The 72089-nt window shown below is 43.0% G+C and overlaps 2 protein-coding genes across 2 annotated transcripts; both read right to left on the bottom strand.

Moving 5' to 3' along the window:
• Positions 1 to 12417: 12417 nt before the first annotated feature.
• rabggta (Rab geranylgeranyltransferase subunit alpha) lies at positions 12418 to 22458 on the bottom strand. The gene is made up of 17 exons (XM_012835395.3): positions 22278 to 22458; positions 21899 to 21939; positions 21606 to 21716; positions 21147 to 21271; positions 20699 to 20886; positions 20145 to 20402; positions 19803 to 19886; positions 19623 to 19699; positions 16482 to 16577; positions 16090 to 16195; positions 15832 to 15883; positions 15544 to 15632; positions 15324 to 15412; positions 15005 to 15121; positions 14654 to 14767; positions 14428 to 14515; positions 12418 to 13506 (listed from the first exon to the last, which is right to left on the bottom strand). Exons 2-17 carry the CDS (start codon positions 21899 to 21901, stop codon positions 13358 to 13360), a joined length of 1746 nt encoding a protein of 581 aa, XP_012690849.2. The 5' UTR covers positions 21902 to 21939; positions 22278 to 22458; the 3' UTR covers positions 12418 to 13357.
• Positions 22459 to 31532: 9074 nt separating this feature from the next.
• ghrhrl (growth hormone releasing hormone receptor, like) lies at positions 31533 to 52716 on the bottom strand. Its single transcript, XM_042708979.1, has 13 exons — positions 52699 to 52716; positions 51057 to 51162; positions 45845 to 45952; positions 44697 to 44788; positions 42508 to 42605; positions 36932 to 37061; positions 36505 to 36658; positions 34774 to 34834; positions 34499 to 34568; positions 34206 to 34297; positions 32436 to 32605; positions 31874 to 31889; positions 31533 to 31536 (listed from the first exon to the last, which is right to left on the bottom strand). The coding sequence occupies exons 1-13, from the start codon at positions 52714 to 52716 to the stop codon at positions 31533 to 31535; spliced, it is 1119 nt and encodes a 372-aa protein (XP_042564913.1).
• Positions 52717 to 72089: the final 19373 nt, after the last annotated feature.

Raw genomic sequence — 72089 nt, 5'->3', positions numbered from 1 at the left:
GTCAGACCTGGCCCACACAACATGCCTTCACACAGACTATAAACACCCTCTGTACCAATAGGGAAACTGCTGCTATGCCTGGCATCCACGCTTGCCAACTGAGAAACTGTTACATAAGACAGCATGGCAAAGGGTGACTCATGGCTCAGGGTTTCACCTTACATTGTGATGTGCAGCAAATCAAAATAGGTTTTATGACTTTTATTTTTTACATCTGACATTCACACAGTCCTGACCAGCTGGTGTAAAAGCTCACACAAGATAACTGAATCATGCAATGCTTACAGTAAAAGCATGCTGTAGGGTCTGTATACTGTATGCTGTAGCTCCTAGTAAGGACTGATGTTCAGTAATGAAAACCTCGGGGTGGAGTATTTGAAAAGTCTGGCAAGCGGTTGGAAGACCTTTCCCAGAGTTTGAGTGTTCTGTAGTGGAATGTGGTGACTCAACTGTACAAACTTCCAGGCCTGGCACCATACTGATGACTTCCCTGTATTGACCAAACATTTTTGGAAATGTTCAAACTCAATCCAGGCTCATACGACAAGTGTGCATACAACCTGTCTCTGATTTCTATTCTGTTATTCATATTCAATACTGATAACAAATGTAAATACAAAATTGACACAACACTCCTTGCCTCAGCTGAACTGTGTAAACTGACTGGTGGGTGTGACCCTTAGACAACTCTCTCCGTCTCTGTCCTTCTTTGTTTTTAGTTTTCTAATTGTTACCATAACTACAGGGGTCCTGCGTGAATGATGTGCCAAATCAAATGCCACACCCTCTGGCTTATGACAATGAGTTTGTGTGTGAATGTGTGTGTGTGAGTGTGTGTATGAGTGAGTGAATGTGTATGTCTATATGTGTTCATAGGAACATACGTGATAAAGCAAGGGCATGATCTGAAATTAATTTTCTGAATAAAAGGACCATCACAATGGATGGACACTCACTAATCTATTGTAATTGCATACCCACATGCATTCCAGAATACCATGTGTAATTAAACCACACATTACCAAACCTTGTTCAACTCAGAGCCATGGTCATACCCATAAAATTGTGACAGTTATGGCAACAGATCCCACTCAGATGACTCTTCCACCCTCTTTAAAGTCATTTCAAGCCCAATTTAGATACATAGGCTATCTGCTGTCTAGCCTGATGCTCCATTGTATAGTCAACATGACAACCGAATCCTTTGAAATTTGAATATTTATTGGTATTGTTGTTATTATTATTATTATTATTATACCATAGCTTATTATTAGTTGTTTCAGAGAAAAATAATGAATGACAATAAATAAATGAATGTATTGTCATCGTAAGTATCATCACAGGAAACCTTCGACCTACATGGATAATTATTTTTTACAATAGAAAATAGGCTGGATATATTCTAGTCTAAAAACGTAATGCTTAATGTTTTATGTTCAATAATAATATCAGTAATATTCTATTACTATACAATTAGTTCGGTCATTTAATAACCCGTTCATCTTCATCACATTTATCATCTTTGTTTAGAACTATTGTAGATTTAAAACATTGTGATAGTAAATGCTGTATGATTCTAAATCATAAACTACAGCCAATGTCAGACGGATGTAAGTAGCCTATGAGTAGTTGTTTTGATAGCTTAGTATTAGAAAATGTTTCCTTACTTGAATGAAGTGCTCAGGCGTTGAAGTAGTTTGAAACTTAAAAGGCTATGTTCAGGAGTTTTTTAGCTGCAGCGGTTGTATATGGTCTCGTTTGAAAAGCAAGTTTCTCTTCTCTTTTCTGTCCTCCTCACTTTCTCCCGCTGGATTTGCGCTTTGGTATCTGACTTGTTTAACTCTGAAGGGCTTTTTAAAGCTCAGCTGTCAGCTCCGTCACTGCCCCTCACGCCTACTTTTTCCTCCCATTCTTAAAGGTCCACCTGTTTCTCAACAGTTTGCTGACACTTATGAAGAAAGAGAGAAATTCTGTATCCCTCCGTAAACGTGCTGTCAGATATCGGAATATCTGTCTCAGGTCAGCGTTTGGTTTTGACTTTGATTGAAAAGTCGGTATGTAAAAACGAAAATGTAAAAGCGAAGGAGAGCGCTAGAGCGCATGGCGCACCGTTTCTATTGGTTCTCATGACAAATTGCTACATGTTAATCCCGTATCAAGTATCTTTTGAAGAGAAGTTATGTTTACAGAGAGTCTGTTTGAGCAAGGCAATAAACCCTACTTATGGCTAAGAGTGACAGACATTTGCTTTTCAGGATATTATTTTGCACTTGTTAAAAGTATAACAACTCACATATAACTTTGAGGTGAGGTCATCAGCAGGGTAGAGAAATAAAAACAGAAAAACTATATCAAAAGACACAAAACAGTGTGACATGACAATGTCAAAGAGATAGTAGTTGTAGTTTGTACTCATTCACATCACATTTTATTGAAATTCATGTCACTATTTTAATTTCTGTTTGCTTGCACAGTTACACAGTTATATGTCTCATTTAGTTGGTGTTCCAATACTTACTTCCCAAAATGTTACTAACGGTACAAAAAAACAGTCTTCATCATTGTGGGGTAATGGAGTTTAATGACAATGCCCTGCTCTGCCAGTAAAGCAGCTCCTTGCTGTTCGCACACACTTGTGATCTGCAGTTTCTCGTAAAACCTGTGACTTTTGCCCCAAAAGCTGAACCTCTTACACATCTGCCAGTCACACACCGTACACTGACTAACACACATGCAAGCACATGGCATTTGTCTGTGACTTTTTCCCCACAAAGTTTTGAGACAGGATTCCTGAAATGAAATGAAGTAACCATCTCTTGCCCACCTCACGCCTTGGTTAATCATCTTATTGTTACTGGCAGTTACTAAACAGTCTGGCCGATTCTGTTCTGGACAATTAAATAATAAATAAATAAATAAGCAATGGAAATGTTTTTTTGTCTCTGTTAGGATATTAAACATTAAATACAATATGAAGGCTACACACACAACAACAACAACAACAACAACAAAGACAAACCCGCACACAGTCTCACCACTTTCACATTTATAATTATTTCCATATCAGGATTACCTTGATTACATCAGCAGATGTTTTATATTGTAATAAAACATTGATGATTTACGCAATAGCATATTATGACATTTGTAAAAAAAAAAAAAAAGAAAAAAAAAAGGGGTCAGCCCTCAGTAACACTGAGAGACACACCAGACTGTTTAATCACTTTATTTGCTTCCCTCTTGCATAATGTGGCTGGTATTTTTCTAGATGAAGCAAGCTCACACAGACACATTTAGACACCCACCACTGTGTGAATGTGATGCATCCTCGTGAAGCAATGCTCATAAAATATTTAAGAGATGCATGCAAGAAAATAAAACCCAGCTTTTTGTGGGTCTGCTGTAATTAAAAACTCCTTCACATAGAAACACACACCGTATCTGTAGACACATACATAAACACTAAAAACCTACAGTATTCTTGAGTGTTCCAGAACACGCCATAAACGTAACCTCACAAGGGAAAGTGTCTCAGTCGGGACAGCACAGGCCTCAACTCAACTCTCACCTACAGAAACAATGACGAAGATGACCTAAACTGGTTTTGTAACATTCAGCTAACCGATGACAAGTCTACTGTCCTCAGCACACTCTCCTATGTGCTCACAAGCATATACTGAGAACTTGCAGTCTAATTAGATTTAGAAATACAGCTAGGGCATTGAATGTTGCTGGCAATGAACCTCATGACACTTTAAAATACGTACTATTAGTTGTTGAAGCTTTTGTGGTGATCAGTTATGGAAATGCTTTGTATTCAAATCCACAGATGTAGAAAAGTGAATTTTGAAAAGTGACTTGTTAATTGTTAATGACAAAACAGTGGCCCGAATACTCTACCCAGGCTGTGCCTCAGACATATGTGTGTTCTGTTTTAAATGTTTTTTTAATTGCCTGTTTCTCTATCTGATTTTGATTCTGACACACAGACACAGACCACAGTTCTTTCCCAGTGTTCATGGAGGTAATACAGCTGCTATCCGTTACACAGAATGGAGGGTACGCTAACTTTGGCTTAGCATTTAGTTCTCAGCATTGACCTCTAAATGGCCTGAAATACCTAGTCAGTGTTGAAGGTGTTACGGTAATTACACAACGGAGTGTGGAATCAAATGTACATATTCATGTAGCTGTATTGCTCTCCGGAGATTTTCTTAGTCAACAAAACATGACAACCACAATAAAAGAGGTGCTAGCATGCTCATGATCACCATCACTCAATTTACAGATTACAGCCCTACACAGAACAGAAAACAGTTCCACGAGAAAGACTCAGGAAGTAGGGGTGAAAATACACAATTTGAATCCTCAATAGGAAATTACAAGTTGAGAAATAACAATTCAGTAGAAATGTCTATAGATCATTTGGCCTGTCCATGGTCCAGGTCTTGGAGCGTTGAGACCCTTGCAGATCTGGATCGAGACAGCAGGGGCGGAGCCTATTCCCTGGACAACCGGACAGGGACCAAACTGGTGTTGGTGGGGAGGAGGAGGGGATGGTCAAAATGTCAGCGCCTGAAAGCAGCAGAATATGTACCCTATGGGGACTGTCAATAAACTGTAGAAAGTGACAGAGTTTTTACAGTCATTAGTTCTTCCAGACTGGACCAGAAGAAAAGAAAGGTAAACTAATGAATATACATTTCCTACAGTTTCCTGACAGTTATTCAGGTAAACAGACACAGGTCTATCTCTATCTAGGGATCCTTTCCATGTTGTCAGACACTTATAATAACATGTGGCTGAAAACAAGTGGTTTACTTTGTCTCAAATGCTTGCCCCATAGGATGACATTATACAGCCATTTTGTGGTTTCTGATTTAGCATTCTTATTTAATAATTTGGATCCAAAATGATGGGAAAATAGGGTCCTGGTTAAAAAAGGTCGCCTTTAGCATCCAATACTACCTACCGACATTGAAGGCTGCCATACAAGGCAGCTTCCAGCCACCGAGAGCCATTTTGGCTTCAGTTTGTCACTGCAGGGCATTTCTACGCGCAGCAATGTGAACCACTATTATCCACTGATGCTGCGCAATCTACAGTGATGCAATTACTCTTTCTGATGGTTTTCACTCAACCACAGCTACTGTTGAGCCATGAGTCATAACTTGCAAACGTCTTGCTAGAGAATAGAGACAGAGATAGATAGAGACAGTGATGTGTTTGAATATCTGAGGAGTGCTCTAGACTGTGTGTGTAGATATGGTTTAATATTGTTCCCACACCATGTAAGTCGAGGCTATAGAGGGCATGGTTCTTCTGCGGTTTGCAACTCGAGGCTAAGACCTCAGTATGTTTAGAACGGTTATTTCTCCTTCTATTGTGTCATAAGGATCAATTGGACCCCCCTCCCACCTGAATCCCATCTCCACCTGTGTCTAGAGGGACAGTGAGCCCTTGTCATGGCATAGTGTTTTTGTGCTGGGCTCTACACTTTATCAGCAGAGCAGAAAGGATGAAAGAAGATGACTAACCAGAATGAAGAAAGGAACAGCTAAATTATACAGTTGACTGCAACTTCATAGAAGAGCATCAGTATATGAGGGTGTGGATTTTCAACAGTGGAGTGCATTCCTGTCATGCTTCTTCAGATAACCCCCAAGATCATTGTACCTGATAGTGCAAGTCTACAATATCAGTTCAATTCAGTTCAGATTAGGTCCTGTAGTTATATAGATTTATAGAGTTTATACAGGTATGAATGTAGTATGTGTCAATATTGTAGAGCATTGTCCAGCATGAGGTACCTTTTTGTATACATATATGCACGCAGGACTTTCTGGAATGTGCCTATTCACTCTCATCAAACATTCTTTACAGGATATCTCTGCAGACCCACCTAAAACAGACAGCAGCTGGAATCAATATTGTGTGCATGCAGTGTGTGTGTGTGTGTGTGTGTGTGTGTGTGTGTGTGTGTGTGTGTGTCTCTGTGTGTGTGTGTGTGTGGGTGAACTCCTTTGTTTCGATATCAAGTTGCCTGCCAAAGTCACCAAACATCACACCCAGTCGAAGGGTGAGGCAAATTAATAATAATTATCCGGAAGTGTCACACGTAAGCAGTAAGCCCAACGCATTCCTCTAAACCAACAGGGGACTAACTGCATTTCATCACAACGTACTCTTCAGGCACCATCCCACAGATGTCTTTGGAGCTTTCTACCCTCAGGACGTTGCCTACAGCAGGTGTCCTTTGTTACAAGAAACCAATTTCTGGAATGGTACCTTCCACAACCACAATCAGATGCTTAGTTCTTAGAAGTCTGAAGGGTGAGGACAGCAAGAATCACTAGAAATTGATGCCAGTAACAGCCTTCCTAAAGCGTATTGCTACCAAACCTGACCTTTTTCTTTCTGACAAATCAAAACATAAATCTTAAAAAAATTGTGCAATTCTTCGTTACAGAACAAGTTTTTAGGACACACCAGTGACTTTCACGTCATCATGGCATGATACAGACATCCAGGTGATGGAGGGCTCTTCGGGTTCACACAGGAAGGGTGTCAACCTGCCTATCATACACAGAAACAGGTTAATTAGCCTTTTATTTTTTTTTAAAGGAAGAAGACCGATTACATAACTGCTGAAGAGGAGATTATCCTTGTGATTGATGGAAGCTACTGGAAGCAGAATATGTACAAAAGAAAGGTTCTTCAGTTCACCTATTAGAACTTCAAAAGGTTATTAAGAACCCTCTGGTGAAGGTCAATGTTTTTAATAGCAAAGACCCTCTTGAAATGCTGAACAATCTACTGTACTGAGTATTTGCTGGCAAAAAAGCATCAATGTGGAATCTCCCAGGATGAATCTGTCCAGACATGCAAAAACTCTATTATTCTCTTTGTTTAGATTTCTAAGTAGTTCACTTGGATTGTCATCATTGCGACACACACCTGATTTATGTTGAAGGTGTGTAGATAAACACTACATATGCTTGCAACAGAGAGGAAACTGAATTTAGGGGACAATGACAGGTAGCATTACAACACAGCCAGAAGACACTGTCACTAATCAAAACAGGCCAACACCCAAGAAACACTCCTTAACCACGCAAGGAACAAAAGACTGTTCAGCACTCCTGTACTCAGGGGCGGCCCTAGCACATTTGGCGCTCTAGGCGAGCTTCACTCCTGGCGCCCCCCCATTTTTTTTATGTCAAAATATTTGTTGAAGATATAGAAGGGGGCGCAAAAAAAAACTCTGTCCAGCAAAAAAAAAAAACACAATTCTTGTTTTTTTTTTGTTTTTTTGCTGGGCGCAGTTTTTTGCGCCCCCCTCTGAGTGGCACCCTAGGCGACCGCCTGTAGGAAAAACCGCCCCTGCCTGTACTGGTTACTCTAACTTGGATCTGGCTTTCTGGTCTTTTGCTGTGGTCTATAACATTTTGCCAAGTGTGCAAATACTGAGCTGGTTCCTTATCGCAGTTCACTGCGATATAACATAATGGTACATGACGTCAGTCATGGCTACAAATCGAAGCATTTATCTATTCACGCCTGAAAGGCCGCGAGATCTGTCAGCGTGCGCTCCTGGCCCCGCCTGCCAGGAGTACTATAATATCATTACGCGCCCTCAGATCTGCCTCTTTTGAAACTTCGCAAGACGGAGTGAACATCTCCGAGCATATCTCGAACGCTCTACCACAGTCAAAAGAGTTTTGTGTGCTTTCGCTCTCTACGGGTTGGTGAGTTATCCGGGTTCCTTAACCCTCACTAGCTCAGGGCGCTACGAAATTCATTGGCTTAATTTCATTTTGAAAGTAGTGGCTGCTATCCTTGCTGCCTGGCTGGCTAAGTCTCTGACTAGCCTGCTAGCTTGCTAACAACGTGTTCGTTGCAGATAGTGTGCTTGTGTTTTAACATTCTTCTCTACTTTCAGATTGATTAAAGATGGCCAGACACTACCCCGACTGCGGTCACGTCCGTCCCAAGGGCGACCGCCACCGTCGGTGCGTGACCTGCCTAGGCAGGGACCACGCGGAGGGCGCGTTTTCGGGCGAAGCCCCTGTCTGTCCCATCTGTGCTAGCCTCCCGCTAGCTAAGGCTACCAGGCGCCTTGCGTTCTGGAAGCGCAAGGACGCCGAGGAGACTGCACTAGTTCCATCCGGGGCTGACGCCCCCGTAGGAATGAGTGCGTCTTCAGCCTTGGACTTGGTGAGCGTGAGCAGTCGCCTTGCGGCGGCAGCTCCGCTCCCGGGTCTCTCCCCGTCTCCGCCGCCTGTCACCCCTGGGGCTGCGGGCAGCGAGGCTGAGGAGCTTCAACCAAGCGGTGTCCAGCCCATCCCCCACGATGCGCTCGAGCTGGACATCAGCCTGGATGATGATAGTCTGCTAGACTTCTCCGATGAGCACAGCTCAATCGCGGAAACAATGCAGACGAGCCATGACGTCAGGTTGCGGGTGGAGACACCTCCTACCTCGTCTCGGCTCCTGGGCCAGCAGCTCCACGAGGTTGCGCTGAGAGCAGCCAGCTGCCTCGGGCTCCCTCTCCCTCCCCTTCCCAGTGTGCGGTCCTCGCTGCTGGACGGGGAGTTCTATGCTGGCTCCGCCGCGTCAGTTCCCAGTTGCATTCCCTTTTTCGAGGAGGTGCACGAGGAACTGCAGGCGACATGGGCGATACCCTACTCGGGCCGAGCCCCGGTGCCGGGGTTCGCGCCCTACATGCAGCTCCACATGGCTAAGGAGAGGGGCTACCTCTCTTTTCCTCAGGTGGAGGATGCAGTAGCGGGCTACCTCTCGTCCGCATCCCCCACGATGCGTCTCGGCCAGAAGCCTCTCCTGCCCACGCGGGTGGGCAGACACCAGGCTCAGCTGGCAGAGAAGTCCTACTTGGCTGCAGGGCAGGCTGCCTGCACGACCAATACGGCGGCATTGCTACAGCGCTACCAGGCAAAGCTCCTGACTGAGCTTGCCTTGTCGCTCGCGGGCGAGGCAGAGGGAGACCTCTGGCTTCCTGATCGTGACAGTCAGCCGCTCGTCACACAGGGGGGAGCGGTGGAGTCCACACCGCCTCCACAGAAATCAGCCCGTCGCTCACATGTGGAAATCATGTCCAGCGCGGTAAGCAGGTTTTCACAAGCACCACAATCATATGTCCTAACTCCTGTCCCAGATGGCGCAGTGCCCAGGCATGCTTGTGCAACTCCCCCCGCGATGCACACAGTGCAATCGCACCCCCAAATTTTTTTCAAAAACATGAGGGGGCAGCCCCAGATCTCGTCTCCCTCCCTAGGCGGAGTGGGTGTAGATCTAGGCTTAGACTCATTGACCATGAGCGGGTTAGTCCCCGACAAATTCAACTCAGAGCACAACCTCCCTGGTTGTGCGGAAAGTTGGCGCGCATGCGCAGTGTCACCATGGGTGCTAAAAATGATTACAAAGGGTTACGTGCTGCAATTCGCCCGTTCCCCTCCGCCATTCAGCAGAGTAATACAGTCTGTGATGCAGCGAGAACAGTCTCACTTCCTACGGGAAGAAATAATCTCCCTGCTCAGAAAGAAGGCCATAAGCAGAGTCCCTCTCAAGGAGAGGAATGCAGGCTTCTACAGCCGTTACTTCCTCGTACCCAAAAGAGACGGGAATTATCGGCCAATATTAGATCTACGTGTGTTAAACAAAGCACTCATGCCGCTACGGTTCAGAATGTTGACCCCACGCAGGCTTGTGCAGTTTATAAGGCCAAACGATTGGTTTATCACGATAGATTTAAAAGACGCGTATTTCCACATTCCGATCCACCACAGACATCGGAAAGCGTTCTCGGCCCCAGGCAAGTTACGCATTTTCTTCGTATGATCTTAGACTCCACCTCCATGGAGGTCAGGCTGTCTCAAGAACGGATAAATGCCATCAGAGCATGCGTGCGCCAGTTCCGACGGGGACAGTCAGTCTCGTCGCTGCACTGCCAACGCCTGTTAGGGATGATGACGTCGGCCGCTATAGCGCTCCCGTTGGGGATGTTGCATATGCGGCCATTCCAAATATGGTACCTGTCTATGAAGCTCAACGCAGTCACAGACAGACACCGCAGAGTAGTGGTGTCCTCCAGATGCAGGAAAGCCCTGGCGATCTGGAGAACCCCCTGGTTTCTCGCCGCGTCGGGCACTATGGGCATAGTGTCGCGTCGCGTGGTGGTGACCACAGACGCTTCCACCAAAGGCTGGGGAGCTGTCTGCGAAGGGAGAGGCGTGAACGGTCTCTGGTCTGTGACAGAGGGGAAGGCGGCTTCTACTCTCAAAGTGTACATGGCTGCCATTTCAGCCTGCCACGCAGGCATTAATGGCAGTTCTCCTGGCAGTCACCCGCTAGCGTCACGCTTTATGGCGGGGGTGAGACGGCTCAGGGTGCCAGAGAGACACCTCATACCCTCTTGGGATCTGCTAGTGGTGTTACGTGCTCTCACAGGGCCTCCGTTCGAGCCCCTGGAGACAGTGGACATAAAGTTTGTCTCTTTAAAGACCGCGCTGCTGCTGGCGTTAACGTCAGCAAAACGCGTTGGTGACATGCAAGCCCTGTCAGTCAGTCCATCGTGCCTTCAGTTCTCGATCGCTGGTGACAGAGTGGTTATGCGACCTAATGCTGCTTACACACCTAAGGTGGTGGTAACCCCATTCCGCAATCAGGTGATTGAATTAGCAGTTTTCTCGCCTCCTCCTTTTGCGTCAGCAGAGGAGGAACGTTTGAATAAACTCTGTCCAGTGCGCGCTCTCCGCTGTTACGCAGAGCGCACTAGAGCTTTCAGACAGTCAGATCAGCTATTCGTGTGCTTCGGTGCACGCGCAAAAGGCAGACCTCTATCAAAACCGAGCCTCTCCCGTTGGATAGTAGAGGCTATCGTGTTGTCTTATAAGAGCTTGTCTTTAGATCCCCCGGAGAAGTTGCATGCGCACTCTACGCGGGGGGTCTCGTCTTCCTGGGCCTTACTAAAGGGCGTCTCAGTGGAAGATATTTGCAAAGCTGCAAGCTGGAGTTCTCGCCACACTTTCATTAGATTCTATATGTTAGATGTGGCTGAACCTAGTTTTCTTCATAGCGTTCTGCGGGCAAGCGATCTCTGAATCCCTTGGCCCGAGAACGATATATATGATAAGTGTGTTCATCGGTGTCTACATGTTTGTTGCACATGAAACACTCCAGGGTGGTTTCCTACAGGCGCAGGATCGCGATCCTTGCCGCCTATGACAAAGGTTGCCCTGTTAATATGTTCACCGCCAGCGGCCGTATGAACCTCTATGAGGGCAAAGGCTTCAGTAGAGCTGGTGTGTGTAATTGGCTGCCACTGTATTATCACGCGGGAATGTATAGTGTCCCATTATGTTATATCGCAGTGAACTGCGATAAGGAACGTCTCGGTTACTTACGTAACCTCGGTTCCTTAAGCAGGAACCAGATATAACAAGGTTGGCGTGTACAGTGTTACCTTGGATTGATTGTCTTGCTCAGTTTCTTTCCAAGGCAGATCTGAGGGCGCGTAATGATATTATAGTACTCCTGGCAGGCGGGGCCAGGAGCGCGCGCTGACAGATCTCGTGGCCTTTCAGGCGTGAATAGATAAATGCTTCGATTTGTAGCCATGACTGACGTCATGTACCATTATGTTATATCTGGTTCCTGCTTAAGGAACCGAGGTTACGTAAGTAACCGAGACGTTTCATGAGAGTCGTTTTCAAACACTACTCTCTAATGGTTTATTGCCTGTTGGGCACAAAGAAATGAATGTCATAAATGTGTTGGTGATACCACATCATACATTTCATAAAAACGGTTGGTGATCGTACATCATACGTTTTTATTGTCAGCCTTCAAAAAACATATATATTTATTTACCTACTTATTTTGTGGCGTGCAGTGTTCTTATCTACAAGTAAAATAGGGCAACCCAAATGTTTGAGGTGATGGTGCACCCTCTGGTGGTTCTCATTGGTTCTGCAAGTACAGATGTCTAACAGGTTGAACACCACACATATATGTGTGTGTGTGTACAACATGGCAATCATAAAACTGAATAATATAACTTTGGTCCTGCTGAGGGCAGGCCCTGTGGCCTGGTAAGCTACTTGCTATAGACAGCAATACATTAACATGGAATTAAATAGAAGCAGAATGTGCTTCTAACGCACCAAGCTGATATCTGGGATGTAATGAGACTTCTGACACTATGACCATGAAGGGGAAACAAATCTTTAACAGAACCTGCCACGAATTTACTCTGCTCCTAGATGCAATTATCAACGTAAAACCAGATACACTTGTTTCTCCTAATCCACATGTCATCATGGATAACAGGTCTGTGGTGTTTAATAGTGTGTGTATGTGTGGGTGTGAACTAAAAATGAAGACGGGTAGAGACAGCCGTTGGAGGCAGTGACAGCACATGTGCTGTTTTTTTATTCAATATGACTTTAATATGATCTAATAATAAAGCATAACCATTTATGTTAAAACAGCAAATAAAAAGACAAACGGTTCTTTCTCATTTCATGCTAGGAGACTGAAAACCAGGTAGTTGACAGCACCTTTACAAAGACTCTTCTTGCAGCAAACCATGGCGGCCTACACAATCATGAACAATCATGACTACCATGGTGTAACGGAGAACCCAATTGCCATAATTGGGGTCCTTAAGGCTGTTTATACGTTTTTGAATCAGATAGAGATTATTTGTTTGGCTAATAAAACGTTTGAGTATCTGGGCTCTTTATGGTCAATACTGAGCAATCTGTGCTTAAATATCACATATAGACCGATAACCATCTGATAAACGGATCACCTCTTTCTGTAGCCTTAGTGTCCCTTACAAATACACGTGAAGCAGAGACTGTTAGTATTGCAGCAGGAGAGGAGGTACCCTTACGCATAAATCAAAACACGCACACACACACACACACACACTCATTCATACTGGCACATATACAAACACACGGAGGAATGCCGCTTTTATTACTATATCTGAACATGCAATTAGGTGTGCGGGATTCCCAAACAGTAAACAAAAACATATTTATAGCAGCAACATACCCACAGACATCATACACACACACACACACACATACCTACACACACAAACGCGCACACACACACACACACACAGACACATGAATGTTTGTGAGAACACTTCTACAGTTACAGTGCCTTCAGAAGGGGAAGTTAGATTAATTATCACTGTCACAAACAAGCTGGCGTGCTCATCACCAGACACACACACACACAAACAAACAAACACACACACACACACACACACACACACACACACACACACACACGACAAGATGTGTCAGTTTGGTAACGAGTCTGATCAGAGCATGAGGTCAGTAACCGATGGCAACAGCTCTGAAAGCTCTGCCGGGATGTTGTCCGTCTTAGTGATGGGGTTGCCACGGAGATCTAGGCGGGTCAGTTTTGGGCAGGAGGCCAGTGGCTCAAGCTGGGAGATTTTGGAGATTTCTGGGTAGAGGGTCAAGGATCATATCTCATATTAAACAGTCAGTGTGTGTGTGTGGGTGTGTGCACGCAACACCCTCATAAAAGGCTCCGGTGTAATTACTTTGCTGTTCCCACAGGGCCTGATAAAGTCGACACACATTCCTGTCTGAGTCAGATGATCAGCATGATACTATCAACAACAGAGCGCTGGAGAAAAGGCTAATTACAACAGATGCAGTTACGTTTGCTCTAAAGGCCGAAATATGCTTCTACGACTGCGTTACTGCATGGTCACGCAGTTGCTTCTACGGACTCGTGAACATTTACAGTTCTCCGTCAGTTGGTGGGTGTCGCAAAGTAATAATAAAAAAAAGATGGCAGACCAAACTCCGTAGATGGTCGTATTTGTACATAAAAATAGTTTTTTGACTTTTTTTTGCTTCGATTTTTTTTTTAAGTTACAGAGAAATAGACACTGTGCAATGTAAAAACTCCGTTGTTGTAACTGAAAAAATACATCTGAGGGGATTTGCGAGGTGTCTGAGCCAGCAATCTAATGTACGCTACTACCCAGTAAACAGGGATGGGTTGGACCAATCATAGCCCTGCAGCTTGCGTGCGGCTTGCGTCGACTGGTCGGATAGTTACAAAATTCGCAAGAGGTGCTCGGAGGGGGTTCGCAAGGACGCAAGGGGCTCTTGCGTGTGTTGCGTGCTTGCGGGTCTGCGTAAAAGGTCGACCATAAATTAAGCTTAAAGGTTAGCAATCAATGTACCTGATAATAGGCCACTCTCGCACACCTGGGAATGGGGAACCTCACAAGAACATAACCAACCCTAGAACCCTAGAGCTGAGGGCAGTCAAACATGCACTCTGTCTCTATTTACTGGTTCTTGAGACTGTTGCTGATGAAAGAGTCTCACTTTGCATGCTAAAGGATACGGTTATTTTTCAGGGACAACTCCTCCAGCTTGGGCAGATTGGAAAGGCCATCCAAGCTCTCGATGAGGTTGTCATCAACCTCAAGGACCTGAAAAGACACAAACAGAGAGAGGGAGAAAATGAGGAGGAGAGAGAGAGAAAAAAAAAGGAAAGGCATTTTCGATTAAATAAGAGAAGATAGCCATTTTAAAGTTGAGGAAAGTATGCCTCTTGTCCTCTCTCTCACCTCTAAGCACTGCAGCATTGAGAACTGTGGCGGAATCCGGGAGAGCTGATTGGAGCAGAGGTTCATGTGAGTGACCAATAGCAGCTGGTCCAGGTGACACAGGGTGGAGAGGTTCTGCCAAAGGTATAGAGAGGAGGGGAGTTAAAGAGGGAAGTTAAAGCAGACACACATATACAGGCAGGGAGCAGGAAGTATGGAGTGCACTCTGAGGCTTAAGAGACTGGGGTGATGCGAGAATCATATTTTTGTATCACCAAAGGTAACATAACAATATTTTCACTTGAGGAAAATTCATGGATATTTTTACCTGCTTACACACACGCATATATACACACACACACACACACACACCTTCTCAGAAATGCTGAAGACTCGGACCTCGGCGTACTCCATCTTGAGGATGGTGTTCTCGATCATGAACTTACTGCACAGGTCACTGTAGTAGCTGGAGCGCATGGAGTCCACCTCCTGACAGAGAGAATTGATGGTGTGGAGGTAGGGGCAAAGCAAGGAGATGAGGAAAGATATTATAGATGCAGTAAATTAAATGGTGAGATATCTCTTGTGTACACTTGCGTCTCTTGTTAGGGTGTGTGTGAGTGTCTGTCTGCATGTTTGTGTGTGTGTGTGTGTGTGTGTGTGTGAGAGAGAGTGTCAGTCTGTCTATTACCTTGAGTTTCTGGAAGTGGGCCAGAGTCTCCTTCTCATAGCCCAGTGGATCCAGAGCTCTCATCAGGAGAATGATGGTCAACAGGCACCCTTCATAAAGAGAGGGAGAGACGGAAAACAGGTCAGGAGAATTCATAAACACATTTCAGTCAGCGCCATCTTCCAACAATGAACCATCTACACCTCCGCCCTCCCCTCTACACTCACACTCACACACTCACATTTGTTCTCTGGCTCCAACTCCATCAGCTGATTGCAGGACTGAAGCTCTGACTGCAGCACTGAGGTCTTCTCCACAGACAGCTCACTCCTGGGGGAGAGGGGGGGGGGGGAGGGGAGAATGAACAGAGCAGATGGATGGGCAGGTCAGCCCACACCCACTTATATACTCATGCTACTAGAGTCACTGGAGCTGGGGATCAGGGTGTACCATCTCTAACAGAATGTACTGATGGCCCATAACAGATAGGGTTAGAACGAGCAGATAAACTCACGCACACACACACTACCTGAATAGCTCCTGGTCTGTGGCAGTGTCCCTGCACCAACTCTCAGCTCGACCTAAACCAAAGTAAGACATATAGAGAATGGGATTTTAAGTCATATAGAGAAGGACTGTCACCAAAACATTCATAGACACACAGACACAGTCTTGTCTGAAGTAGTAGGTGCAACCCAACTAACTCACAAAACATCTGGGTAGGGGTGGGGCAGACACACACACACACACACACACACACACACACACACACACACACACAGTTTACCGGTGTAGAGGGCACACTCTCGCTTCGTGTACTTTTCAGTCCAGTGCACCGTGAGGTTGTGCTCATTGTTAATGTCACTGATGGTACCTGGAGGAAACTCACAAATCTGACCACAGAGTCAAGGAAAGACAGAGTTCTCTGTGTGTGTGTGTGTGTGTGTGTGTGTGTGTGTGTGTGTGTGTATGCACTGATGTGATGCACCAGACAGAGCGGCTACATTAGCAGAGTTGAAACAGCAGGTGGCATTTTTACTGACCTGAGCTAACACAGAACCTGTTTTTATCAGAGCCCCTGTCTATTGTTAAACTACATAACTGATAAAACCACATAACCCAGGTCTTCCTGCCTGCTCAAGGTCATCTCATGACCTTTGAACCTATCGTCAAGGATACCCACACTGGGCTGTGTCTCACGGAGGGTGGGGCGCTCCTCCACTCTACCTTCTGCATCTTTCCGTCCAACAACAACATCAGGCCCACAGCCTGAGCCTGAGAGAGAGAGAGAGAGAGAGAGAGAGAGAGAGAGAGAGAGAGAGAGAGAAAGAAGGGGGGGGGGGCATTATAAGAGGTAGGGGGGATAACAGACAAATATCCAACTGAATGTGTACACACTTATAGAAAGAGTGGAAATTGACTCAATAGTTTCCCTCATTTGTTTTTCTAATGATGAACTCACCAGGGAAAAGTGTCAATGTATTTTGCCATAATGAGCTCAGTTAACGAGTGAAGCACCCATGCAAGTTTAATTACCAGTGAGCATAATTGCGCTCAAAATTAACTTCCTACACTAATTACAGGACCTACATTTATAGCTTATGAGCAAGAGTAAGTGACTGTGTCTGTACGTGTGTGTACGTGTGTGTGTGTGTGTGTGTACGTGTGTGTGTGTCTGTACGTGTGTGTGTACGTGTGTGTGTGTGTGTGTGTGTGTGTGTGTCTGTACGTGTGTGTGTGTGTGTGTCTGTCTGTACGTGTGTGTGTGTGTGTGTGTGTGTCTGTACATGTGTGTGAGTGTGTGTCTGTCTGTACGTGTGTGTGTGTGTGTGTTTGGTTGGGTAGAATAATTTGTGAGGTTTGAACGACTAACTGATTTAGCCAGAAAGCACTCATGTGCTCCAGCAAACAGGTCAAATGAATTTGGGTAATTTAACTTTTCAGCAGAAATATAAGCAATATGACATATTATCAAGACTATCTTTAGAAAAAACAGGAAGGCAACACAAGGCATGTTCGCAAAGTATGAATGTTCTTTAGTCATCCACCAATCTGAACTATGACTGAACACGCTGTACAGAAGCTTGTTTTCTCCACTCCTTCCCGCTTCACCGCTTTGGTTATTGCAGATGGAGTGGTACTAGCTTGTGCATCATGGAAACATCAACAACAGCCTATGAAAAATGACATATGGGGCCCAACTTTGACGTTGAAATCGCTTGGCGGCAACAGACAATTTTGCCCGGGCGGGTTATTTATTGCTGGGTGATAAGACAAACTTCCCCCCGAGGAGTGGATTTTGGATATAGGCGTGACGACATTCTTCTTTGACAGGGAACATTTGAATGCGCCAATCACAAAACATCACTGCCAAAGTCTGATTTGTCTATCTGCCAAAAAATATCACATTCCCTTCATTAGATGAGTGGCGCATTATGCCCACATGTTTCTGTATTAGGACCAAGCCTGTGTTGTAAATGCAATATCTATCTCGGATATCCTTGAAGTTAACATATATCCTGGCATGCTTAAAAAAAATGTTTGTTAAAAAAGATTAAATCCTGTGAAAGAACTTGAATTAAATGCTCAGTCAGCAGTAAAGGAATGTCATCCATGATTTCAATACACAATATTGACTATTCTTGTTATTTTTATTAAAATACTGTACTTTAATTAGACTAAGGCAGGAGAACAAATGCAGCGCAAATGCATCTTCCACAAAAACAAAACAAAAATCTCTTTTCTTGGCGGCTATGGAATGCAGAAAGAGATTGCATTCAGGTCCGTCCAGGTGTTCAAGTTCATCAACATAAACATAGCTCGCAGCCTCCCATATCTTATGCATTCCCCATTCATGTAGGCTACTGATTACTGCTGCTCTTGCGTTTTACGCATCCGTTTTTTCCCTGTTTATGTTGCTAGTATATCTTCAAATATAGTCCCCTGTAGCCTTGTATTACGGGAAGAGTTCAGAGACTGGTCACTTTGTGCCGCGATACACCGTTTCCAGTGCCGTTCCTTAAGGGTATCCAGCACCATCTGCGATGCGCTTTGGATCTCCCCCACTGTGTCAAAACAGTGATCCTTTAGCATGAACTTCATCTTGGGGAAGGGGAAAAGGTCACAGGGGGCCAAATCTGGCGAGTAGGGGTGGTGGGGGGCGATGATCGTGTTGAAAACTTGCACGTGGGCATGTGCATTATCATGATATAAAATCTGACAATTATATGACAATTATGATGGAGCACCCGTATGCCAGTCATTTGTCATTTGCGTGCCCCTCGGGGTCAGACTCTCGACGCAGAGTTTTACTCTAACGTCCTGAAGCGTCTGATGGAGAACATTCAGCACAAACAACTTGAATTTGCTCGACAATGCTATTGGTCAGCTTTAACCAAACCTCTGACTTAACCTAAGCTTGGCCTGGCTCCGCCTGCTAAGTGCCTTTGATCAGAGCTTCACCGCTTGTGCAACAGTACGCATGCGCTGCCGTTTCAGCCAGCCGATTTCATCAAAATAGGGCCCATGGTGTTTGATGAGTCGTCAGCCATTTTGCTGCCTTAAAGGCATCTAACATCTACCAGTTTAAAGCAGTGTGGGTCCAGGTTAGCCATCCACCATCAGACACAGCCAGCTGATAAACAAAGGGACATGGGTTGTTGAAAACTGCCACTAGACTGGCCAGTGACACTTCAGATGAGATGGGAATCCGGCAAGGTCAACTGAAGAATTTGCCACTAAAAAAGTGCTTTTCGTTCTGTCCCATGGGTCCTCACTATTCAACTCAATAGTCACTGATCTGCTTCTGTGGGCACAGCCAAATGCAGACATCAAAAAGGAAGTGATGCAATGCCCTGACATACAGGTCTGTTATCAGCACGGGGGTTTCTCCCATCACCAAAGCAGAAGACGGCTCACCAAATTCGAAGTTAAAATCAAAGCGAAGGTCAACTTTCTTCATTGAGGGTGCTTAAATCCCATTTTAAATTCCATTTTTCATGAGCACGCCAGCACAACTGAGGCCACCAAATGGCAAGGTGACAAACTCTTGTCGGTGGAAACATGGCAAAGCACCTTAAAGATGCAGTAGATGCAGTTTCAGTTTGGTGATATTTGTGCTCAAAAGCCTAAAGCACCAAGTTGTTTATGGCCCGGTCCAAGCCACAGCCGGAGGACTGTGTGGACCAATTCCCTAAATTTGACAAAAAGTTGATGGGATGATAATTATGGACTGTACCTTTAAGTCAAAGTCTGGTGCTTAATCTTAAACTACAAATACAACAGCCTCAATACATTTGCCAAACACACTGCTGTTCTTACCGGTCTGGAGAAAGCCACAACCACTCGCTCTCCTTCACGACTCATGTAGACACAGCTGATCATCTCCTCACGCTCCGCTGGAGAGAAAACATGGGAAGAGAGTCAAGTCAAAAATAGCACGAGTTGACATGCTTAGATCCAAAAACAAATAACCTGGTGCACACAGGCACAGACACACACCTCTGCCCAAAAGCCAGCGGTAGTAGAACCAGGCACTCTGATCATTGGGGTCAGTAAAGAACGCATTCTGCACCAGCTCATATTCTACAGGAGAGAGAGAGAGAGAGAGAGAGAGAGAGAGAGAGAGAGAGAGAGAGAGAGAGAGTAAATGCAGAACATTACATATAAATAAGACTTCAGGATAGCACTCACACATAGGATCTCACACTAATATGCACCTTTATAAGCACTGGACCAGGCTGGATGTGCAACCACATGGAACTGTATTGCAAATGTATGTCCATCATTCATGTGATGATGATGATGATGATGTGCATGTGTGTGTGTGTGACCTTTTCTCACCTTTGAGAAGCTGCTCCTCACAGACGCGGTGGGAGTGAGTGTGGGGGGAGTTCGGCGGTGAGTTAGTAGAGGACTTGGGGCAGGTCACGGGGAGGTCAGGGGACTGCGGATGCAACAGGGGCAGCAGTGTACTGCGGTAATGCCAGCTGGAGTAGTTGGAGAAGTTAGACCCGATCAAACGATCAGTGAACTGCAGCTCCTGATCCACAGGCACACCCGACTCCTTCACCACCATACGCCGGTAATCCCAGCAATGGACTGAGAGAGAGGATTAAACAGACAGAGACAAGTATTAAAAGTATTAAAAAAAAGTGCAGAAGACAAGTATTTAAAAAGTGCAGAAGACATGACACCAACACCAGCAGCAGTACTGAAACTGATGACTTCTGCCCTTCCCCTACATGATATGCTATGTTTAGCATGTTATGATTTGTTTTGGACACCTTCTATTTTCATTTCCACATTTAATTTAAAAATGTCCCCCACCTCTAGTCTTACTACTTTCACTCCTCATTTATTTCCCCCCATTGTCCCCCTCATCCTCTGGGACTCACAGTTGCGGTCATCCCGGGCCAGGCACTCGTCACAGAGGCTGAGCTCCCTGGTCCAGTTGGGCTTGGGCTGCCGACCGCACACCCAGCCCCGGTGGTACCAGCAGCCGTACGACTTAGGGTTGACCCGCAGGCACGTCTCCAGAAAGACCAGTTCTGCATCAAACTGCTTCTGCACCTCATCCTCCTCTCTGAGAGTGAGAGAGGGGGGGGGGGGGGAGGGGCAGAGCGAGGAAGAGATGGAGAGAGAGGAGTGAGAGGGAGATGGGTAGCGATGAGGAGGAACAAAGGGAGAAAGTCGAAGAAAAGAAAAGAGTAAATAAGGGGTGGACAAGGCCCTGAGAAAAAAAGATGATAATTATACTGAAGATAACTGCAGGGCTGGGGATAAACGAGGGAGTAATGCCAACCTACAGCGCATATGGCATGCTGGGAGTTGTAGTTTTCTTACTTCACTGTCTCCAGATGCATCAGAATCTCCCTCCTGTAGTTCCACAGCGTGGCAAAATCTGGGTTAGCTGACAAGAGCTGCTGGGTCAGCTGCAGTGCCTCATCATCCATTGCCCCTTCTTTCCTCTACACGCAGGCAGGCAGGCAGGCAGACACACACGCACACTGAGTAAGGTACAGGATATCCTGTGCACAACTCATATTCAATGTGCAATGCCAATCCAATGCAATGGGTTTTCCCCTCCCTCATCTCTCACCATTTTCATTTTATTTCATTTTAAACAACTTAGTGCTACAGGCTTTTGAACACAAATATCAACCTGTCACCAAACTGAAACTGCATCTACTGCATCTTTAAGATGCTTTGCCATGTTTCCACCGACAAGAGTTTGTCACCTTCATTTTATCTTTCATTTTATCTCCACCCCCCCCTTCCTCCCCTGTTTCATAAGCTACACACCTTGTTGAAGCAGGCATCCCGTGTTGCCACGTAAATCTTGAGCTTCTTCTCCCTCTCTTTCCTCTTCTCCTCTTCCTGCTGGGCGGTAGACTTCAGCTTCACTCGTCCATGCTGCACAGGAGAGGAATGGAAGAGGCAGTTGGGAATACAGAGATGTGAACACAAATAAATAATTAATATGACAACAGAGGGAGGGAAGGAAGATGCACAGGTTACATGGGGACGAATATAGCCTCATAAATGAATTATGATTTTCATATTAGTAATCGTGCAGTTACAAAATAAGCACTCACCATTGTTGGGAGACGGCAAAGGATCAAATATAAAGATGAATCTGAAAAAGAAAAGACGTACACAGCATTACATTGGAATGCGTTTGCTAATGATACTTGTGTAAAATGTAACACTCAACGGTTTCAACTGAAGACCAACCCATGAGGAGGTTGATAAGTTACTATTGGCGTTACGCCAAACCCTTGAAAATGGTAAATTCTGTTAAACCACATAGCAACACAGTATCGTTTAACAGGTGGTCCCAATCGGCTGAGTCAAGCCGGTTCCCTAACGAATATGAGACAAACGGCCAGCCCATCATTATCAGTTATCTACCAGGATTCCAATCGTGTTTTCTGTCCTCACTGAAAAATATGTTGCCTTCTCACATTCACTTACATTGTTTTGCCAGTCGATGTCGAGTTGATGCAATGCTCCTCTGCAAACACACACTGTAAGGGCAGACCTTACCGTGTCAAAACAGATGAATTAAAACAGTTATTCTGGATAGAGTGATTTCTGCGTCTGTTGACGTATCTGGCTCTGACACTGCAACTACAATCGGACACTTCCGTCCCTTTGCAAATGACGTCAGCACTCTAGACTCCACTACGCCCTCTATTGTCCATAAACTTGAGAACCAAGTACATCTCAGCCCTACTCATGTCAAATCTAAAGCTTAGGAATTGTTTTGGTTTTGAACAAACAGTATTGAAACAACACAACGCATTTTTTTAGACTGTATCATCTAGGTTTTTTTTGTTTTTTCTTGTGTAACTGGCTAATATAAGAATATCACCATAGCTTACACATTTATTACCATAGCCTAAACATTTATCAAATTTGGCCTCTTGGCTCACATGAATTGATGGTAAAAATATGTTTACTCTTTATTCACAAATGTAGGCTTCTCCATGCCCCACTCAGCAAACGTTCAAGTTGTCATGTCAATCCATTATTAAACGTATGTATACTTGTGCACAGGGCCGGAGTGGGGCCACTTTTCAGCCCGGGAATTTGAGGCCCAAGACCGGCCCACTTTTTCCATGGTAGTGGAAATTGGATAAATGAAGCAACAGTTCAGCTCTTACTATCCTGTAGTTTTGTTTTTTTATTAATACCATGGTTCAACAAATAATGTCAAGGTTAAATTATAATCCACTTAAGGTGAGAAGTTAACAAAAATAATCCACTATTCCACAAGGATAGGTTGATAAATTAACAAAAGCAGAAATAAATAAATAAAGCATTTGAAACGTATCCCACTCTTCAACAAAGAGGCATATTGAACTAATGTTTACAGTTCAACTCACATTACAGTCTACAGTTACATTGCGAATAGCACCAACAGCATCTACAGCATCAGTAACCGCCAGTGCACTGGTTTCAGCCACTTTATCTATAACTGTGTCGTTGCTTATAGACATGAGGATTTCCTTCTCTGTGCACATTAACATGAAAGCCTCCAAGTTGTCCTGACTCAATTAACTTCGTAGCCTATTCTTCACAAATGTTAAGGTTGAGAAGCTTCTCTCACATGCAACCTGTGTGATGGACAAAGTCAACAGAAATGTATATGCTAACCCAATAATAATAATAATAATAATAATAATAAAACTTTATTTATATAGCACCTTTCATGCAAAAGAATGCAGCTCAAAGTGCTTTACAGCAAATACATAATATGCACAAAGAAATTACATGCACATAAAAATAGACATCAAAGAAACATAACTCAGATACAGTGCAAAAAAAATAAAATTATAATTATAATTATAGAGATATATTTAATCTAACCCCTTAATATCACCAGTAGAGATTTAAATTAAATTAAATAAAAATTAAAAGTATTTATATATATATATATATATATATATATATATATATATAGTGCGAAATGGTAGCTAGTTAAAGGCTAATGTGAAGAGGTACGTTTTTAGTTTTCTTTTAAAGATGTTAAGCGAGCTGGCTTCCCTGATAGGCAGTATGTTCCATAGCACTGGGGCGTAATTGACAAATGCTGCGTCCCCGATTTTCTTACGGCTTTTGCTGGGAACCTCCAATAAACCAGCATTCGATGATCGCAGTGTTCTTGAGGGCAAGTATTTGACAAGGGAGTTTGCAATGTAACTTGGTCCTAGCCCATTAAGGGTTTTGTATATTAGGAGAAGGACCTCAAAGTCAATTCTAAAAGTTACTGGAAGCCAGTGCAGAGCAGCTAAAACTGGACTAATGTGCTCTCTCCTCTTGGTTCTGGTTAATAGCTGAGCTGCAGAGTTTTGAATGAGCTGAAGTCTCTCAGTTGTTTTTTTTGGGAGGCCAGTAAGGATTGCATTACAATAATCAAGACGGCTTGAAATAAAGGCATGAATCAGTTTTTCAGCATCTTTTTGATTTATAAATGGCAGGACTTTAGCTATGTTTTTAAGGTGGAAAAATTATGTTTTCGTCACCTTGTTAATGTGAGACTTGAAGCTTAAATCTGAATCTAAAATAACACCAAGACTTGTAACCTCCGATTTAATCAAGGGAGTTAATTTCCCCAAATTATTAAACAGCATTTCTCTTTTTGTTTTAGGGCCGACTAGTAGGATCTCTGTTTTGTCCTCGTTTAACTTTAAGAAATTATTGCTCATCCACTTATTTATCGCCAAAAGACAGGTAGTAATGGAGTTTATTGCTGCAGCATCATTTGGCTCAGCAGAGATGTACAGTTGCGTGTCATCAGCATAACTATGGAAACATACATTGTGTTCTCTAATGATGTCCCCAAGTGGCAGCATGTACAGTGAGAATATTAATGGACCAAGGCAGCTCCCTTGTGCAACCCCAAAGCAGATGTCATGTTTCTTAGACACATGATCTCCAAGCCTGACATAAAACTTTCTCCCTTTGATGTATGTTCTGAACCAGTTTAATACAGAGTCAGAAAGCCCAACTAACTTTTCAAGACGATGAATTAGGATGTCATGATCAATAGTATCAAATGCTGCACTTAGGTCTAAGAGGACCAGGATTGAGACCTTATTTGCATCCAAATTTAGTCTGAGGTCGCTGATTACTTTAGTAAGAGCAGTTTCAGTGCTGTGGCATGTTCTAAAGCCTGATTGAAATTTCTCCAATGACATGATAAGCATCTGTGAGGAGGTTGTACTGTGAGAGTATTAAATGGACACAAATGGCAGTTTTTGCAGGAGGAACAGGTCCTGCTTTCAAGCTCCATCTCTGCAATATTTTGCTTGCGAATAGGTTGACAACGCTACAACGATATTACAGTTTTTCGATTGCTTAAACACAATTTTGACTGCTTTGTTTTGTTTTTCAATACACCTCACACAATTAACACAACCACACACCCAATGAGCAAAACACCTCAGATCCATTGCAAAATGAAACACTCTTGTAAAAACTATACACTAATTTAACAAAACCATATTTTGTTACCATATGAAACACACACGTTGCATATGACTGAATTTTGTTTGTACCACTTACACACTGCTGTTATAAACCTAAAACACTTTTAGCAATTCTACTTCTCAGTGATTAGAGTAGTGTAAGGGAAGTACACAGAGAAAGTGCAAATATACAATAAATTCAACAAACACTACACAAGACCAATGCTGCAGACTAATGAAAATATTATTTACCTAATTCTCTCCATATACCCAAATCAGTCAACATGTCAACATGGAGGATCACAACAAAACATGTCCCAGTTTTCATGCTACTTCAGTAGTGTGCATAACACTGTCAGCTCAGCAAATATCAGACAAACGTAAAATGATGTTTCCAGTACCGGTTACAATTCCTAAAAAAAAAGATACTGAAAATACAGTACAAATAAAGTTGTTTCATTTTAGCCTGATGTCTTTTTAGGATGTGTGCCAGTGTTGACTGAGAGACCTGATGGACATTACTGTATTGAAAATGGCACGGCCACCGATAATGTTGGCTTGAATTTCTCTGAGCCTGATAGCATTATTTGCCAAAACCATGTTTATGATCTCTCGATCTTGTTCTTGCGTGAATATGGGCCCCCGTCCTCCTTTCAAGTTTATTTGATACATTTGGTCTTCTTCTTCTTTGAGCACGTTTTCCTCCTGCTTCAGGTCTTCCTCTTCCTCTACATCCACCTCGACCTCTGTGGATTCCCCCTCTCACCCTCACTCTTCTTCTTCTGACTCCTTCCATTTTGGTTGAAGACAGATGAACTCATCTGCTGCATTTCTATAGTTCTTAAACCTGTTTGGTGTGTCTACAATTAAGCAATCATGTGTTTGCGCACCTGATGGCTGTGTTTAACTAATTGCCACAAAGTGTGGTAATTTGACTTGCAGTGCTTTGGAATTGCAAGGAAATGACATCTTGTGTGTTTAGTGTTTTGCAAATCACTTGTGTGTATTGTTTCGCAAAAAGTGTGATGTTGACATGTGCTTATAGTGGTGCAAATCTGAGCCGTTGTTTTGCTCCTTGAGTGAAGGTTTTGATAATTGTGTAATACTTTTGATTTTAGTGTTTATCCAGTCGTAAAAAACTTTAACCAACGCTACAACGTTAGCCGAATAGTTACGTTGCTTATCATTAGGACTATGTCTCTCTTTACCAGTTGCCACTTGTGTTTGTCCTCTTGAAAATAAATCGGTAAGCTTGGCACATTTGGCAGCATCCTCCTCCAATGCCTTTCTATTTTTCAACCTGGCTTTTTCAGCCCCTCTTCCTCCCATCCATCCTCCCTGACGCGTATCGTTGCGGTAGGGCCGGCCCAGCTATCGGTAGTCTATCTGAGAAAACTTTTTGGAAAAGACAGGCTATGGACCCAACCAACTCTGTTTGGGAGGGGAGAACTCCCTCGCATGGTACAACACATGCAGAGGCTGCGGTGTCAGAATGCGGAACGTGTGTAGCCTACTTTAAGAGAAGATGGACTAACGTGACAAATGTCAAAAAATAAAATTCTCGACCGGCCCAGAAGTGAAGCGGCGTGTGTGTGGTGTGTGTCCACATAAGCCCCACTTGGATGGGGGATATAAACGGAAGATAAACGTCTTTCTTGGCTGTTACCACATCAGAAGTCACTTTTCTGCAGAACTAGTGTTTATATTTGTCTTCAGATAAACTTCAATTTCAGTTCACTTTATGGACCTTGTGTGCGCTTGAGCTCAAGGGACACATGGACCTGTTGAGTATTAAACAGCCTACCAGTTTATCAACTACCAGCTTCATCTGTCATAAGACATTCTAAACTGTTTTATGCGAGTTAAAATGTCAAGCTGTCATTTTCTTGTGTTTTAATTATTGGACAAGTCCCTTCTAATCTTTTCTTGTGTGGAATGCTCTGAAATGTGAAGTTTTATGTCACATCAACCTAAAGTTACCATAGGCTGTGCTTATTGTTATCTAATTGTGTAAGATGAACAGTAAGACTCCAGCTGGATAGGACTGCTATGGGTAAACATTATAGAGCAGTGAAGTGTCTCAATGTGTATCCAAGCAGCAAGCAATAACCACCAGAGAAGGTTGTTGTTTTTTCAACCACCTTTAGAGGTCAGCATAAACCTAATTGCATCCCTCCACTCCATCCATCCATCCAAGAGTCAAATCAACCCACATGGAGATGTGAGAATGCATCCGTTAAGAATAGATACAAATACATCAGCGGGACAACAGGTGGCCCTCAATGCTGGATAAACAAACTGACAAAAGCACTGAACAGATCACAAGGCACGTCAGAGAGGAAGAAAGAAAAACAAGTTTATTTATTTTTCATTCTGTGTGGTATAAGGCATCTGGGATCAGCGCTGACTAAGAAATGCAGACAAGCTTTTACTGTTAGACAGAGCATGGCACGCACAGGTAAACACAGGCTAATGCAGCTGACAGGGCTACTGCAGGTCACTGGGTCTTTGACCATGACCCCAACATGTGACACTGGCATGGGGTTCACACATATAACCGAAACATTCAACAGGAAGTTGGTCCACCGACAGCAATGATAAATGTCCATTTGGATTCCTGTCATCATTTTGGCCACTCTGCCACTATAATTAGAAAAAACATGGCAGAGAAAGATTTGGAGAAACATAATGCCTGTAGACTGTGCACATACCAAGCACATCAAAGTACTGGATGGGTGTTAAAAGTAGTCAAATGATCATCATTTGGCCCAACAGTGTCTCCTGTGGGATACTTATCTATGCTGAGGATGGAGTCACACACACACACTTTCTCTCTATCTCAGACATACACACTCTCACACACACAGCAATTTCAGCAGAGGTTGATTAAAACTTGTAATACAGTCCGCCATTACATTTATTTTTACAGATACAAACACAAACTTAACCAGCTATACATTATTATAAATACATACATTCTTATCTTCAAAATGGTGAATAGAAACCACTTTGCACAGACGTTTAATAAATAGAATATTCCAGAAAGGCAAAAGACGGGGATAGAAAAACAAAAATTGGATGAGAGCAAAGCCTGTAAACAAAGATGAAGAAAACAGAACAGAGGACAAGGTGAAAAGATGTAGGGTAAAGAAAGAGAGAGAGAGAGAGAACGTTATGAGAAGACACACAAAGCAAGTGTCACAGTGTTGGATAGGAGCGATTCAATCAGGAGAAAGGACCGCAAACAGGCTCTGCAACACACAAAATTAAATCCTTGCTTTTTGCACTTGCATCTCGCATCTCGCAATTCCATATCTTTTTTTATGTCATATGGGAATTTGATAAACAGCACAAAGTATCCAAAAAGGCTTATTGTGGGTAAATCTCTCCTTCTCAGACACCCCCTCGGGCGTGGAGTGGACCTGTCCCTGATCTGTCAAGAATGTGCATCAGAGTTAGATCCGTCTTTAGGGCAGCCACCATCTGGAATAACCAGCCAGTTTCATCCCGCTGATTCTTCACATCAAACTCCAGTTCACCTATGGAATTGTTCCAAATCTGTCATAACCAGTGACCTAAAATAACTGTCACTGGTCATAACGAACAGGATAGAAATCCTATTCTTAGAAATCGACATTAGCATACTAGCTTTGTAATGTTAGCCTAAACCTCAACAGCTCAGTTTTTGTGGTGAGCTTTGTTGTAGAACATTTTACTGAGAACCAATTTACCTGAGCAGATTTTGATCTGCACCAATCAGAGAACTATGTGGAGAGCTTTCTGCTATAACAAAGAGGAGGTGACATCATTTGAAAATCTTGACCTCACAATAATAGTTGTGATTGAACAGGGTGCCACAATTGAGTCGATTATTTCAAAAGAAAAAAAAAAATAATAATTCTGGAATGTTTGCTAAAATCTCAGCATAATGTAATTTTCTTTCATCTCCTACTGCAAGTGGGCTAAGTACCTCTGCTGCAAGCTAATCCCATTACTTTCAGTACAAAAGTTGCTGCAAGCCTGTAAATGACAGCGCTTATCCAAACCCATCCAAACATTTTGACACCCTAATGAATGCAGTGGCAATTTATGGGATGGCATTGACTGGCCACAGGTACAATTGTTATGGGTGGGAAAAGGGTGAAGGTCTTGCTACAGGGTGGGTATTGTAAAGTAGCCACCCATAAGGTATTCTAGTAACAACACAGGAAGAGAACCACAAAAAGAGGAGATGAGAAAAAGAGAATGAGAGAGAGAGAGAGCGGGAATAAGGGTGTGTCAGGGAACTAAAAGGGTGTGTCCATTTGGCTGCCTTTGGCTCCCACGGGGACTGTGCCATAGCTGCTCTCCTGCCATCGAAGCCAACGGCCCTGCAGCTCAGACTGGACCTGCACAACACACACACACACACACACACACACACACACACACACACACACACACACACACACACACACACACACACACACAGAACGAAACATCTTCAGTTGCTGAAAGATATAGTAGGTTTTCAGCTCATTACACAAAAACACTGGTACACACAACAGAAATATATTCACAAACAGTCACATGGTCACACACACACACACACCACACACACACACACACACACACACACACACACACACACACACAAACAACACACGTACACATACAAAGACACTGCCACTTACCTCCTGGTTGAGAAAGCAGTATAAGATTGCCACAACAAGACCCTGAAATGCACCCGAACAGAAAGTCACAGAAGGTCATGCGTTTCATCTTACAAACAGATAATGAGAGACAGAGAGAGAAAAGTTTGTGTGTGTGTGTGTGTCACAGGTGATAAAAGTCTGATTGAAATCAAACTCATTGCCGGTGTTCTGCCATGTGTCTCTACATCAGAAAAAACATTGTCCTCCATTCTATTTTAGTGTAATAAGGAAAAGAGGTGATTGAAACTGGAACGCACACACACAGACACACACACACACACAAAAGCCAAAAATCTAGAGCAAGCCTATTACACGAAAAACCTCAAATGGATCAAAAGACACTTACACACACATGCACCACTTACATGAATATACACCACCCACACACTGACATCAAGTGCACACAGACGCACATTCAGATGCATATACAGGTTACAATATGAGTTTCACTTTTTGAATCGAATTACTGAAATAAATCAACTTTTTGATGATATTCTAATTTATTGGGCTGCACCTGTAATTTATTGGGCTGCACCTGTATAGCTATTGCAAATTAAAATATCTCCACTTCAGGGATCTCTTGACAATGTAGGGAGCCTTTATCTCTTACCATCTTGCTTATTAAGACTTGGAGAGCCAGGCTGTCATTCATGGCTTTCCAGTTTAGCTGCTAAGATCCTAAATAGTACTCAGGTGAGAGTTAGCATCTCTCCTATCTCAGCCTACTTGAAAGGTGGAACATGTAGGTTTCCCCCCCCCAGACCTAGTGAAATGATCATATATCCTATATGTCTTGATTCTTGGTTTCAGATTTTCATGCATGCATATTCATTTGTTAGGTCAAGCAAAATGTAAAAATATAATAGAAAGCTTAAATCAAGGTGCAGACAATTACCGAGCAATTTTTAATTATACTTTTAAAGTTACATTATTACTTTACGTCTCAAACATGTGTTGGACAGCAATAACAACATACAGCACCTGATACTAATCCATACCAATTAAAGATAGGAGTGAATTCATGTTTCATTATTTGTTGTTAATATATTACAAAGATTGGCATCTATCATGTAGTTTCAGCTTTTTGGAGCCCTAATTCTTCCCCTAGGCTTGAGTCGCGCCATTACATTGGGTGTTAAAAGGTCTCACCAATCTCTGCCGCAAGGCTTTTGAACCTTTGAACTCTACATTATGTCTTCCTGTGCTGTTGTGGTTTTTGAATAACATGTTTTTCAGTCTTTCCCCTAGTAGGCCTCCATGACGTCTGAGGTGGCTCAGTATTTATCCTAATGTTTTTATACTGCCACATCTGTAGTCTTCTGAGTCTTCTGTATTTGCTGTTTTATTGTGTGTTTGGCCTGTGTCCATTTATGCATTCAATATACTTTAATATATGGTAATGTATGTACCATATTAATTAGCATTAGTCATAAAATTGACTTGATTTGACTTTGCTGTGCAAGACATCTGTTAATTTTTAAACACTTCACAAACAAATTATACTTGATTTAACTTGATTTTGCATAATTATACTTCACCACACACCCAGAAATTATGCTTTGTCACCTGCACATGCACACACAAACACACACACAAACACACACACACAAAAGTACACACTTCCACAAACACTCCCATAGCTGCTGTGTTAAACTTCACCCTAGATGCTAATGACACCAGAGCCAGCATGAGTCTCATTATTCCATCCTTTTCTCCCTCCCTCTCTCTGTTTCTCTCTTTCTTCCCCCCTCCCCAGCCTCCTTTCATCCGTCTCCAAATGGTTTTTGAGGGGAATGCAACAGGATAAGCCTCTGGCACCCCTATAACTGGCAAGATCAGAGCCAGTTATAGCTGGGAGCATAACAACCAAAAAAGAGCTGCATAGCACACCACCCAATCCAACCCAGCACAACACTGCACTGCACAACACAACACAACACAACACAGCACAGCACAGCACAGCACAGCACAGCACAGCACAGCACAGCACAGCACAGGACAATACAGCACAGCACAGCACAGCACAGCACAGCACAGCACAACCCAACCCAACCCAGCGAAGCACAACACAACACAACACAGCACAGCACAGCACAGCACAGCACAGCACAGCACAGCACAGCACAACACAACAGTTGACAGAGCCAAATAGAATGCAGATTTTTGCATTTTGGAGTTGATCCTGATCACACAAACACACAAGTGAACAATAGAACAGAACCAGATAGAAGTGTTCAGACAGAACTGGTCAGAACAGCACATTCTGTCCCTGTGATAGAACAGCAGAACAGCAGAGCAGCCCAACACAGAGAGGCTCATCTTGGCCTCACATGCCCCAACAGAGCTCATCACCAGGCCCAGCAGGGCACAACACAGGAGAGAAATAAACAAAACAAAAACAAAACAAAACAAAACCACATGACACGACAGAACATGAAAGATCGTGAGAAAACGTGAGAGCTCACTGAGAAATGGGGATTGGAGGGGGGGGGGGGGGGGGGTTACCTGGAAAGAGCCAAGGCAGAGCTCGACGCACAGCCGCAGACTCATGTTGAAGTGATCCGGCAGGAAGTTGAACACCATATAGTGCGTCCCGAAGAGAGGGATAAGCAGCAGGGTGGACTTAGTCAGACGCCTGAAGCGGGGGAGGGAGGGGGACGGGCGTGACGGAGAGAGAGAAAGAGTCAATAGAACGACAGAAAGGAGAGAATAAATAAAAGGAGACATAATGAGCTGAGAGCTGCCCCCTTGGTGCCTTAAGTAGGCGGTGAACCTGAGATGAGGCTGGCAGCGTGAGTTAGGGGTCAGTGTATGAGTGCGTGAGGTCAGGGAACACATGTGAGAGGTGTTGCTAGAATGATACACTGCTAGAATAATTTTCATCCACCACACAAATCACATACGCTGGATGATAAGATCTTGCGCAGAGCAAGTTGTGGATTATGAGCATTTGAGAACAAGCTGTGGGCCACAAGCATATGGGAATAAGATGTGAACTCCCAAAGATGACATTTAGTAAGCGTGTGTGTTTGTGCGTCTGTGTGTGTGTGTGTGTGTGTGTGTGTGCATGTTTTGTTTCATGCAGTCTGTTCTGTGTTCGGTGAGCAGCTGTAGCTGCATATTCATGAGATATCTAATGTCTTTTCAGTGTGAAAACAAAGGGACTACCTGTCTTCATCACACACACACACACACACACACACACACACACACACACACACACACACACACACACACACACACACACACACACACACACACACACACACACACACACACACACACACACACACACACACAAGCAATAGCTCTTGATAAGCCCTATTTTCATGTCAGTGCTTATTGATTCACTGGACGTGACGGTAGGGTAAAGCATATATACAATCTAACGAACCACTCACAAGACAGATGGTCTGAGAGGCCACACACACACACAGAGACACACACACACACACACACACACACACACACACACACACACCGGTACACATGTGCAACCACTACAGAAGATATCCACATACACACCAAGACACAGAGGGGCAGATGTGTGAACGTTAGAGAGTGCAGCATCTACAATGACTTGGCCAGTCCGCAATGCACGCTGTGAATTTTCTGTTGAGTTGTACTAAACCTGCGGCTGATTGCATAATCAACATCTGTCACCGCCCTTGTATCATAATTTGCGGCACCCGCATTTGAACTGTGTCATTCAATTACGGGTGCAATTGAATGGAATCATGGAACCGCGGACCGGCGTTGAGAGGAATCAAATGTTTAGCGAAAAGGAAATAGATATACGTGATATCAAACAGAGAGATAATACTGGCCAATTCATCACCACCTAAAAAAAATACTATTCGTACAGCTGTGACAAACCAATTCAATAGTGTAGCAGGCATCTACACGTAGGGAAGTGGATAAAGTGAAAAAGCGATGACAAGACATAAAAAGGCAAACGACAGTAATGGTTGCTTTTAACATGTTCCAAATGAGTAGAACTGTTGCTTAGAATACTGAGTCCACCAATTATACATAAGTTCAAAAAGCGCAACATAGCCGGCAGAATACGGGTCTTGCCATGTGAAGTCTGTTCATGCAAACCTAAAACAGGCGCCAACATGTTAGTACATCTGCGAGAGGGAGTGACAAACACGAACACACACACACACACACACACACATACACACACACACACACACACACACGCATACACACATGCACACACGCACACAGACCGGTAGTGGGAGGAATTGTTGAAGTGGATGAGTCGTGGGTTCAGCTTCTGTACCAGGATCCTGATGATGTTCATGAAGAGCAGAAAATTCACCTGTGGAGAGATTCAATCACAAAGACTCTGTACGATAAGGTAAGTGTGTAAGAGGGGTAAGTGTGTGTGTTTGTGCATACTTGTGTATGCGGGCATGCTTGTGTGCACTCTCTGTGTGTGTGTGTATGTTTTTGTGTGTGTGTGTGTGTCAGCCTGCATATGCTTGTGTTTTCTTGCATACAATATGTGTGCCCCACTCACTCCTATGGAAACCACGATTGGTCCTTTGATGATCCACCAGTAGGGAGATTCCTCATTGATGTCCCAGCATCTGCAATGAAATTGTCACTATCAATCACATCTGGATGCATAAAAGGACCACACACACAGACACACACATACACACACATGCACACACACACACACATAGAGCCAAAAAGCTGACATTCTGTGGCTGATTCATCAAGGGACCAGTCAATGGCTGCTGGACTGATGAAGCCTCTGCTGATACATCTGCACTTCCCACTGATACTCACTCTGTGTTCTCAAAACCCAGCCTGGAGCCGATCCACAGCAGGATGAACACAAGCGGGACACCTGTGCAAAACACACACACAGAGAGATAGAGAGAGAGAGAGAGACAGAAAGAGAGAGAGAGAGGTAATGGAAGACATGAATGACAAGTGAAGGAAACATTAGTGAGTGAATGCTGAGAGGTGCCAACATAAGGTCCAGCCTGAGTGTCGCCTGCGAGGATATATTCTAATGCGTACCGACATGTGTAATTGGACGGATGCTCAGGCTGAGGCGAGTGAGGGGGATTGAGATGAGGTGTTAGATGAGCGCTTGAGGCAAAATTTCCGGGAATTGCTTTTCGTTGACGTTCTGCAAACTAACTCCAGCCTTCACCGTAGGCTGTCTTATGAAATGCGGTTCTTTGGCAAAGGATATCAGAAAACAACTCTAGTTAAGAGAAGTGCCTTTTGTGCGCACACCTGCACACACACACTTAAAGGGATGTTTATATTTTCTTTATCCTGCAGGTGGAAAACTCAAGCTGTGATGAAGTCAAACCAGCCTGCGGGAGATCAGAATGAAAAGCAGGGGCTTTTAACATAATGGAAGCATGCAGCACTCCAACCAAAAAGTGGTTTTAATAAATATTACAAATTAAGCGCTGGAAAGTGTTCAGGCAGCAAATCACACCCCCGCATGCTCTTTGAGATTTGCGCCATCCCAAAGGAGTTGCATTCAGAATCGCACAAAAACAAATGAACTCAAATGAAAGCTTTAAATGTGGTTGAATAAAATGACACAGTTCCAGGATGTTATTTCATTAAAGGATCAAAGATTTCTAATGATGTGTTCACAGTTGGGTAAAATTGGCAGCCATTTTGTTGTTTTTCTACCCATCCCCTTCCGAGACAATCTGATAATTGTTGAATTAATTGAACGGATAATGACCATGACAATGACTGGTTTGGAAGATTTGTAATGACATGTTGTCAGTTTAACAGAGCATGCAGGACACACCATGATAATCAAAATGATGAGCAAACAACTAAACATTTTTCAAAACTGGTGCCAAAGGACACAGTCTGTTGTTGGAATGCAGACCGTAGACATACACACCACCTATTTAACTTCATACCAATCAAGCATCGTCACTCCGACAACCCTTTCTGTAAGAACTAATGAATGCATGGTATCCTAAAACAAAAACATGAGACATAACTGCTGTTTTTGTAGGCAAACAAAGTGCCTACTGTATCTGGTTGAATAAAGTAAAGAAGACAGCTTATATAATGAGGTCAGTTCACCAGAGGAACATCCATATTCAGTTCCCTCCACATTTAAAACGTCTCTCATTTCAATCTCCATATGCAATTATAAACCATCAAATTTGCACATGTTTTAGTCAAAGTAGGTCTGAGACGAGTAGGAAGAGCTGGAGAAAGTAAGTGATAACACATCCTGCACATTTCTGCACCTGATGAGAGAAGATAGCAGCATCTAAGCTGGATAAGTTAGGAGCTGATGTTCCCATGAAGCAGTGTGTGCTACCACTGGACAGGAAATTAAGGCCCAGCATGTACACCTACTCACACACACACACACACACACACACACACACACACACACACACACACACACACACACACACACACACACACACACACTCACGTAAACACACGTAAACACAAACTCAAACAAGCATACACCTACATACACCAAACAAGCATGAGGTTTCGTGTGGGATGGCTCACCCCAACCCAGTAGGCTAAAGGCCCACAGGCACCGCCAGCTTGGAGGAACTGCCACAAGCAGGAGAGAGTTTATGTAGAGCGCCTCCACCAGGAGCCAGGAGAAATTACACATCACACAGTAGTGGCAGAAAACCACAGCTGCCTTACATGCTGCCTGCAGAGAGAGAGAAAGAGAGAGAGAGAGAGAGAGAGAGAGTGAGAGAGAAACACAGAGAGAGAGGGGGGAAGATAGAGGTAGATAGACAGAAAGGGAGAGAGAGAGAGAAAAATTACAACTTCAGGCTTGAAGATGAAGACAGCATGACTTGAGGGAATTGTTTGTGCCTCATGAGGTAATTGTTTGCTTTGTCTTAATTAAGTGTGCCATGGCTGTAAGGAGGAGAATGAAGCGACTAGATGACAGGTGTGCAGTCATTAGCGGACTCACTGTGGAAAGGGCGCAGTGGTCCATATCCTCACTGAACAGCGTGGCGTCTTTGATAAACACACCCACGGATTTTAGAATGAAGGTGAGAAACAGCTGAATGTGGATGTAGTTACGTGCACAGTGGAGCCTTCTGTCAAGGGTACACACACACACACACACACACACACACACACACACACACACACACACACACACACACACACACACACACACACACACACACACACACGAATACATTCAGCAATTAATGAAGGAGACTTTGCGTGTGGTTCCAGCTTCTTAATTTTAACATCCATATAAATTCACATGTTTTTTTCTAAATAAACAGCACGTTTTTGAATAGTTGTTGACATCCATAACGTCACAAATTGAGAATAAAGTTTATAAAAAAAACCTGGGTTACAAGAGACGGCAGTCAGGTGGATGAGTGGATGGGTGATGGGTTGTCTGTGTAATGATCCTGACACTGCCACAGTGCAGGTCAGCTCTGTGTCTTATCTGTGGAGAGGTGTGCTGACTGCTCAGGCCTTATCTTGCTTGAGGAGTAATGCTATCAGGCTATGAGCAGCCGGCTGGCAAGCTCCAGTGGAGAGGACCAGACTGATCTACACACGTAAGGAAAAGGTGAACTGAGAGACTGGCAACTTTAGATAAGAGGCTATGGTAACACGGGGACATCAAGGAATAGTGGACATTTCTGTATGCTCTGCATCCATATGCATATAAGCTGCGGCTGGATCTTGGGGTTTTGATGTCGTTTATGAAAAATGTGGCTGTGTGAAATATTTGCTTATCCTTGTGCTGAGAGGAAAAGAACTGTGTTGATGTGGTGTTATACATATGGAGTAGGTAGTTGTGAAAAACCAAGGGTTTTTGAAATGCACAAAAGCAAAGTCCTGTAATCCTCTGTCTGAGTCTGGGTAGACAAATGAAATGCCACATCAGTTGTCTTAATGCCATTCCCAGACAGCTGGAGCCAATTCTGCACCTCAGTCACATCAATAGAACAGAAATACCGCTGTGTGACAGACACCATCCAATCAAAAGTCTGTAAAATGGCCACAGAAAAAGCAGCTGTTCTACTTTGCAAATTACCAAGTCTCTGCCCACCTTTCTCTTAAGGTAGCTATAAATCACAATGTGGTACCCAGTGTAGATTGTCCCAGAAGACATTTACTAGGATTGACTGGATCTTTGACAGCAGGTGAGTTAGAGGATCCGCACAAGCTAGACAATGTCAGAGGGAGGGTGCTACCAACATGCCTATAGCTTATGTCAAACAGGGTTTGCCAGTTGCAATTACAGCCTGGAATATATAAAATCATTTCTGAAAGACACAAAAGAGGGGAGTAATGTCCGCATTGATGTTTACTATGAAAATAAGATATTTATGACTGAGGGCAACTTTACTGAACAGGAAGTTTACCCTGACCAAGTTTAACGTTTTGTTAAGTAGTAATGATGTTTAATGTTAAAGCCTAATTCTCTTTGTTTATTTTGAGATTTTTAGGGAATTTTTAGTTTAATTAAATCAATATTTCCATTTGACAAAGTGGCCGCCTTATTTTTTCAACAATCCTTTCACAATTCTTTTGAATGAACAATTCATTCCCTAAAAATCTCCCGAGATATTTAAAAAAAACTCCTGGTCCAATTGAACTCATCTTGGAGACTTGGCTCTCCATCTGACCAGCATAGCTACACTTTTGAACAAGTTTTCTACTGCAATACAGCTCTATTGCTTCTTTCTCTGGCTCCATTTCAGTTCAAAGAAGTGACATGAATTTCAACCATAATACAAAAAGAAAATAATGCATGAAGAGTTGTGTGCACACTAGAATCATAAACAAAGAGAATTAGGCTTTAACATTAAACATCATTACTACTTAACAAAACGTTAAACTTGGTCAGGGTAAACTTCCTGTTCAGTAAAGTTGCCCTCAGTCATAAAATATCTTATTTTCATAGTAAACATCAATGCGGACATTACTCCCCTGTTTTGTGTCTTTCAGAAATGATTTTATATATTCCAGGCTGTAATTGCAACTGGCAAACCCTGTTTGACATAAGCTATAGGTTAACAGGTTAACCAAAAACTACACTCTCCCTCTTGTTATCCATTGCACTTAGATCAAAGAAACAGTTGCTCTTTTAGCTTTTCTGTTTCCATGTTTACCACTTTCTTTTTTGCAGTAGGCCTACTTTAAAAAAAACTCCATTTCCATGAAGGAGGATTTATTCTATCTAGATCAGAACCTGATCAACATTTGCTACAGAATCATTCCCATTCTGTGACTTATCTGTACATTCAGGCTCGGCATTGTCCACTATGTTTCCCCCAGACGATGATTCTGCCACCATTCTTCTCCAGTCTCGGCAGACTGCTCCTCTCCCACATTGCCATTAGGCCTACCGCCTTCATTATGTCTATATCCAATTTCCCCCTTTTTCTTCGGGACAAGCATATACGAGGTGTCCCGTTTGGCCCAACCAAAATAACTTCATTACACCTCTTGTTGCATAGACAACATAATTAAAGTTGTCGACATTCACGTTTAGTATCAAATCCAAATAATCATATACACCACTATTCATTATCTTAATCAGATAATTTGCATAATCAACCATTCTCAAAAACAGAACAATTGCATTATTCATGTCTGCTGCTGACAGACTGTTGTCATGCCCTAGGTCTACAACTTCTCCTGTAGCCAAACCTACAATCTACGCTGGAAGTCAATGCTGTGATATAAAAAAAACTGTCCATACCTGGGACAGTCATACTCGGGGCCGGTGTGCCTGGTCACGGGACAGAATTATTTCCTTGGGCCCCCGCTCCACCCCAATTAAGGTAAAAAAACACGTTTTACAGCAGGCTTCATGCTTTATTGTAGTATCAATCTGACCCTCGTTCAAAAATGTTCAAAATACAGACTTGTATGTAAGGGATAATGTTTAGTCCGTTATCGAAAAATAAATCCCTTCAGGATGATACAAGACCAAGTCCTGTTCACCCTGTTGGGATTTTTTGTAAATGTTTTGTACAAGAACCTTACATGCAGTAGTTACTTGCCAAAGTTATTTTTCCAAAATGTCTCTTTTTAATGATTTTGTTGCCAAAAAATTGTTCTTCACACAATTAGAACTTCAAGACTTCAATGACTTCAAGTTGCAATTAACTCCTATTATGTTAAGCGAACGGACTACTTGCGGAATGATATGAACTATATGAATCAGAAGCACGAAACCTGTTGCCAATGGCAGCAGTCATTCTTTTTTTTTTTATATTTGTCTAAATATTCCACCAATGCAATATATCAATCATATCACCAATCCAACTCTCCTTAAAGCTCTAAAGACAGAAAAACATTAAGTTTAAGGATAGAAATGATAGAAAAGTAGAAACATAGATAAATAGAACACTCGTTCCTCACTCACTCTCAGCGGTCTGGCTCTGCCCACTCACTCAGTACATGCACAGAGAGAGAGAGTGCACGCAAAATACACTACATCTAAAGCCAGTTTCCTTCAGTGAAAGTGCATTAGACAGACTGTAAGTGTTTTACACAGTGCGCAGGTTGGTGTAGGACTTCAGGTCTAACAAAAGCAGTCAGGATTCTGATGTAATTTGATCCTCATGATCCAGCTGCCTTAGTCAGATCATAAAAAATTAAAAAATACATAATTTAATCAGGACACTTAAAGATCATCACATCACCAGCGGAGGACACATTTAGACTGAATTTGCACGTCACTCCACTCTGGCTCAGAATGTACTCCGGTTGGAAATGAGTCACAGATGTTCCTGTGGCAAGGTAGGAGAGTGGCATGCAATGTCAGCATAACTCCTGTGTGCGCATTTGGGCTGGAGCAGGTAACTATGTTACAAGGCTCTTTAAGCACCGCGGTCAGTGGCCTATTAACACTGAGCACTGCTGGGCCAACAAAACCCACCTGTAGTAGAGGACTTACTTCAAGCTACAGCAGCTGCTATTGTCCATCTGGACCAAGGCAGCCCCAGAAGCTTATGAAGGACTCGGGGGGAACAAAGGCATACATGCACAGGCATGCTTTTTTGCTGTGCCGGGGCTCCAGACTATGGAGAGGAGGCAAGACTGCTGCTGCTTTTCTGAGACTCTGCCATCCCACTCTGCACATCAGGCTTTAGGCACATCATTGGGCTGCTGTATCAGAGAATGACCCAGCACCTCCGGCTGACCTTCACCATGAGACCTGGCCATGGGCCCTTAGCAATCGATATCAATTCCTATTTTTGTCAGTTTGTCTTGGTGTGCATGATACCACAGCCCTGTGTGACATTTAAACTTATGATACTTCTACCATGGATTACAAAGGTCAAGGTAATTTCAAAACCAGTGTACTTCCTCAACACTATTACTGTAAACACGTATATGTCTTTAGTAAGACTTAAGTTTATCCTTTTATATCTTGGATATATAACATATTGGTGATCCTTTAATCCCCAGTCTTTTCTCTTGAGGGTTGTTAGCTTATAAAAAAAGAAAAGGTAATAAAGAAAAGACCTAGCTGTGTCATAGGTTTAATGTCATCTCGTTGAGTACACACAACACCCATCTGCCCCCGTCTCCTTCTCTTAGCTCTGCCTCTCTCCATCCCAGTCAGTTATGGAATCAATGCCTCTTTTAATCAATTTGCCAATTTGAGGGTTGCCGGCAGTTGATGGTCCATGGCAATTGATTGTCCATTCAGAGGAACCTTCAGATGATTTGATTACAGAGGACAAAACGCCTAGGTGCATTTGTACACTTGTCTGTGTGTGTGTGAGTGTGTGTGAGTGTGTGTGTGTGTGTGAGTGTGTGTGTGTGTGTGTGTGTGTGTGTGTGAGAGTGTGTGTGTGTGTGTGTGTGTGTGTGTGTGTGTGTGTGTGTGTGTGTGTGTGTGTGTGTGTGTGTGTGTGTGTTTGTGCCTCTGGTGTTATTTGCTGTTCCTTTCACCCAAGTATTGAGTACACACCTGCACTAACACACAAACAACAACCCTAACCCACAAACACAGGCTCACATTGGCCTCACACAACAACTGATTCCTTTGTTGTGCACTTAAAACACAGATCACAAACCTCATATACTCATATGGTCACAGTAACTTCAGATTAAAAAGAACATATCAAATCCACAATAGGGAAGCTGTGGTGCAAGTGGTAGCACCCCCTAATCTAAAGTCTAAATCATGGCAATTTCCCTATCTCTCTCACTCATTTTCTGTCTCTCTACAACATCCTATTTAAATAAGCCCACAAAATACACTTAACATAATCCAAGACGTGAATTTAAATCTACAGTCAAATCTAATTTATACAAAAATACCTTCCAAAGGGGCGACGGATAAAGGGGACTATTATGATTAGTTTGTCTCGATGGCATGCCTTGAACCATGAATGTGCATGCAACTGCTTCAATTATGTGGTACATGCACTTGTACTCCTAATTAGTTAGTAAAAAATGGCCTGTGAGGCAATGATTGATTAGCGGTGTTATAGGAGCTCTTTAGCGGCTAATTACTGAGAGGAAGTGGAGGGGGTGTCGTGCGTTTACCTGAACAGCAGCAGAATTACTACGGCAATGGAGAGAGAAACCAGCGACGCACCGTAACCGATAGAGTAGATCAGCTTCACAGTGGCAAAGTATGACTCCTGGAATAACACGTTCAAAACATTTAGAATCACATAAGAGGACTTTGAAATACATAAGCAATGGTTGCCATCAAAACATGCAATATAGGCCTATTGTGTTTTGTAAAAAAAAACATAGCTTTGACTTAAATGTGGCAGTTTTCTCAGACCCGTATTAAACATTCAGCAACTAACATCCCGACTCGATTCAGTTCCTAAGGTGGACATAAACTGACCCTGCATGAGCATCCATTTACAGTATTAAAAGCACTGCACATCTCTGAATAAAACAAGAAAAAAAACCTTATGACCTGAAACCTGAATGTAAAAGTAAGCTGTGTTATATATGTGTTGTACATTTGATGAATGGCCATAGGTCATTACACTTGTGGTAGGCAGGACCAATGAGGACTAAACTGAGATACAATTTCTTTCTTTGCATTCAGTCTTCAAAGTAATTATCGGTTTGTTTAATTGATTCAATCTTCTATGCTCCTACTGTGAATAATTCGCTCCCAACTAGCAGACCTCAGTGTAGCAATTAATTACATGCAGCCTCAGGGAAGCTTTAGGCTTCTTCAAACAGCTTCAAAACAATTAGCAGCAACAAACAAACTAAACTTAGATCCAATTAGCCGTCCCAGTTGACCACCAATTGAAATGCTGTGCAACAGGCCTGCACATCTTGCACTGTGCACTGATGAGAATGAATGTTGCCAGTTAAGTATTGCAGATTTCGGGGTGGAGGCACTTGCATAATCCTGAATTAAGTCTTTTATGTTATTACAACATTCAGAGATCTCCAAAGCCACTAGTTGCAGTGCCATTATGTCACTAGAAGATTCAGAGACCTCCAACCTTCACCAATGAAAAAAGCACAGCTGCAGTGTGGAGCTCCTGTGACCCAAACAGAGGCTGACGCCACTAGCAGACCAAATGTGATGCACTCAACACAAGCAGGACATACTTTTCATACCCGTCTTTCGAAAGAACATGAAAAATGCAAAAACAATTTACATGAAATTTACATATCTTCCCCAGCAGCCTCTGTGCCACTCTTGGCCTCTGAGCTCGGAGGCAGGGGCGATGTGGCAGAACGGAACCCCATCCCACCCCCACCCCCCCTCAGATCCTATGACAACTGTCACCGGCAGTTAAAGTGAACAGCATATTCAGCTATTTCCTGTTTCAGGCGTTCTGTGCTGTGAGCCTCAACGTTACCCCGGTTACATGGGTCCTGCTGTGTTGGGTTTCAGCTTTACTATGATTGGCTGAGATGTAGCAAAGTGCTTAATTGCTTTAAAGATTCATAACAGGGGGCAACATACAGCCCTTTCAGGAGCTCTGGTTAGTGAACCCCCTAAAGACTCCATTAAAGCTCTATTCCTGTCCTATAAGCATCGCAACCAATCTATGTGGGATGCTTTTAGGGGCTCCTTGATGATTTCTAGAAATGTCCATGCTCTACATCAGACCACAAACCTTGTAGTCCTTGTAGCATTTTTTCCACTAGTTTCAACTGCTCTGATTGTCTTTGGAGCGTAAAAGTGCATTGGGTTTTAGCATGTATTTATCACCCTATTATAATGTGTATCTGTAATTAGCAGTAATTTTTATTTACTTCACTTGGGTAGTTTGAGCTGAGTGGCCACTGCCTTTTCTCTGCATCGGCTCAGTGCAATGCTGGTCTTTTGCTGAAAGCCACAAAGCAGCTCCAATGGAGCAGTTGGGGGTTAAGTGCCTTCCTTAAGGGCACACAGTGGAGGTTAATGAGGCAGGGAGGCTGCCTGCCACCTCAACCTCAGTTGGGCGAGAGTAGGACCGGTGACTGTTCAATCATTTGGCCCATGCCACTATGGTTTCATGTATCGCATTATTTCCTTCCCACTTTCCAGTCCCCCTAACCCCCTTCTCATCCTTCTGTCTACGTACCTGTAACAAGAGATTTGGGGTTCTTTAAAATGCCTTGAGACAGTCTTGTTACATAAATAAATGAAACTGAACTGAAATCGAATGATATGATGCTGAATGGCACGACTGAGCATCAGCTGAGAGTACCAACTGACACCAAACTGAAGGGAAACAGGAGGAGGTCGGTACATCACTGCTCACCTCAGGTATGTCGTCCTCCACAATGCAGGCCACGTGGTACGGGGGGAAAGCGTGCGACCAGCCGCTGCTCGTGCAGTTTCGGCTCACCATGCCTACAGAGGCCAGAGGTCAGAGAGGCGGCAGTCACAGGACAGTTCTTTCACTTCTCCTCACCCAGTCCTCTGCATGCAGTCACTCACACCCACTTCCATATACAGTATATATATATATATCCCCAGTCGTGTCACCTTAGACACAGAGCTGTGCTCAGTTTTTAGGGTGAAAGCCTGCATTTGCTCTCCTTTTTGTTCTCTATGTATCTCTTCCTTTCTGCATTTCAACCCTTTTCATCACATATCAAAGGCAGCAAATGGACCACATGCGCTCCCGTTTGCATCACGGCGGTTGCTATGGATTTGATGATTTTTATGCAGCTGGTCTCAGTCACCTGAACCTCTGATGGAGTGCACAATAGAAAATCCTAGGGAAGGCGAGAGACAAAAATCTCTGCTTTTGTTCTTTGCGCTCTTTTCCTTCACCCTTTGTTGTATATGAGCCATGTTAATTAGTACCTCATTTACACAAGAAGCACATTAATTTGTTGGTTATTTTCTGAGAACATCATTCATCTCGTTAATTAATGTGACACAGACCATTCTAGGATGCAATTCCTATTCTCATAGTTTCATGTGTCACTGACTGCCCTCTGTACTTAAAAATACTTAAACAATGGAGATATCCCAACCTTTGAATTTACAAGCAGAGACAGGAAATCTGAGAATGGTAATGCTGATCTCAGTTGTAAAAATTATTACATTTAATGCCAGTGCCACCTCTTTTTTTACAGACATTCACAGAGTTGATCATTCAGAGCTTGTGTTTGTAATTAATCTGTACATTTATGATCTTTATATATTGAGCAACTGCCATCACTCATCACCTCCTTTCTCCTAATTGTTTTGCATTTCTTCTTACCTTTAAACGATATTTTGCTGTGAAACGTCTGTAGACACTAACTGTACATGCACCAGTGTATGCCATTCTTACACACAATGATACACATACACACACACACAACATTTTCTTTTCCCATTATTCAATACGTTCAATACGTTCAATGAATCCTTAAAAAGGTGTTGTAAACTCTACAGTGACTGTAAACAGCCCACCTGTGCTGTTTTTGAAGAAAGAGAAAACCGCCGGGCAGGGTGACTGGACCGTCTCTCCAACCATGGTTCCCTCCCAACACATCACACTGTCCCACTCCGGTAGACAGCCTTTACAGCCAGAGAGAGGAAGTGAGAGAGAGAGGGAATAAAAGAGAGAGAGAGAGAGAAAAACAGAGGGGCAAAAGAGGAGAAAATACACGGAGACACGGGGGGGGGGGGCAGAAAGGAAGAGAGAGAGAGAGAGAGAGAGAGAGAAATGTCATGACAACAGACTGGCAGGTTGTCAAGAGGAAATACATACAGAGACCAAAAAAATAGAGAGCAGAAGATTGAATGGTGACACTATATTTATTCAGTATGATAAAGCAAGTAATCAGTCATCCTGTTATCAGTGAGGTGAGATATTTCCGTCTCTGAAAAGGCCTGTCATTACTGGCTCCTGCAGCCAACCTCCTCTTCTGGAGAAATCACACACACCCTCAAACGCACGAAAATAAAGAGAGAGGGCCGAGAGAGAGAGAGAGAGAGAGAGGGCCGAGAGAGAGAGAGAGAGAGAGAGAGAGAGAGAGAGAGAGAGAGAGAGAGAGAGAGAGAGAGAGAGAGAGAGTGTGTGTGAGGTCCCATGAGATGCGCTGGTGAGACTGCTCTGTCTGCTTCTTTTACAATACTTCATTATCTCTGTTATGAGCATTTAGGGAAAAAGCATTAACATCATTAACAAAGATTTAAGCAGTGCAACCTTGGGTTTCAGGCTTGATGTTTCCTATTCATTGTCTAATATCATACAATAATAGGCCACAGGTCCCAGAACAGTATAACAGAGACATCTGACAAGACTTTTCTGAACTGTCATATCAGTTTAGTTTGTATAATGTTGGGCAAGAACTGAGGCAAATATGTCTGACTAATTTCAATTTATTTGTCTTTCCTGATTAGCCATGAACATGCATGAGTTGGCCACTGTTGGTATGTCTATACAGAGAACAACAATTTCAACAAAGAAGTGAAACCGATCTGTGAAACCAATACACAAAATGACACAAAATGACACTTAATGTACATTATACACACCCATTCTTTCAAACATGCGTTGCAGCCCTCCCTCTCTGTCACATAAACATGTATGTCTTACAAAGCTGGGTTACCAATTAGTAACAGTTGGATACAGAATGTATATGTAATATTAAGCCAATGTTATCGCTGTAAGAATTCATGGAGACATTTAGTAGGATTACATAAATGCTTTATTCATACTGTAATTGCCCAAACTGTGACAAAAAGTAATTGCTCCTAAAAGCAACTCATCTTAGTTTCAATGCCAGGTCAGGTCTGAACAGAAAAGGGGAAAAGCACTTGGATTTCTCAGAGGACTTGATCCGCTCCTTTTTATGACTTTATGACTCACAAATACTTTTTCCATCTAATTAAAGGGGACTGAGCCATCTCTCCGTCATGCACACTTCGCAGAGATGGGCAGTATTTCAATTACTTGTATTTGAAATACATATTTCAACTGCTTTGAGTATTTTGTAATTTGTATTTGATAGGGCCGATACAAAATCTAACGTAATTTGTATCAAAATACTTTAGAGTAGAGTAATTTTGTATTTAAAATACTCAAAATACTTTCTCCATTGTTAAGGCAGAAGGAGATTTTTTTTCTGTCAGATTCTACCACTAGACCATCTGATCTGCCTCTGAATGTCATTGTCGAATCAGGCAACAGTCAGGCAAAAGTGGTGCTTCAAATGACCCCGCCCCTTTTTGGGGCAAAATGGAAATCGCCCAGATCTCTCTCATTGACTCTCACGTTAAATCCATTTTTTTTCACAAAACAGGGCTGTGCTCGAAAACTTAGATAGCTGTCTTGATCCTTGTCAATTTATCTTCATTAGTACGCCGACTTAAAGGAGGTTCTTTCGAAGAGAGAATCGAGTTGTTGCACCGAACGTTAGCCATCTTGACAGAATGTGGCTGTGGCTATTACGGCACACTTTACGAAGTACTCTGCAATACAGTGCACTTACATTTGTAGTTTGTTCTGTCGCTGATTAGTGTTGTCTCAAATGGAACACTGAGAGACACAAATGTGGGAGCCTTTAACCCGTAAATCTGTGCTCCGGCCAACTGGAAATTTGAAAGTTAAAAGTTACAGAGAAATAGACACTGTACTATCAGATAACACAGTTATTGTAACCAGCAATAATGATTGAAGTGATTTGCGAAGCGTCAGTCAGCCAACTTTCCAAACTGAAAAGCTTCGAAAGGGCTCCTCCTCTTCCGCTACGTAGCCAAGATGGCGCCCGTTTAGAGTGAGTAGTGTCCATTATTTCACACTGCATTTTTTGACCGTTTGCAGTGCGCCATCCAGGTACTTTCAGTGCCCTGAATTCTGCTGGTTCTGTCAGTGTGAACGCCCTAAGCACTGAAAGTCAGTGTTTGAAGTGTGCAAGTGTGCGGTGATAGACACGGCCTGTGACTTGATCAAAGCCGTATGACGTCCTTATACACAATTACGTATGACAAAAGCATGGTGGGGCGAGCCCTCCCGGAAGCCATAGAGATTGCATTGAGATCCCTGTTTTGTGAAAACATGAGTCACACAGCTGCTGCCTGCAAATATATATATATATACATAATCAATCAAGTTGTTGTCTTTTAATAGCTTTGCTTAGTTACACTGATATTCTGTGACTGTTTTTCTATTTGTGGGGTTCCCCAGAGCTTTGTGTACATTATATAGCCCAAACCTGAATGCTCTGCTATACCCAGTGCCGCTGCTAGCCATGTTGGTGCCCTAAGCATAACTCCTTTATGATGCCCCATGCCATTTTATTCAAACGAAAAAGGAAAATCTACTTTGTAAACACAGTTTACAAACCTCCCCCTAAAACATCTTTTTGTGACAAAACTATTGGGAGTAGAGAGCTTATATTTGGGACTATACCTATTAAGAAGTGTATGAAGAACCTTGAATTTTTTCAGCCAAATCTGAGACGGTCGAGTGGGGAAATGTCCTTAAATTGGTACGTTTGGCGTGGAATGACTCATATTTGAGTGTGCCAACATTAGCAATAACGTCAGCTAGTTTGAGGTGTATGCATAGGCTAACCATTAAATTAGCAGCACATTTCTCGTATTTAACAATGATTAAACATGGACTTACCTGAAAGTGATGCACATGCATCATCTAGCAGTTTCAGACTCCTGTTGTCTTTTTGAGGCCATTTTCGAAAAGTTCACCTAGCCTACTGTCAAAGTTCGTCATGCCACTGAGATAGGAAAGGGCACCAGCGGCGAGCTTGGGAAGTTGAGGGTGTATATGGGTTGGGTTTTTTTTGGGGGGGGGGGCACCATCGTAACTTTTTTTGAGCAATTAAATATATCTCTTGTTCTGCCTGTTTTGTGATATACATGCCTAAAAGATGCCTAATATTTCTATACTGAAATAATATCGGATTATAATTATTATAACTATGATGATTTTTCAGTTGCCTATTTTTTGGTGCCCCCTCAGGACTTGGTGCCCTACGCACAGCGCGTAGTGCGCGTTATGGGAGCGGCGGCACTGGCTCTACCAAACTGTGAGAAAACGGAAAATCCAGAAAAAGTATTTCCTATATTTTAAATACAAAATACATGTATTGTATTTTGTTACATTTTCTGGCACCAGTATTTTGTATTTTATTTTGATACATTTATTTGAGGGGTATTTTGTATTTTGTATCAAAATACATTTTGATGTATTTTTGCCCATCTCTGACACTTCGGAGGCAGCCCAGTCTTTGACCTGGTCATGGCCGAGACACGGTGTGCCACTGTGATCACTAAATGGGGGGTCAGAGGGACATCTCGGCTTGAATCATAATTAAGTGGTTTTTTTTTCCAAAGGGTGGCGGAGAACAGTGACATCTTGCACTGCATAACCATCACAAAGTCGTGCACTCCTGCTCCTATTGCAAGTATAACTTCAGCCACTGCATCACTGAAAACAGGGTGACTGATTACTCGCTTTGTGATTACTTGCATACTGAAGAAGTATAGTGTCACCATTCAATCTTCCGCTCTTTCTTTCTTTTTTTTTTGTGGGGCTGAGGGGGCCGTATGCTGAAAATGAAATTGAAAATGAGACTCACACTCACAGACGGTGGCTAGGGGAGGTGGGCCATCCATTTAATTACGTAGAGAACTCCCAAACGGTTTTACTTTCCATAAAATCGGTAATTTTGTCAATATTAACACCAACATTGATGTGTTTCATCACAGTACAGTCATACCTACACATTTAGTTAACATTTAGTACCTACCTGTCAATCATTGAGTCTGGGCTCATAAATCACTTGGGTCAACCCTAAAGTTGAGGACAGGGATGGAAATATATAACACTCAACTGAACAACAGACTGTCTTAGCTGCTTATCTCCTTGGCTAGTTTACTCATGTGAGGTGTGAGGTGTTTGTGCTGATGCTGGCCCTCTGTACAGCAATAAAACCTTAATTATGCATTTTTAATCTCACTCATGGGTTTGTTACTGCATGCGCTACTCAATCCCCCCCCCCCCCCCAAGCTCTCAGACCTCATCAATCATTGTCTATCTCTTCCTTTTCACTTGCCCATACCCCAGACTCTTGAACCCTGAGCACTGCCTTAGACCTGGTGAGTCCTGTCACACTTACTGGCCTGGGACCTGATGTGCTTCATGACCAGTTCAGCTGTCAGCTGGATAGAAAATTGGATTCTTTTTTTGGTTTCCCTTTCTTTCCTGCTAAGCACTTCTTCTCCCTCTTTCAATCTTCCCTCCCTCCATATACTTCTCCTACTCCTCTGTGCCTTCAAAACACTTTTCTAATCTCTTTTTGGGCCCTACTGTGGGCTCCCCCTGAGCAGGCTGCTTGTCATGCTTTCCTCCTCAGTGGGGAGTTCTTTCTCCTTGTCACTCACTCCTCAGGCTCGCTCTGGGGAGCAGGGGGGGGGGGGGGCAGGGGGGGGGGGGGGGGATTATGAGGCTGTTCATGTGAAGTGGTGTTATGGCTCAACTCCTGGCTCTATGGCTGTAGTAAGTAAAAAAATCATTCTGAAACGGAATTTAATAGGTAAACCTGTGAGTGTGTGAGTGTGTGAGTGTGTGTGTGTGTGTGTGTGTGTGTGTGTGTGTGTGTGTGTGTGTGTGTGTGTGTGTGTGAGTGTGTGTGTGTGTGCTGGAGAGACAGACCTGTAGATGAGGTGTTCCCATACTCTTCAATCTGTCTGAGGCAGCGCCTCTCCTCCTGCTCCAGCTGGTAGATGTATTCACACTCAGGGTGCAGCCCTGCAGACACCTGCAGAGGAGACACGAGAGAGAGAGAGAGAGAGAGAGAAACCGTAAGCAAGAGAAAGTAGAAGCACTGAGAGAGGCTGAAAGAGTGAGAGAAATAGATACATAAATACAGGAATGAAACTGACAGCTTAAGTGAGTGGGACAGATATGGAGAGAGGGAGCGAGAGATAGACGAGGAAGATGACGAGACAGGGAGAAATGGGGAGCATTCAGCAGACCCAGTGAGAAAGAGAGAGTGATCGTGACAGTAAAGTAGACAGCGCGGGCGAACGGGGAGGAGAAAGCATGACACAGCAAAACATGATTTCCCTTGCGGAGACCAGAAGAGCAGACAGCGAGAGACAGTGTGCAAACACGTGTCATCTTGCCGTGATCCACTCTCCGACTCGCTGGAGCAGATAGTCAGACCTGCTCAGTTCCCCTCTCAGAGTCCCTGCCTCTGTCCCCTCACCTGCCCTGGAGATGTGACTCCCTCACCGAGGTGATCTCGACACGCACTCACACACTAGTGACACACTAGTGACACACTCAGTCAGGGGCAGCTCAGGCGGAAGAGCCCCTGTTGATGGAGTGGACCCTCTGAGCCAAGGGGCTCATCTGTCTCTATTAGCTGTGCTGTCTGTGGAAGTGGAGTGTGTGTGTGTGTGTGTGTGTGTGTGTGTGTGTGTGTGTGTGTGTGTGTGTGTGTGTCCGGGCAGACAGAAACATATTTTGTTAAAGATTGGCTTCATTCTTATTTGCTTGGTTGGCGCCTCAGGGGGAAATTGCTGGTCATTTTGAAAGGCAACAGGAAATATAACATATATCCTTCTGACAATGAGTTGTGCTTTGATTTGAGAAAATGGACGGTTAGATTTTTCAAAATGTTATGTTTTATGTCACTTCTCCTTCCTCCATCCACCCCAGTCAGTCAGTCAGTCTGTCTGTCTGTCTGTCTGTCTGTCTGTCTGATTGATAGATGGCCTACCTTCTCTTACTGAATGTCTTTCTGTTTATGTCATCCAACCACCCACCTACATACCATCACCACCACCTCTATTGCAACTCCAGCCTCCCCACAGAGGGACGGGTCCGTGAGGTTGAATAGTAAGTATAGTAAACAATAACAACAATTCCATGGGGACATGTAAATATGGAATAAAGTGAGCTCTTCTGAAAATGGGAGAGAGCAAAGCAGGGAGGAAATAAATGGCCACGGCAAGACAACGAAAAGATGAAAGATGAATGTAAATACTGGAAGCAATTATCAGCCTTGTGGAAACATACAGGATGTTTTCATCCAGGATGGTGGAAGAGAAGAATGAGAGGCAGAAAGTGTGTGAATGGGAGAAAGAGAGATAGAGAGAGAGAGAGAGAGAGAGAGAGAGAGAAAGAGTGAGTAAGAGAGAGGGAGAGAGAGAGAGAGAGAGAGGGAAAGATGAATGCTGTGGATTATGGGTTAACGCCTGATGTAGATGAAAGCCAAGCTAATGGAGGGCTGGCTAATCACTGGTGATTACTGTGATTTCAGAGGAGACATGAAAAATGCTTTGTTTACTTGCACCCATTTGCCCATCATGTATGTTTCTACCAGTTCAGATCTTTTCTCTTCTTTTCACCAAAGTATTAGTATTTTGGCATCAGAGAGCCCCTTCCTTTATTGGTATCTTGGGGTGAATGAGTAAGTGGAGCATGGGGGTTCAAGCTCTGAGGTTGATTCAAATATCTGGAGAGTGACTACCTTTCCCCACGCTGGCTAACTGATGATGATGATGCAAAAAAGGGATACAAATTAAATTAATTCATTCTTAATTTCAAATCCCACCAAGGAAAACAAAAAGGAATCATGGATGGATGTTTGTTTGTTTTTGTGTGCGTGTGAGTGTGTGCGTGTGCATGTGTTTATATGCCATGTATATGTATGTGTGTGTGTGCGTCTGTTTGTGTGTGCGTGCTCGTGTGTGTGTATGTGTGTGTGTGTGTGTGTGTGTGTGTGTGTGTGTGTGTGTGTCTATGACCAGCAGAAAGAAAAAGACATCGAAGAAGGTGAAAAAGTGAGAGAAGGCAAAAGAAAGGAGGAATGAAAAAGAGGAGAGAGAGGGATTACAGGATAGTCAACTCCCCTGAGTCCGGAGCTCTCTGGAGACCTCCTCTGCTTCTCACACTTGAATGCAGTTCATTAAACATTAGACAATCAGTATTCAGGCTGCACACTGCATTCAAGACACATATTCAGGGTGCAACCGAGAGACATAGCCAGTAAAAGAGGGAAAGAGGGCGAGAGAAAAAGTGTGAGTGAGAGAGAGAGAGAGAGAGAGAGAGAGAGAGAGCTCCAGATTTTGTTCCATCAAAAGCAACTCCCATCTCCGCAAAGCGTCAAATGAGAGAGTGGGAGGGAGGGAGAGAGAAAGACAGGGAGAGATAAACAGAGAGATCGAGAAAAAAGAAAAAGAAAGAGAGCATCTGAGTAAGTCCCTTGAAAGGCAGCTCCGATCGCCCACAGTGAAGTGCAGTTTCGGCCAGGTTCATTTGAGTTGCTTCAGAGGAAAAGATAAATGATAAGAGGAAGTACTTCAAAATAAATTTATAGGAAATGGCTTTAGCTGAAAGTGCCAAGGCCCAAGGGGTCAGGCGGCATGGGGAGCAAAAACGCTCACTCTCAGGATTATAAAATGGCCACCAGAACTCCTGTAAAAATCCGATTGGGTGTTAAAAGCCTGCCTGCTGAAGGATTAGCCACACTGGAGGACCATAGAGCATGCAGTTAGCATGCAACCTTTCCAGCAAATACAAGAGGTCTATGGGGATCTTTTCATAAAACGGAAAGGTTTAAAAAAAAAAAAAAAAAAAAAAAAACTTTTCAGTCCAGTCATGTTGGGTTTAGATCAAATCTTTTTCAAAGAGAACGCCTTTGAGTTGTTGCAGAAATTGTTATCAGTGATTAACATTGATCCTGACTGACACAGCTTTGCTTTGCATACCCTGTGCTCTAAACCTTTCTGGGAAACTACGGGCAAAGTTTATCGGTGCATTTGATTATGTGGATGGTATGTATTGAATTTGGACTGAACTAAAAAAGAATGAAATACAAAGCCACCACATAGCAGAAATGAACAGATCCAGGAAGTCACTTGACCACAGATGCGAACAAAACTCTATTACAGTGCATTACTGATTCATCCATTGATAAACACCAAAGGTATGAATAACTGCAGCTGTTAGAAGAGAACTGAGTTTAAAAAAAAAGAAACGCTTGACTTAGCAGGAAGAGAGCGTTGAGATGCGGAGTGAACGGGTCAAAGACAGCGAGACAATTACAGGTGCCCGAGCTCAGAAGCATGGGTGACAGCCACATTCGCTAATCACTTTGTCCCATCTAACACAATTATCCTGCTCTCTGCTTGTCGCTCTGCAGTCTCCCTCCCTCTTCCCCTCTGTCACTCTGTCACTCTCTCTCTCTCTCTCTCTCTCTCTCTCTCTCGCTGTGCTCTTGTTGCAGTCTGCTGCTGTCCTCCTTTCTCTCTCACACGCACCCTCACTGCTCACATTACAAGGTTTGAATTGTGCTCCTTTTTAGCTCCCTTTGTTTTACCTGCCAGCTTCTCCCATTCATAAGAACATTCATCTGATTACTCTCACTCTCTCTCCCGCTCTCAAATCCCCCACTCCCCCCCCCCCCCACACACACAGACTCTATTTCTAGGTGTTCCATAATTCCAGTCTCCTAATTGAGCTCCTTTTTCTCCACAGGTAATTTTTGACACCAGGTGATTTTCAGGGCTTGTAGCACATGTTCTAACAGCAGGAGACTAAAACCTCCACTCTGTTAGAGGTGAGCTCGGCACGTGTGGGTTTCCATGGGAAGAAACTAGTCAATTAGTTGCTGACACTTTCATTTCAGGCCCAGACAGCCAGTGGGTGTACTGCACAGTGGGTAAAAGAGTCTCACAGACCAGAAGGTATAGCAGGGATTCGAGTGATGGATGGAAGGATGGATAGATAGATGGAATGACAGACATATGAATGGAATGGATGGATGTGTGGTTTTTCAGGATGATCGGGCAGGGACCCACTGTGCTTGGTATCTCATTTAAATAAGCCCTGATAAGACGGAGTGAGATAGCCTTGTGCTTTCTCGACTTTCATATTCATCTTTTTAAATGGAAAGAAGATTATTCTAATCATTAGAGAGATGGCCTCTGTTGAGGGGGAACTCCCTGATGGATGGTGTGTGTGTGTGTGTGTGTGTGTTATTGCAATAGGATGGATGAACATGCATTACCACGACACTGATGGATGTTTATGAGATATAACCAAATAAAACTGACTTTGAGATATATACTATGGGGAGTTTAGTTAGCCATTATCACTGCAAGAATGTGCTGCATGCATTCTCGTGTCAATGGCAATCTGGAAATTCCTCAGAAGTGGCAAAGGCTGAAACTAGGCGACACACGGACGCACGCACACACACATTCCTCCTTTTAAACTGTCCCTGGCTAGCCATCCACTGTGAAAAATGCAGTGAGGATTCCAGGGAAACAGATTGTTACGGCATGACTGTGGTTGCTGCCTTCTGTTGGCCACAGCCTCAGGCGAACGCTAAAGCTGCTTAACACCACCAGCAGCTGCAGCTTTTTCAGTGCTGAGGGAGGACAGCAGACAGCTACAGTTATTCTACTAATCTGAGAACAGTATAAATGACAGGACACATGAGTTCATAAAGACAGAATGTCAACAGATGCCCTCACTGAATCAATATACATATACACACACGTAGTATATCTATAGGTGTGTGTAATATATGTGTGTGTAATCTCACTGTTACATCAAATGCTTTGTTCCTGTCTTTTACACTATATCAGCTATAGGTCTCCCACAGCATGTCCACATCTTCAGACCAGTCAAGGACTCTCTCAGGTTAGCAGGAAACTGATTCACTGCTAACAAGCCCTGATGAACCACAGCAAAGCTGTGCTGTGCTCCGCTGCACTGCTCGACAGGGTCTTCCTGATCTGGGTCTGTGTGATTCAGCCACCACCTGGGATGCAGACCTACAAAGATGCAGGTGGTGGTGCGCTACTGTGACTTTGTGTCCATCTAAGCCATCAAAATTGGACAGTCATTAGGACTGTCACGGACATCAGACAACACAAAGACTGATGGAAGTTGGGAGTTTATTGAAACCAGTCACAGCCAGGGGAAGTGGCGGAATAAACTTGCGTGATAAGCGGAGAGTGGAGATCCGGCTTTTTTATTGGCTGGGGAATAATCCATATGTGATACGAGCGTGATGTGAGACCCGACAAGGGAGTGAAGGGGGTGAGGAGTTTAAGTAAGGTGAGTGCCAAGTGTGCGGGATCAGTAATCAAGTGATTGGGAAGGTGTGTGAGGCAGGTGCAGGTGATCAGGGGATTGGGAAGGTGTGATTTTTAAGTAATAAAAGGGGGCATTGCCGGAGCTGGATTCAGCGCAGACATGACAGGGACTTCATGAAAACACATCATTCAGGCACCTACAGAGGCAATAACTATAAACTGAATATATTACACACTGCGCTGTTATGTTGTCCTCTGCAAGGGGGGGGAGCGGATGGGAATGGATGAGGATAATTCAAAGAGTAAAATGGGGTGTTAAACCAAATATTTGTCTTGCATCATATTTATGCAGCCAAGTTAAATCTGAGTATGCTGCTCCTCTCCATTCCTTTAGGTATCTAGTGATCGCATGGCATCTTTCCTCGGTTGTTGGAGGAAATTGTAATGTAGTATCAAATAAAGTGTGTTAAATGTCTGTGTGGGTATGTTTGTGTGTCATATTAATCTTTCTTGTTCTTTAATCTTTGAGTGAACTGAACTCTGAGCTGTTAACTGAATACAAAACTAAATAGTTTAATACTCTGTCATTGGTGGAAGCCATGTCCATTGAGGTTATCCCAAGGAAATGTATGAAGGCGTTCACTTCCTGCCCCTGTCAGATATCCACTGCCAGAAACAAAACAGAAAAAAAAAAATCTTCTAACATCTCTCACAAGAAAACAAAACAATAGTCATTTACACAAAGCATTCATTCAGAAAACCACTAATTGTAGATGAGCACCAAGTCGAGCACTCAGAGGGACATACTTATGGAATGACTCCTTATGTGGGACTGGTGAGGTTGAAATAATGAATCAGTCAGGGGTCGTCTCTGGGCTCCCTGTGTCCGATGAAAATGCACACTGCCAATGCTGTAGCTCCATGGAGCCCAAACAGCAGCAACTTCTTCATCATCTTGACCGTTGAGGGTCCGACAGGGAACTCTCTGTCACTGTATTAAGACCTTTCAGAGCGAGATACGACCTAAGAGTTCAGTCCCTATGGATCACGTCAGCTGTGCCATTCTGTGGCCCAAGTTGAGGAGACAGTGGTTTATGATGCCGCCAAAGGTCAAAATCAAGGATTGACCATTCAGTGGGATTCCACCTGCCTGTTCCAGAGGCCCTCATCTCCAATGAGCAGAGTGCACTCACAGAATACTCTCACACAAGTTTATTCACTAATTAATATCCGGAGTTCTGTGGTGGTATCCATTCATAAATCTGCCCTCCCCCTACAGCCACACGGTCCTCGTCACTCTGTCTAAAGTACTGTGGGCATAACTACACTAGCTTTCCCTCCCTCAGTCTCCTGGTTTAGTTTTCTGTTTTGGCTATAATATGGCTCCTGGTTCAGACAGATATCTCAACCCAGCTCCATTTCAATCCTATTTTGTAACATTAACCCCCAGGAATCCAGGGCTAGATTAAGACACTTTAGTGGTTTTGACAGGCTCTTGAATTTTTTTTTAATGTCAGCAACTGAAGCAAGTGAAGTTAGTTTTAGTTTGTGAAGTTATATATATATATATAGATATGTGTTTATGAAAGATAAATGTAGGGAGTAATTACAGATAGAATTCCTCAGAGGTATTCCTCAGAGGCTCATCGGTCTTGCCATGGCTCAACTGGTGCAGTAATGTGCTAACAACACCAAGGCAAACATGTCTAATGTAGTTAATAACAAGTATTTCCCAATCATAACTGGCATAATAGTGTAGGCACCAATTGCAGTTAGAATTCTGGTCTTCTTCAAGTTTCACCAGATGTCACTCACATGACATCATAGACTAGAATGTTGCGAGAATTCTACTTTGACCTGAGGATTCTACTTTGAACATTAAAATTCTACTTTGACATAGAACTCTCACATTTGAACCTGACTGAGACAGAGACAACCTTACAAAGAGCTTGCTGCCCACGATTTTGCTTCATATTGATTACTTATTCTTGTTTGGTTACCTTGAATGATTAACTTATATATTTAATTTATTTATTTTGTTTAATTGCTTATACGGCATTTTTGACTGAGTTATTTGTAACAGTAGGCCTTCATTTAGAGGTGAGTTTAGCAGACTTAGCATTTGTCAGAAGAACATAGAAATGGAGATGATGAAGAGAGGCAATGGCTACTCTGGCAGCAAGGACGAGATGGAGCTGATCAGAAGACAGATGAGCTGGGCTGAGCAAGTCGACCTAGCTTACCCACTGGAGGAGTGTGGGTTCAAAAGGCAGATTAATGAAAGAAAAATATTTCAGTAAACTACTGTTACTGAACATCAACTATAGTGAAACCTCAATGGGAACCAAGCACTACACTGTGGCTAATTACTGTGGGATATTTCAACAGGCTGGAGTGAGCGCTGTCTGACGGATCCTCATGAGTGCATGGATGATCACCACGCACCCCGGAACATGCCAGCAGAGGCAAAGCCGGAGGACATAGTTCTCCTGGACCAGGCTGAGGACAGCTTGGATACAGAGTGTAAGTTCAGAAGGCAGATTGAAGAAAGACAGGATATGGTGGATAGGATGTTCTGGTACAGAAATAGAGCTATGTTTTTAGATATACCAATGATGTGTAATGGTATTTATACAATATATAACTGTGATGGAAAGACACTTGTTTTGGTGATATTTCAGTAACTTCTGTTATTGAACATCAACTACAGTGAAACCTCAATGGAAACAAGCGCTGCATTGTGGCTAATTCCTGTAGGATATTTCAACAGGTCGTAGTGAGTGCTGCCTGCTTGAGTCCACGGAAGATCACCACGTACCCAACAAGGAGCCAGCAGAGGCAAAGATTGAGCTGATCAGAAGACAGATGAGCTGGGCTGATCAAGTTGACCTTGCTTACCCACTGGAGGAGTGTGAGTTAAAATAGCAGATTAATGAAAGAAAAACACTCTCTTGTTTTGGTAATATTTCAGTAAACTTATGTTACTGAACATCAACTACAGTGAAACCTCAATGGGAACCAAGCACTAAACTGTGGCTAACTACTGTGGGATATTTCAACAGGCTGGAGTGAGCGCTGCCTGACGGATCCTCATGAGTGCATGGGTGATCACCACGCGCCCCGGAACATGCCAGCAGAGGTGAAGCCGGAGGACATAGTCCTCCTGGACCAGGCTCAGGACAGCTGGGACACAGAGTGTAAGTTCAGAAGGCAGATTGAAGAAAGACAGGATATGGTGGATAGGATATTCTGGTACAGAAATATAGCTATGTTTTTAGATTTACCAATGATGTGTAATGGTATTTATAGAATATATAACTGTGACGGAAATACACTTGTTTTGGTGATATTTCAGTAAACTTCTGTTATTGAACATCAACTACAGTGAAACCTCAACGGAAACAAGCGCTGCATTGTGGCTAATTCCTGTAGGATATTTCAACAGGTCGTCGCGAGTGCTGCCTGCTTGAGTGCATGGGTGATCACCACGTGCCCGACAAGGAGCCAGCAGAGGTGAAGCCGGAGGACATAGTCCTCCTGGACCAGGCTCAGGACAGCTGGGACACAGAGTGTAAGTTCAGAAGGCAGATTGAAGAAAGACAGGATATGGTGGATAGGATGTTCTGGTACAGAAATAGAGCTATGCTTTTAGCCATGATGTGTAATGGTATTTATACAATATATAACTATTACGGAAAAACACTTGTTTTGGTGATATTTCAGTAAATTTCTGTTATTAAACATCAACTACAGTGAAACCTCAACGGAAACAAGCGCTGCATTGTGGCTAATTCCTGTGGGATATTTCAACAGGTCGTAGTGAGTGCTGCCTGCTTGAGTCCATGGAAGATCACCACGTACCCAACAAGGAGCCAGCAGAGGCAAAGATTGAGCTGATCAGAAGACAGATGAGCTGGGCTGATCAAGTCGACCTTGCTTACCCACTTGAGGAGTGTGAGTTAAAATAGCAGATTAATGAAAGAAAAACACTCTCTTGTTTTGGTAATATTTCAGTAAACTTATGTTACTGAACATCAACTACAGTGAAACCTCAATGGGAACCAAGCACTAAACTGTGGCTAATTACTGTGGGATATTTCAACAGGCTGGAGTGAGCGCTGCCTGACGGATCCTCATGAGTGCATGGGTGATCACCACGCGCCCCGGAACATGCCAGCAGAGGTGAAGCCGGAGGACATAGTTCTCCTGGACCAGACTCAGGACAGCTGGGACACAGAGTGTAAGTTCAGAAGGCAGATTGAAGAAAGACAGGATATGGTGGATAGGATGTTCTGGTACAGAAATAGAGCTATGCTTTTAGCCATGATGTGTAATGGTTTTTATACAATATATAACTATTACGGAAAAACACTTGTTTTGGTGATATTTCAGTAAACTTCTGTTATTAAACATCAACTACAGAGAAACCTCAACGGAAACAAGAGCTGCATTGTGGCTAATTCCTGTAGGATATTTCAACAGGTCGTCGCGAGTGCTGCCTGCTTGAGTGCATGGGTGATCACCACGTGCCCGACAAGGAGCCAGCAGAGGTGAAGCCGGAGGACATAGTCCTCCTGGACCAGGCTCAGGACAGCTGGGACACAGAGTGTAAGTTCAGAAGGCAGATTGAAGAAAGACAGGATATGGTGGATAGGATGTTCTGGTACTATGTTTTTAGATATACCAATGATGTGTAATGGTATTTATAGAATATATAACTGTGATGGAAAGACACTTGTTTTGGTGATATTTCAGTAAACTTCTGTTATTGAACATCAACTACAGTGAAACCTCAACGGAAACAAGCGCTGCATTGTGGCTAATTCCTGTGGGATATTTCAACAGGTCGGTGTGAATGCTGCCTGCTTGACTCCACGGAAGATCACCACGTGCCCGACAAGGAGCCAGAAGAGGTAAAGCGGTCAGCAGACAGGGTCTTCCTGGACCAGGTTGAGGACCAATGGAACACCTTTGATTATGGTGAGTTAGTATGAGAAAGAAAGAGGTTCTCTGTAGCAGAGAAAAACTGCCATAAGCCAAAATCTGCATCAGATCATCAAATATTTTTTTATTTATTCCATCCAATTGTTCACTACACTTTGTAAATAGACTTTGTGACCTTACTCATCCTGGACACCGCAAACTGATTGTAAATAGTTGAAGGTGCTTCATTTGTCATATCTTGTGAATTTTACAGGGTGGCTGGACACTGTTGGACCAGGGTGGTTTAGGGAGGCAGAGGCAGATATGACCCCACTGGAGCAGATAGAAATACTGTCAAACCTCCTGCACACAGGTGAACATTCAAGTGATTCATGTATTCATTTATTGGGGATATTCTCTTCTATTGTTGTCTGGTGTGCTCTCAAAATCTGTATAAATAACTACATTTCAAATGACATGAATATCTTGAATATGAATTTATTTTCAAATGACATTAATATGTTGAATATGAATTTATTTTGTGTTTGTTTTCTATGTTTTTGCCTGACAGGATGTGAAAGCACTCTGTTCACAAGGTCTGTGGACAGGAGAGAGAGAGTTGAAGGAAGCTACTGCTACGTTTACTCAGCAGTTCCAGCCGTCTTCTGAAACAGCAAATGGGAAGGGAGTGTAAGGGGTGGAAATAAGGAAGAGGGGCAGGAGGAAGGGCCTTTGTAAAACTGAGCAGACCTCAGAATTGTTTTTATATATATACTGCTTCTCACGCCATAACAGGCAATTCCTTACTATGTGGATTTGCATTAGGTGTAACCCAGGTACAAATTCAGATTTATATTTTCATAGATCAAATAAAATGTTTTCGAAATCTTGTTGAATGTTGACTTTCTGAGTGACTGATTTTTTTTTGTCTGTTCCCTGAAATTTTTCTACACTTCTCACACACTCAAACACAAAAATTCCAGTGACTCCAAACACAAAGAGCTTGCATTTACATTTCATACTAAAATAGTATAATGCCCTTCAACATAAAATATATAATGCCCTTCAACACATCATATATAAAACATTATATATGTATAAGAAATTAAATAAAATGTAAATAAAATGTACACTACATAAACAGACTGTAATTATTATACGAATCTGAGTGTCTTATTCAAGGACAAATTCAAAAATAATATGCTTTTAATTAAGCAAAATGGCACTGTTCGTGGGGTTGGTAAAGGACATCCCCCACGGCTGTATATGAAAGGGGCCATAATTCTGTTTGTTAACATAGTATTATCGTGTATAATATATAAGTATACCTATGTATAACCTATATGAATTTTACACATTTTCTCACATAACCATACACATATATTTTAACACACACAAAACACGGCAGGTCATCCTTCAGCCTGTTTAAACTGGTAAGGCATGCTTATTGTTCAAATAAAAAAGAGTTCTCAGCCCTTTGACATGCCATGGCAAGCCAAGTACCACTGTCTGAAAGAATCTGCTCAAATATCAGCTCAAAGGCCATCTACAGTTACCTGCAGTCTGCCCATCAAATGAAATAGAATAGACAGCCAATCAAGAAGAATTCCATGCAGAAATGTGAAATGCTTGGATACACTCTTGTCTGCTCAGACCCACAGCTTGTCAATAACCTTGCGCAAATGGGGCGAACAAGAGCACCCCCCCCCCCCCACACACACACACACACCCTGGTAGGCCATTGTAATTATGTCGTTCAAGAGGAACATGGTGTTGCTTCACAATGGCATCAATCAGTCAGCCAATCATCTAATCAATACTGCACTCTGCACATTTTAACCCACCCCCCCCCCCCCCCTCCTTTTTTATGTATATAAATATGTTGTAAGACTTGAATTTGTATGTATATTCAATGTTTATGAATTTAGTGTGTATTAATACATATAAGTGTATATGAATAAGAATATGTATAGTAATGTGTTGGCGAGAAAGAATATTGTTAGTTATACTTTTCTGATTTTAACATAATTTTGTTGTTTTGTTTGTAATGGTCTCATCTGTTGTCATGATTTATGTTTTGTGTGGACCCCAGGAAAAGTAGCTGATGTTCTGCATCAGCTAATGGGGATCCTAATAAAATCCTAAATCCTAAGTAAGCAAGTATCATTTTTACATGTTTGAAAGGTTAACAGTCAAACAAATACAACAATATTCATACCCATTCAGTGTAAATAAATGTCTAGTTAATCTAGAAGTCAAAATGTTTTGAAATATTTCATATATTAAAGTGAACTTGTACAATAACTAATGTTAAAGCAGCATTATGGAATTTTGGCTAAAACTGCTGAGCTAACTACATAAAAGGCGAACCCTTGCAAACACCACCAGCAGCCCACCTGGCACTGCTAAAAGCTTGCTAACGTGCTAACTGGTGTCTTTTGGAAATATTGTTTGCAATGTTATTGTTTGCTACGAAAACTTTTCTCTCATTTTTGTGGGGTGTTCCATCCCAGGCAACATAACTATAGTAAATAGCCTTGATAGCTAGCGGGAATGGCAGGTTGTGTATATCTGTCCTTCGCATGAACATATACCATACAAATTAATTTAAAGATGATACCAAAAGGAGCTGCGTATAAAAACATACCTCTAAAAGTGGCAAAAGTGGCAAATTGTTACATCGTGTTTCTTTAAATAACAGCTTTACAATCATCATGACATTTCAATAATGTCAACCATTGTCAGGCTGATATCATCTGTATTGCTTAGCTTGATTTTATTCAAAAGATTAAAAAGGTCTGCAGATACTCTGGACAACCTTAGTCAATGAGATGACATGAAATGGGTCTTGGTGGCTGCCTATGTTGTATTTTGTTGTTGTTGTGTTGCTGTTTTTCAGCTAAAACACAGATCCTTGTAAGTGAGCTCTTGTATAATTCAGGTTCATGGACACACTGTGTGTACTGGCACTATAAGGCAACTCTGACAAATGTGCTCTTTGCCTCTGTTTAATTTTCTATGGATTATAAGATTAGTCACAGGTTGCTACACAATGCATTTGGCTGATTACCCGGCAAAACCAATCTCAAGAAGACGGTGGAGAGCGGAGGGTACCATGGAAGGAAACAGATACATTTTTGGCATATAGGTGTTAGGTCTGTGTAGAATGCAAACCTCCGTCTCCCTGACAAAAATACTACTGTTTCTTTCAAGTAATTTTCTCCCTAATTTTTGCTGGGGTTACCACCGGCAGACATAACAGATCCATCCCAGAGGACCGTAAACATCCATTACCTGTGCCCCCCCCCCCATCTTTCTATCTTGCAAGATGTTCTTGAAAATAACATGTAGTCTCTAAGACAGTGCAAGCCTGATGAGAGTTGCTGACTAAGTACCTCTGTGTGCAGCTTTGCTACACTTTCTGTGCCGTTGAGGCACACTGGCTTGTTTTGCATGAGGAAACAAGGTATTGAATTAGGAGGCCTGTTATGGGGCAGGAGGGCTCTTGAACAATGTGGCCACTTCTGAGAGTGGTGCCAGGCCAAACAACATAAAGGCACATTTCACAGCAGTTTCCAATCTACGTCTGGGAGTTGCATCTGGGGAGGCCAGACATTTTGCTGGTCCCAAGTCCTAATAATGCCAGCATGTACCATGAGATACAAAAAAGCCACCATCAACGGCACATCGAGCGTGCCTTTCTGCTAGAACATGTCCACTCACTAAAGTGTACAACTCAACAAGGGGCATTGAGATGTTGTTGACTGAGTGTTGCTGATAGAATGTTAGTCCCAGCCTGACACAATCCCACACACAGAGCATAGCTGCTTCTGGGTGGATATATTTGGTGTTGGTTGCCATTTGTGTGCAGCCATTTGTGTTCTGAACTGTTACATGTGATTAACTGTTGAAATGACTACAATAATCTCCAATGGTAAATCTAATCATTTCAGTTCCAGCATGCAAATTGGTGACTATAGTGTGAAAGAGATTTGGCTGGTAACCACAGACATAGAGCAGGCTTAGTCTGTTTGGTCTTACTAGCAGACAAGTGCTGGGATCTAGGCTAAGTGTCTACGATATATTGTAGTCTCCAAGTTTGCATTGTTTGCATCTTTGGTGTTTCTAACAATGTCACCTGCTTGAATACTGTTGGTCCATAACGGGAGAAACAAAACCCCTATTTGTCCTGTGTTAGGTGACCCAAGAGCTGTGTCTTCAGGTAAGATATGCAGATCAGAGAAGGGAAGCCAGAGCTCCGAACAAGGTTCATGCCGAAAAAGGTATATTAAACCCCATTGGTTCAGAACATGTAAGTAAGTACATGGTCAGTGGATATATGTGTGTCAACCACACTGCTGTGTCATTCTAGAGAAGGAGATTACCACTAAATTATGACAGCTAAAGTTAACAAATGGCAGTGGCAGGCGCCTCTTAAAAGCCTCTCATAGCAACACCACATGAATAATTCAATGCCCTTAAATGTTTCTCGAGGGAACTGTTAAAGTGGCCCAGCAGAAGTCACATACATTTGACGCGTTTTATGGCGGTTTGTACGTAACTTTAAGTTTACAGTTACTGCTCTTATCATGGTAGCCATGTGGTTAAATGAGTTGGTGGAGTAGGAAAAATCATGGACACACTGTTGGTTACCTGCAGTGGATACTCAACTTTTAAGAGCGTGTCAGAGAGTGGACAGTTCCTGTGCATTCCCAATCTGTAGTGGAGGGGGCTTTCAATCCTGCTCTTGTGCGGGATGGTCCCAAGAGAGCACCCGCTCTAGATCAGCAGTGCAAGAGACAGACTACTGGCTGTCTTGCTGGATGGGTGGCAGAAGAAGAGTAATTCTACCCCATGCTGAGAGATCCTTCCCCCTCTACCCAGCATGCCTGATCTAGGTGCTAGTGTTCTTCATCGTTGTCCCATGAGGATAAGTAGGGACATTTTTAGCAAGAACAAAAGTGCTGAAAAAGGAGGCTGCAACAGTGACTTGTACAGATGTAGCCACGCAAAAAGCAGAATAAGTCTCAGCTACTTAAATTGGCTCATCGCATTCTTTAATGTATTCACATCCTCTACCCAAAGGTATGACTCCTTTAAGCACGAAGCTTTGGAATCCAACCACTGAGGCTAAGTGTAGCCAAACTGGGAAGCACAATCTACTGCCATTTGAATAATGAGGCATTTTTTGTGATTCAGTGCAGATTAAGCCTCGCTGCCTGCATTGAGCTCGTATTGCCCACGCAGTCCTCTCTAAATTGTTTGGTGTGCGTCTTGGAGGTGCCAAATGAAAGATTATAAAGCGTTCAAACCCTGCTGATTAAATAACACTGGATTACTTCCACTGTTGGTAGTGATGGTTTAGCACATACAATAGATGCTGGGAGATTATTCTGGATGCCAGTCTGATCAATGAGCTGCAATTTATGTTTTGTCATTTGTGAGCATAAATACAATGATGTAAAACAGATACAATATGAAGACTCCTCTTGGACACTGCAGGTGTAAACTGACAGCTCCAGTATCTGTGGGATGGTACATTGCCACAATCTGCATGAGCCAAAAAACAACCTTCATTCAAGTTGCAGCATGATCTTTTCATTTCTTCACATCAACATCATGCTTTCTGTTTCTCCCTCCTTTTTATTTCAATGGGGAATGAATCTCTGTGATGTCTGGTGAGGCTTCCATGGAAATGTGTGTTGATGCAGTGTTTAAATAAAGAATACCACGTAGTGCCACTCACTGCACAAATCTGGAGCAGTGTATCAGAGAAGAGCAGAGTAAGCCATGAGACCCTTTACAAAGAGTCCATCATTTCCTCCATCAATGGTCCTAACTACATCCCATTTCCTCCATCAGTGCTCCTAACTACGTCCCACTTCGAAACTAGGCTGGTGGGGAGCAAGTGGAACACATGTGTAAGAATAAGCAGGAATAAAGGAAGAAGAGAGAGAGAGAGAGAAAAATGGAATGAAGCTCTGTTTGCGCTGAGGCGACCACTTCAAGCCCAACACCTGTCTTTGGCGGAAGCAGGTGGCAACATGCTGATGTTGCTGGGGTTACCACCGGCAGACATAACAGATCCATCCCAGAGGACCGTAAACATCCATTACCTGTGGCCCAACCAATCGTGGGCCAACAAGATCGTTGGACAGATGGGCTCTAGCGTAGCTCACTTCGCCCCCCCCCCCCCCCCCCGCCCCCTCCCCAACCCCTCTTTAAATAAAAGCGATTTTTGTGCAGTTGCCAAGGCGATGCATTGTGGAAACACATACACGTAAGTGCAAACACACACACACACACACACAAACAGGTACACGTGCACACACAAGATACACATTAGAGCTCGATCACTCCCATGCAGGTAACACATCTCAAAGCACAAGCTCATTCACACAGGTGTGAGGTGGGGGAAACAAAACATAAGTACAGCTGCACAATCTGGAGAGAGGGAAGAGAAAGAATGAAGATGGACTAAAGGAGAGGCTAAGAGAAAGAGGTGAGAGGAGGGCACAGAGAGGATAGTGGAATTGAGGGGGATCTGAGAGGGTCACTACTTTGAGAACCACCACATCACATGAGCAGATACGCTCAAAGCAATTTCCAAATATTACATTTAGGAATAGACCGAAAGAAAGACATTCAAAAAGAGAGAGAGAAAAAGAGGAAGAGAGTGAGGGATGGACAATGAGACAATGAGAGGAGAAATTATGGGGCACCTCTGATGCACTAAAAGTAATTCGATATCACAAAGCTTTCAGGAGTTTATCACAAGTTACGCAAGAGCAAGACGGGGCAACTTTAATGTGCGCTGAGGTGGAAAACCGAAGGGGAAAAAAAGAAACACAGAAAAGGGAGAAAAAACTAAAGCCGAGGGGAGAAACAGACACACATTATAATTTAAAGAAGAATAGTGAGTGCCTGTCCAACCCTGGCCCTTCTGAGATCAGCTCCTCAGCCAAGCACAAAGACATGACAAAATACCTCTCCCTCTACCACCCTATAGATGACCAGAAACTCCATCATAAGCTAACGGAGTGATTATGTCTCCATTAACAACTTGAATCCGAATCATGTCCTGCACTAGGCTCATCATGAGCTGTGCACATAGACATGATTTCATAAAACTAACATACTGTATGTGCAAGAGCATACGTGTAAGAAGATCATGCAATGATCGTGTTTCAGAGAGTTAAACGAGGGGGTTATTCACATCTATCAGGGTCAAAAGATACAGCATGTGTAGGACCAAAATGATTTGCATAGACTCAAAATCCTACTTTATAGCAAGATTGTCTATGCATAATTGGGCCTGTTTGGTTTGTGAGCGTATAATAAGCCTAATGGATTTTCCCTCATGAAAAAATGTAAATCCTGTACAGAGATTGCTTCAACAGTCTCTCTCTCCCCCTCTCGTTCACACTCTCCCCCTCTTGTTTCATTAACCACAAAACAAATGTCATGGATTGTTAGTTGTTGTTTGTTTGTGAGTTTATTTCTGCTGTGGGAAGAATGTACATGCATTTTATATCCTCATGTTAGAATAGTGCTCCCCAAGGATCTGCAAACATAATCTGGCTTTGAGTTACGGCTGCTCTTCCACAACAGACACACTGGAGTTATATTTGATCACCTAGCCTGTCTGTATCTCATTACTCATTTCAGACAACATATTTCACTGCACGCTCAATCTTTATATAGCTTGTTGATTAATGTTCACAACTTCACTTGGCCCAACATTTATTGCAAATGAGTATTAAAAACATTAACAAATCTGCAAAAAATAAATAAATGTATTCTAAGTGACATAGTTAATGAACGATTCATTAGCAAATATACAGATTAAACAGTGAGTGACAGAAATGAGCAAATGAAGAACTCACCACTATTGTGCCCTCACTTCATTATGTATCTATTAATTAGATTAAATCATTTCAGAATTGTTTAAAAAAAATCTGTGGTCAAGGAACACTACTGTGCGATTAATAAATAATATGAATAAATAAAAACTAAATGAGCCAGTTGCTGTTTGATCGAGAAGAGCAGCTCAATCTGTGCCATACATATCCTCCCTTTCCTGGAGATGCTGAAGTGGAGGGTATCTGACACTCAGAGGTGATCGAGAGCTCATCTCACCTGTCACTACTCCTCAACAGACTCATTAAGGCAGGCTTAATATGAGGACAGGGGTGTGTGTGTGTGTGTGTGTGTGAGAGAGAGAGAGAGTGTGTGTGTGTTTGTGTTCCTGAGGCCACAACGAAGCTATTTGATCACACTACTGATGCGCTGTGGGTAATCTTGCTGGGCAGGTTCTCTCAAGAGCATGCACAAGTGTCATTAAGGACCTTTCAGCCCTCTGTGTCTCTGGGAGATGATAGGAGCACCAAGAGCTCATCACACGGCTCCCATCTTACCAATTAACTCTCAGGACTGAGCCGGGCATTAGTGGACCAATGGAGGTCAGGACTTCACTGGGCTGCATGGAGACTACTGTCCGCATATCATTTAGTAGAGTATTTTGTGAGGCATTAACTTTGTGTAGGCTTCAGCTATATGATGCAGTATTACTGGTAGGAAAAATTGTCCTCGCAGGCATTATTTTGACCAACACAAATGTAGTGTGCCTTCCAACTCAAGTAGTCTACAAAAACGACATGCCCATTCCATACGAGGACCCTCCTCATGATGCATTATAGACACATCTGTGATGATCAATACTGCAGTAAGGTGCCCAACCGTCTCTTCGTGGAGTTACATAGACTGATAGGTAACATTTATAAAGCTCATCTGGGCTCCGGACAAGACATGAACTAAACACAATAATATTGGTCGACAGCACCGCAGTTTCAGGCCAGTAGCTTTCGACGCATGCACTACCACTGTTTTGGGCAGCAATTTTGAAGTTTAACCAAGCAATAAAATAGTTTGAATTAGGCCAATATAATAAATCGTTTCGGCCTTTTTATCATTTCCAGTGAATCGGTGATATATTCATTTTCAAGGCACGTAGATATTTTGTCTGGGTAAATGTAGATAAGCCTAGTTAAAGGTTAATTCCGCCAGTCAAATACATTGAATTGCTCCTCACGTTCCACTGGCTGTCTGTGTATGTGTGCGCTAAAAAACCTCAGGTGTTTGTCCAGTCCTGGCTCCGTAAATGGGAAACCACAATGTGATTGGCTATTTATAATACCTGGCAGGACTTCCAGTTACAAATCCGCCATGTTTAGCGCTACAGATTGCCCCAGATTCCCCATTCCTTTCCCCGTCAGTGATTTGTCTCCTCCCTTATGATGTCTCTGATGCCACTCAATCCTACACACTGCACCTTTAATTGTGAGTTCTGATAGTATTAATGGGTTTATCAGCACAGGTGGTGAAAACTACTGAATTGTAAACAAGGCCTATTACTCATATTATAGGGACTTTTTGGCACCATGAGTCCCTTTTTGTTAATTTGCTATGAGTTGTTAATGTTAATGTAGTGTGCTTTCACTACAAGTTCAATAAATGCAATTCCTTTTTTTATTCTTGATATTTGAAGGAAAACCTTGTGACGCCGCGTTTCTTAGGCGTCCTCACCGCATCCTTATGGCGGATGCAACAGACGGTCATTATACTTTTAATCGTCAACAGAGACTTCTACCGTGCTTATTGTACATCCCCACATATCCCTATGAACTGGTTTACCTTGGCTGGCATATGTGGAAGCCAGTGACGTGCGGTGAGGTTCGTGGCTGGTGAGGCACTGACTTTTTCAGAGTCAAATTTACAAATACATAAACCCAATTTAGTAACGGCGCTTATTAACGCCCGAAACCTATTAACAACCTCACGCAGGTACATGTTACTTAATATTGATTTCTATATCAACCAGGATAACGGATTTTAAACACCATACGCTCTTACCCAAAGGGGGTATTTAACGTGTATGTGTGCAAAAAATTGCAGTACAGCGTTATTTAGTGTACTAGACAGCGATTTATTTCTGTGTGTACAAACCCTCATGGAACGAATTCAATTTCGCAACGAGAATTTGTGAGGGTCATAGAGCTTTCCATAGACATATACAGAAAGGCTGTTAATGGGTTCCACCTCCTGTATCAGCTAATTTTGCGTGTCGGTCTACACAACGGAAAAAAAAACTGAAAACACGTTTCAGTTGAAATCCAAACAAGTTACCAGTCCTAATCTAGACACCCACCGCTACTGAAATATGTAAGATTGATTGATTAAAGATTTTTCGATCTATAAATGTTTTTAATAGCTGGGGCGTTAACGATAGAGTATCTAAGATCACCATTCAATTGGCAGCTTTCACATTGACTACTGGTTGTTTTTCATATCAGCATTCTTTACACACACATAGGTAAGGTGCATACAGTAGGCAGCTGCTAGCTTGTGATGAACTCATGTGTAAATACTATGCACTCATGAATATGAACTCCTGAATATGAACTCTATCTTACGAAGTTGCACAAGCACCCTGAGGGTTTCTACCTTTTCCCATTATAATTTTAAGAGTTAAATCGAGGAGACTATAACATCAGCTAGATAACCAGCTATCATTTCATGCAAATTGAACTCTTCCGATTAACTCGTAAGGTTATTAAGTGTCCTTAGCTAGCTAATTAGCTAACATAGCAACAGGATAACCATTGCAACCAGGAAAAACAACTTACCTACAATTTAAGTTTAATTTATC

The sequence above is a fragment of the Clupea harengus genome, chromosome 10 (assembly GCF_900700415.2).
Source record: "Clupea harengus chromosome 10, Ch_v2.0.2, whole genome shotgun sequence".
NCBI classification, from domain to species: Eukaryota; Metazoa; Chordata; class Actinopteri; order Clupeiformes; family Clupeidae; genus Clupea; species Clupea harengus.
This window is presented reverse-complemented; position numbering and strand designations above follow the sequence as displayed.

Excerpts from the sequence above, each read along its gene's own strand:
- rabggta (XM_012835395.3), bottom strand. Across the intron at positions 19,887-20,144 it reads TGAGGAGCAGCTTCTCAAAG|AATATGAGCTGGTGCAGAAT; the intron begins GTGAGAAAAGGT and ends TCTCTCCTGTAG. Across the intron at positions 14,768-15,004 it reads TCTTCAGCATTTCTGAGAAG|AACCTCTCCACCCTGTGTCA; the intron begins GTGTGTGTGTGT and ends TACCTTTGGCAG.
- ghrhrl (XM_042708979.1), bottom strand. Across the intron at positions 45,953-51,056 it reads TGGGAACACCTCATCTACAG|GCTGTCTACCGGAGTGGGAC; the intron begins GTCTGTCTCTCC and ends CTGGCTGTAAAG. Across the intron at positions 36,659-36,931 it reads ACCACTGCGCCCTTTCCACA|GCAGCATGTAAGGCAGCTGT; the intron begins GTGAGTCCGCTA and ends CTCTCTCTGCAG.